The sequence below is a fragment of the Hydractinia symbiolongicarpus genome, chromosome 11, assembly GCF_029227915.1.
Source record: "Hydractinia symbiolongicarpus strain clone_291-10 chromosome 11, HSymV2.1, whole genome shotgun sequence".
NCBI lineage: Eukaryota > Metazoa > Cnidaria > Hydrozoa > Anthoathecata > Hydractiniidae > Hydractinia > Hydractinia symbiolongicarpus.
Window position 1 is genome coordinate 793,516 of NC_079885.1, and position 72,089 is coordinate 865,604.

Sequence of the window (72,089 nt, forward strand, 5' to 3'; positions counted from 1 at the left end):
CTACAAGTCTCATGGGCTTTAGTGGTGAAATAATAATTTAAAAAATCGTTCGGAAAATGAGTTTACACCCTGGGTACTTTCTTATTATACTTTTGATTATACGGGCCGAGTCCGGGATTTACGGGAAATTGCAGGTTTTCGTTTGCCGGCGATTAAACTTCTTTCATTCAGCGTCTCATCAAAAATGAAAACATTTTTGAAAACTACAAGTCTCATGCGTTTTAGTGGTGAAAATATAATTTAAAAAATCGTTCGGGAAATGAGTTTACTCCCTGGGTACTTTCTTTGTATACTTTTGACTATACGGGCTGAGTGCAGGATTCACGGGAAGTCGCGGGTTTTCGTTTCCCGGCGATTAAACTTCTTTTATTCAGCGTCTCAGCAAAAATGAAAACATTTTTAAAAACTACAAGTCTCATGCGTTTTAGTGGTGAAAAAATAATTTAAAAAATCGTTCGGGAAATGAGTTTAATCCCTGGATACTTTCTTTGTATACTTTTGATTACACGGGCCGAGTCCAGGGTTTACGGGAAATGGCGGGTTTTCGTTTGCCGGCGATTAAACTTCTTTTATTCAGCGTCTCATCAAAAATGAAAACATTTTTAAAAACTACAAGTCTCATGGGCTTTAGTGGTGAAATAATAATTTAAAAAATCGTTCGGAAAATGAGTTTACACCCTGGGTACTTTCTTATTATACTTTTGATTATACGGGCCGAGTCCGGGATTTACGGGAAATCGCAGGTTTTCGTTTGCCGGCGATTAAACTTCTTTCATTCAGCGTCTCATCAAAAATGAAAACATTTTTGAAAACTACAAGTCTCATGCGTTTTAGTGGTGAAAATATAATTTAAAAAATCGTTCGGGAAATGAGTTTACTCCCTGGGTACTTTCTTTGTATACTTTTGACTATACGGGCTGAGTGCGGGATTCACGGGAAGTCGCGGGTTTTCGTTTCCCGGCGATTAAACTTCTTTTATTCAGCGTCTCAGCAAAAATGAAAACATTTTTAAAAACTACAAGTCTCATGCGTTTTAGTGGTGAAAAAATAATTTAAAAAATCGTTCGGGAAATGAGTTTAATCCCTGGATACTTTCTTTGTATACTTTTGACTATACGGGCCGAGTCCGAGATTTACGGGAAATCGCAGGTTTTCGTTTGCCGGCGATTAAACTTCTTTTATTCAGCGTCTCATCAAAAATGAAAACATTTTTAAAAACTACAAGTCTCATGCGTTTTAGTGGTGAAATAATAATTTTAAAAATCGTTTGGGAAATGAGTTTACACCCTGGGTACTTTCTTTGTATACTTTTGACTATACGGGCCGAGTCCAGGATTTACGGGAAATCGCAGGTTTTCGTTTGCCGGCGATTAAACTTCTTTTATTCAGCGTCTCATCGAAAATGAAAACATTTTTAAAAACTACAAGTCTCATGCGTTTTAGTGGTGAAAAAGTAATTTAAAAAATCGTTAGGGAAATGAGTTTACTTCCTGGGTACTTTCTTTGTATACTTTTGACTATACGGGCCAAGCCGGGATTTACGGGAAATCGCGGGTTTTCTTTTATTCAGCGTCTCATCAAAAATGAAAACATTTTTAAAAACTACAAGTCTTATGCGTTTTAGTGGTGAAAAAATAATTTAAAAAATCGTTCTGGAAATGAGTTTACTCCCTGGGTACTTTCTTTGTATACTTTTGACTATACGGGCCGAGTCCGGGATTTACGGGAAATCGCAGGTTTTCGTTTGCCGGCGATTAAACTGCTTTTATTCAGCGTCTCATCAAAAATGATAGCATTCTTGAAAACTACAAGTCTCATGCGTTTTAGTGGTGAAATAATAATTTAAAAAATCGTTTGGGAAATGAGTTTACTCCCTGGGTACTTTCTTTGTATACTTTTGACTATACGGGCCGAGTCCAGGATTTACGGGAAATCGCAGGTTTTCGTTTGCCGGCGATTAAACTTCTTTTATTCAAAGTCTCATCAAAAATGAAAACTTTTTTAAAAACTACAAGTGTCATGCGTTTTAGTGGTGAAAAAATAATTTAAAAAATCGTTCGGGAAATGAGTTTACTCCCTGGGTACTTTCTTTGTATACTTTTGATTATACGGGCCGAGTCCAGGGTTTACGGGAAATGGCGGGTTTTCGTTTGCGGGCGATTAAACTTCTTTTATTCAGCGTCTCATCAAAAATGAAAACATTTTTAAAAACTACAAGTCTCATGGGCTTTAGTGGTGAAATAATAATTTAAAAAATCGTTCGGAAAATGAGTTTACACCCTGGGTACTTTCTTATTATACTTTTGATTATACGGGCCGAGTCCAGGATTTACGGGAAATCGCAGGTTTTCGTTTGCCGGGGATTAAACTTCTTTTATTAAGCGTCTCATCGAAAATGAAAACATTTTTAAAAACTACAAGTCTCATGCGTTTTAGTGGTGAAAAAGTAATTTAAAAAATCGTTCGGGAAATGAGTTTACTTCCTGGGTACTTTCTTTGTATACTTTTGACTATACAGGCCCAGCCGGGATTTACGGGAAATCGCGGGTTTTCTTTTATTCACCGTCTCATCGAAAATGAAAACATTTTTAAAAACTACAAGTCTCATGCGTTTTAGTGCTGAAAAAATAATTTAAAAAATCGTTCGGGAAATGAGTTTACTCCCTGGGTACTTTCTTTGTATACTTTTGACTATACGGGCCAAGCCGGGATTTACGGGAAATCACGGGTTTTCGTTTGCCGGCGATTAAACTTCTTTTATTCAGCGTCTCATCGAAAATGAAAACATTTTTAAAAACTACAAGTCTCATGCGTTTTAGTGGTGAAAAAGTAATTTAAAAAATCGTTCGGGAAATGAGTATACTTCCTGGGTACTTTCTTTGTATACTTTTGACTATACAGGCCCAGCCGGGATTTACGGGAAATCGCGGGTTTTCTTTTATTCACCGTCTCATCGAAAATGAAAACATTTTTAAAAACTACAAGTCTCATGCGTTTTAGTGCTGAAAAAATAATTTAAAAAATCGTTCGGGAAATGAGTTTACTCCCTGGGTACTTTCTTTGTATACTTTTGACTATACGGGCCAAGCCGGGATTTACGGGAAATCACGGGTTTTCGTTTGCCGGCGATTAAACTTCTTTTATTCAGCGTCTCATCAAAAATGAAAACATTTTTAAAAACTACAAGTCTCATGCGTTTTAGTGGTGAAAAAATAAATTTAAAAAATCGTTCCGGAAATGAGTTTACTCACTGGGTACTTTATTTGTACACTTTTGACTATACGGGCCGAGTCCGGGATTTACGGGAAATCGCAGATTTTCGTTTGCCGGCGATTAAACCTCTTTTATTCAGCGTCCCATCAAATATGAAAACATTTTTGAAAACTACAAGTCTCATGCGTTTAGTGGTAAAAAAATAATATAAAAAATCGTTCGGGAAATGAGTTTACTCCCTGGGTACTTTCTTGTTATACTTTTGACTATACGGGCCAAACCCGGGATTTACGGGAAATCGCGGGTTTTTGTTTGCCGGCGATTAAACTTCTTTTATTCAGCGTCTCATCAAAAATGAAAACATTTTTAAAAACTACAAGTCTTATGCGTTTTAGTGGTGAAATAATAATTAAAAAAATCGCTTGGGAAATGAGTTTACTCCCTGGGTACTTTCTTTGTATACTTTTGACTATACGGGCCGAGTCCAGGATTTACTGGAAATCGCAAGTTTTCGTTTGCCGGCGATTAAACTTCTTTTATTCACCGTCCCATCGAAAATGAAAACATTTTTAAAAACTACAAGTCTCATGCGTTTTAGTGCTGAAAAAATAATTTAAAAAATCGTTCGGGAAATGAGTTTACTCCATGGGTACTTTCTTTGTATACTTTTGACTATACGTGCCGAGTCTGGGGTTTACGGGAAATCGCGGGTTTTCGTTTTCCGGCGATTAAACCTCTTTCATTAAGCGTCTCATCAAAAATGAAAACATTTTTGAAAACTACAAGTCTCATGGGCTTTAGTGGTGAAAGAATAATTTAAAAAATCGTTCGGGAAATGAGTTTACACCCTGGGTAGTTTCTTATTATACTTTTGACTATACGGGCCGAGTCCGGGATTTACGGGAAATCGCAGATTTTCGTTTGCCGGCGTTTAAACTTCTTTTATTCAGCGTCCCATCAAATATGAAAATATTTTTGAAAACTACAAGTCTCATGCGTTTAGTGGTAAAAAAATAATATAAAAAATCGCTCGGGAAATGAGTTTACTCCCTGGGTACTTTCTTTTTATACTTTTGACTATACGGGTCAAGCCCGGGATTTACGGGAAATCGCGGGTTTTCGTTTGCCGGCGATTAAACTTCTTTTATTCAGCGTCTCATCAAAAATGAAAACATTTTTAAAAACTACAAGTCTTATGCGTTTTTGTGGTGAAAAAATTATTTAAAAAATCGTTCTGGAAATGAGTTTACTCCCTGGGTACTTTCTTTGTATACTTTTGACTATACGGGCCGAGTCCGGGATTTACGGGAAATCGCGGGTTTTCGTTTGCCGGCGATTAAACTTCTTTTATTCAGCGTCTCATCAAAAATGAAAACATTTTTAAAAACTACAAGTCTCATGCGTTTTAGTGGTGAAAAAGTAATTTAAAAAATCGTTCGGGAAATGAATTTACTCCCTGGGTACTTTCTTTGTATACTTTTGACTATACGGGCCAAGCCCAGGATTTACGAGAAATCGCGGGTTTTCGTTTGCCGGCGATTAAACTTCTTTTATTCAGCGTCTCATCAAAAATGAAAACATTTTTGAAAACTACAAGTCTCATGCGTTTTAGTGGTGAAAAAATAATTTAAAAAATCGTTCGGGAAATGAGTTTAATCCCTGGATACTTTCTTTGTATACTTTTGACTATACGGGCCAAGCCAGGATTTACGGGAAATCGCGGGTTTTCTTTTATTCAGCGTCTCATCAAAAATGAAAACATTTTTAAAAACTACAAGTCTTATGCGTTTTAGTGGTGAAAAAATAATTTAAAAAATCGTTCTGGAAATGAATTTACTCCCTGGGTACTTTCTTTGTATACTTTTGACTATACGGACCGAGTCCGGGATTTACGGGAAATCGCAGGTTTTCGTTTGCCGGCGATTAAACTGCTTTTATTCAGCGTCTCATCAAAAATGATAACATTCTAGAAAACTACAAGTCTCATGCGTTTTAGTGGTGAAATAATAATTTAAAAAATCGTTTGGGAAATGAGTTTACTCCCTGGGTACTTTCTTTGTATACTTTTGACTATACGGGCCGAGGCCAGGATTTACGGGAAATCGCAGGTTTTCGTTTGCCGGCAATTAAACTTCTTTTATTCACCGTCTCATCAAAAATGAAAGCTTTTTAAAAAACTACAAGTGTCATGCGTGTTAGTGGTGAAAAAATAATTTAAAAAATCGTTCGGGAAATGAGTTTACTCCCTGGGTACTTTCTTTGTATACTTTTGATTACACGGGCCGAGTCCAGGGTTTACGGGAAATGGCGGGTTTTCGTTTGCCGGCGATTAAACTTCTTTTATTCAGCGTCTCATCAAAAATGAAAACATTTTTAAAAACTACAAGTCTCATGGGCTTTAGTGGTGAAATAATAATTTAAAAAATCGTTCGGAAAATGAGTTTACACCCTGGGTACTTTCTTATTATACTTTTGATTATACGGGCCGAGTCCGGGATTTACGGGAAATCGCAGGTTTTCGTTTGCCGGCGATTAAACTTCTTTCATTCAGCGTCTCATCAAAAATGAAAACATTTTTGAAAACTACAAGTCTCATGCGTTTTAGTGGTGAAAATATAATTTAAAAAATCGTTCGGGAAATGAGTTTACTCCCTGGGTACTTTCTTTGTATACTTTTGACTATACGGGCTGAGTGCGGGATTCACGGGAAGTCGCGGGTTTTCGTTTCCCGGCGATTAAACTTCTTTTATTCAGCGTCTCAGCAAAAATGAAAACATTTTTAAAAACTACAAGTCTCATGCGTTTTAGTGGTGAAAAAATAATTTAAAAAATCGTTCGGGAAATGAGTTTAATCCCTGGATACTTTCTTTGTATACTTTTGACTATACGGGCCGAGTCCGGGATTTACGGGAAATCGCAGGTTTTCGTTTGCCGGCGATTAAACTTCTTTTATTCAGCGTCTCATCAAAAATGAAAACATTTTTAAAAACTACAAGTCTCATGCGTTTTAGTGGTGAAATAATAATTTTAAAAATCGTTTGGGAAATGAGTTTACACCCTGGGTACTTTCTTTGTATACTTTTGACTATACGGGCCGAGTCCAGGATTTACGGGAAATCGCAGGTTTTCGTTTGCCGGCGATTAAACTTCTTTTATTCAGCGTCTCATCGAAAATGAAAACATTTTTAAAAACTACAAGTCTCATGCGTTTTAGTGGTGAAAAAGTAATTTAAAAAATCGTTAGGGAAATGAGTTTACTTCCTGGGTACTTTCTTTGTATACTTTTGACTATACGGGCCAAGCCGGGATTTACGGGAAATCGCGGGTTTTCTTTTATTCAGCGTCTCATCAAAAATGAAAACATTTTTAAAAACTACAAGTCTTATGCGTTTTAGTGGTGAAAAAATAATTTAAAAAATCGTTCTGGAAATGAGTTTACTCCCTGGGTACTTTCTTTGTATACTTTTGACTATACGGGCCGAGTCCGGGATTTACGGGAAATCGCAGGTTTTCGTTTGCCGGCGATTAAACTGCTTTTATTCAGCGTCTCATCAAAAATGATAGCATTCTTGAAAACTACAAGTCTCATGCGTTTTAGTGGTGAAATAATAATTTAAAAAATCGTTTGGGAAATGAGTTTACTCCCTGGGTACTTTCTTTGTATACTTTTGACTATACGGGCCCAGTCCAGGATTTACGGCAAATCGCAGGTTTTCGTTTGCCGGCGATTAAACTTCTTTTATTCAAAGTCTCATCAAAAATGAAAACTTTTTTAAAAACTACAAGTGTCATGCGTTTTAGTGGTGAAAAAATAATTTAAAAAATCGTTCGGGAAATGAGTTTACTCCCTGGGTACTTTCTTTGTATACTTTTGATTATACGGGCCGAGTCCAGGGTTTACGGGAAATGGCGGGTTTTCGTTTGCCGGCGATTAAACTTCTTTTATTCAGCGTCTCATCAAAAATGAAAACATTTTTAAAAACTACAAGTCTCATGGGCTTTAGTGGTGAAATAATAATTTAAAAAATCGTTCGGAAAATGAGTTTACACCCTGGGTACTTTCTTATTATACTTTTGATTATACGGGCCGAGTCCAGGATTTACGGGAAATCGCAGGTTTTCGTTTGCCGGCAATTAAACTTCTTTTATTCAGCGTCTCATCGAAAATGAAAACATTTTTAAAAACTACAAGTCTCATGCGTTTTAGTGGTGAAAAAGTAATTTAAAAAATCGTTCGGGAAATGAGTTTACTTCCTGGGTACTTTCTTTGTATACTTTTGACTATACAGGCCAAGCCGGGATTTACGGGAAATCGCGGGCTTTCTTTTATTCACCGTCTCATCGAAAATGAAAACATTTTTAAAAACTACAAGTCTCATGCGTTTTAGTGCTGAAAAAATAATTTAAAAAATCGTTCGGGAAATGAGTTTACTCCCTGGGTACTTTCTTTGTATACTTTTGACTATACGGGCCAAGCCGGGATTTACGGGAAATCACGGGTTTTCGTTTGCCGGCGATTAAACTTCTTTTATTCAGCGTCTCATCAAAAATGAAAACATTTTTAAAAACTACAAGTCTCATGCGTTTTAGTGGTGAAAAAATAAATTTAAAAAATCGTTCCGGAAATGAGTTTACTCACTGGGTACTTTATTTGTACACTTTTGACTATACGGGCCGAGTCCGGGATTTACGGGAAATCGCAGATTTTCGTTTGCCGGCGATTAAACTTCTTTTATTCAGCGTCCCATCAAATATGAAAACATTTTTGAAAACTACAAGTCTCATGCGTTTAGTGGTAAAAAAATAATATAAAAAATCGTTCGGGAAATGAGTTTACTCCCTGGGTACTTTCTTGTTATACTTTTGACTATACGGGCCAAACCCGGGATTTACGGGAAATCGCGGGTTTTTGTTTGCCGGCGATTAAACTTCTTTTATTCAGCGTCTCATCAAAAATGAAAACATTTTTAAAAACTACAAGTCTTATGCGTTTTAGTGGTGAAATAATAATTAAAAAAATCGCTTGGGAAATGAGTTTACTCCCTGGGTACTTTCTTTGTATACTTTTGACTATACGGGCCGAGTCCAGGATTTACTGGAAATCGCAAGTTTTCGTTTGCCGGCGATTAAACTTCTTTTATTCACCGTCTCATCGAAAATGAAAACATTTTTAAAAACTACAAGTCTCATGCATTTTAGTGCTGAAAAAATAATTTAAAAAATCGTTCGGGAAATGAGTTTACTCCATGGGTACTTTCTTTGTATACTTTTGACTATACGTGCCGAGTCTGGGGTTTACGGGAAATCGCGGGTTTTCGTTTTCCGGCGATTAAACCTCTTTCATTAAGCGTCTCATCAAAAATGAAAACATTTTTGAAAACTACAAGTCTCATGGGCTTTAGTGGTGAAAGAATAATTTAAAAAATCGTTCGGGAAATGAGTTTACACCCTGGGTACTTTCTTATTATACTTTTGACTATACGGGCCGAGTCCGGGATTTACGGGAAAACGCGGATTTTCGTTTGCCGGCGTTTAAACTTCTTTTATTCAGCGTCCCATCAAATATGAAAATATTTTTGAAAACTACAAGTCTCATGCGTTTAGTGGTAAAAAAATAATATAAAAAATCGCTCGGGAAATGAGTTTACTCCCTGGGTACTTTCTTTTTATACTTTTGACTATACAGGTCAAGCCCGGGATTTACGGGAAATCGCGGGTTTTCGTTTGCCGGCGATTAAACTTCTTTTATTCAGCGTCTCATCAAAAATGAAAACATTTTTAAAAACTACAAGTCTTATGCGTTTTTGTGGTGAAAAAATAATTTAAAAAATCGTTCTGGAAATGAGTTTACTCCCTGGGTACTTTCTTTGTATACTTTTGACTATACGGGCCGAGTCCGGGATTTACGGGAAATCGCGGGTTTTCGTTTGCCGGCGATTAAACTTCTTTTATTCAGCGTCTCATCAAAAATGAAAACATTTTTAAAAACTACAAGTCTCATGCGTTTTAGTGGTGAAAAAGTAATTTAAAAAATCGTTCGGGAAATGAATTTACTCCCTGGGTACTTTCTTTGTATACTTTTGACTATACGGGCCAAGCCCAGGATTTACGAGAAATCGCAGGTTTTCGTTTGCCGGCGATTAAACTTCTTTTATTCAGCGTCTCATCAAAAATGAAAACATTTTTGAAAACTACAAGTCTCATGCGTTTTAGTGGTGAAAAAATAATTTAAAAAATCGTTCGGGAAATGAGTTTACTCCCTGGGTACTTTCTTTGTATACTTTACTTTTCATTTTTGATGAGACGCTGAATAAAAGCAGTTTAATCGCCGGCAAACGAAAACCTGCGATTTCCCTAAATCCCGGACTCGGCCCGTATAGTCAAAAGTATACAAAGAAAGTACCCAGGGAGTAAACTCATTTCCTGAACGATTTTTTAAATTATTTTTTCACCACTAAAACGCATGAGACTTGTAGTTTTCAAAAATGTTTTCATTTTTGATGAGACGCTTAATGAAAGAGGTTTAATCGCCGGCAAACGAAACCCGCGTTTTCCCGTAAATCCGGGGCTTGGCCCGTATAGTCGAATGTATACAAAGAAAGTACCCAGGGAGTAAACTCATTTCCCGAACGATTTTTTAAATTTTTTTTCACCACTAAAACGCATGAGACTTGTAGTTTTCAAAAATGTTTTCATTTTTGATGAGACGCTTAATGAAAGAGGTTTAATCGCCGGCAAACGAAACCCGCGTTTTCCCGTAAATCCGGGGCTTGGCCCGTATAGTCGAATGTATACAAAGAAAGTACCCAGGGAGTAAACTCATTTCCCGAACGATTTTTTAAATTTTTTTTTCACCACTAAAACGCATGAGACTTGTAGTTTTCAAAAATGTTTTCATTTTTGATGAGACGGTTAATGAAAGAGGTTTAATCGCCGGAAAACGAAAACCCGCGATTTCCCGTAAATCCCGGGCTTGGCCCGTATAGTCAAAAGTATAAAAAGAAAGTACCCAGGGAGTAAACTCATTTCCAAAACGATTTTTTAAATTATTTTTTTACCACTAAACGCATGAGACTTGTAGTTTTCAAAAATATTTTCATTTTTGATGGGACGCTGAATAAAAGAAGTTTAATCGCCGGCAAACGATTTCCCGTAAATCCCGGACTCGGCCCGTATAGTCGAATGTATACAAAGAAAGTACCCAGGGAGTAAACTCTTTTCCCGAACGATTTTTTAAATTTTTTTTTCACCACTAAAACGCATGAGACTTGTAGTTTTCAAAAATGTTTTCATTTTTGATGAGACGATGAATAAAAGAAGTTTAATCGCCGGCAAACGAAAACCCGCGATTTCCCGTAAATCCCGGCATGGCCCGTATAGTCAAAAGTATACAAAGAAAGAACCCAGGGAGTAAACTCATTTCCCGAACGATTTTTTAAATTACTTTTTCACCACTAAAACGCATGAGACTTGTAGTTTTTAAAAATGTTTTCATTTTTGATGAGACGCTGAATAAAAGAAGTTTAATCGCCGGCAAACGAAAACCCGCGATTTCCCGTAAATCCCGGACTCGGCCCGTATTGTCAAAAGTATACAAAGAAAGTACCCAGGGAGTAAACTCATTTCCAGAACGATTTTTTAAATTATTTTTTCACCACTAAAACGCATAAGACTTGTAGTTTTTAAAAATGTTTTCATTTTTGATGAGACGCTGAATAAAAGAAGTTTAATCGCCGGCAAACGAAAACCCGCGATTTCCCGTAAATCCTGGGCTTGACCCGTATAGTCAAAAGTATAAAAAGAAAGTACCCAGGGAGTAAACTCATTTCTCGAACGATTTTTTATATTATTTCTTTACCACTAAACGCATGAGACTTGTAGTTTTCAAAAATATTTTCATATTTGATGGGACGCTGAATAAAAGAAGTTTAAACGCCGGCAAACGAAAATCCGCGATTTCCCGTAAATCCCGGACTCGGCCCGTATAGTCGAATGTATAAAAAGAAAGTACCCAGGGAGTAAACTCTTTTCGCGAACGATTTTTTAAAGTTTTTTTTCACCACTAAAACGCATGAGACTTGTAGTTTTCAAAAATGTTTTCATTTTTGATGAGACGCTTAATGAAAGAGGTTTAATCGCCGGAAAACGAAAACCCGCGATTTTCCGTAAATCCCGGGCTTGGCCCGTATAGTCGAATGTATACAAAGAAAGTACCCTGTGAGTAAACTCATTTCCAGAACGATTTTTTAAATTATTTTTTCACCACTAAAACGCATAAGACTTGTAGTTGTTAAAAATGTTTTCATTTTTGATGAGACGCTGAATAAAAGAAGTTTAATCGCCGGCAAACGAAAACCCGCGATTTCCCGTAAATCCCGGCTTGGCCCGTATAGTCAAAAGTATACAAAGAAAGTACCCAGGGAGTAAACTCATTCCCCGAACGATTTTTTAAATTATTTTTTCACCACTAAAACGCATGAGACTTGTAGTTTTCAAAAATATTTTCATTTTTGATGAGACGCTGAATAAAAGAAGTTTAATCGCCGGCAAACGAAAACCCGCGATTTCTCGTAAATCCCGGGCTTGGCTCGTATAGTCAAAAGTATACAAAGAAAGTACCCAGGGAGTAAATTCATTTCCCGAACGATTTTTTAAATTACTTTTTCACCACTAAAACGCATGAGACTTGTAGTTTTTAAAAATGTTTTCATTTTTGATGAGACGCTGAATAAAAGAAGTTTAATCGCCGGCAAACGAAAACCCGCGATTTCCCGTAAATCCCGGACTCGGCCCGTATAGTCAAAAGTATACAAAGAAAGTACCCAGGGAGTAAACTCATTTCCAGAACGATTTTTTAAATTATTTTTTCACCACTAAAACGCATAAGACTTGTAGTTTTTAAAAATGTTTTCATTTTTGATGAGACGCTGAATAAAAGAAGTTTAATCGCCGGCAAACAAAAACCCGCGATTTCCCGTAAATCCCAGGCTTGACCAGTATAGTCAAAAGTATAAAAAGAAAGTACCCAGGGAGTAAACTCATTTCCCGAACGATTTTTTATATTATTTTCATATTTGATGGGACGCTGAATAAAAGAAGTTTAAACGCCGGCAAACGAAAATCCGCGATTTCCCGTAAATCCCGGACTCGGCCCGTATAGTCGAATGTATACAAAGAAAGTACCCAGGGAGTAAACTCTTTTCCCGAACGATTTTTTAAATTTTTTTTTCACCACTAAAACGCATGAGACTTGTAGTTTTCAAAAATGTTTTCATTTTTGATGAGACGCTTAATGAAAGAGGTTTAATCGCCGGAAAACGAAAACCCGCGATTTCCCGTAAATCCCGGGCTTGGCCCGTATAGTCGAATGTATACAAAGAAAGTACCCTGTGAGTAAACTCATTTCCAGAACGATTTTTTAAATTATTTTTTCACCACTAAAACGCATAAGACTTGTAGTTTTTAAAAATGTTTTCATTCTTGATGTCGCCGGCAAACGAAAACCCGCGATTTCCCGTAAATCCCGGCTTGGCCCGTATAGTCAAAAGTATACAAAGAAAGTACGTAGGGAGTAAACTCATTCCCCGAACGATTTTTTAAATTATTTTTTCCCCACTAAAACGCATGAGACTTGTAGTTTTCAAAAATGTTTTTATTTTTGATGAGACGCTGAATAAAAGAAGTTTAATCGCCGGCAAACGAAAACCCGCGATTTCTCGTAAATCCCGGGCTTGGCCCGTATAGTCAAAAGTATACAAAGAAAGTACCCAGGAAGTAAATTCATTTCCCGAACGATTTTTTAAATTACTTTTTCACCACTAAAACGCATGAGACTTGTAGTTTTTAAAAATGTTTTCATTTTTGATGAGACGCTGAATAAAAGAAGTTTAATCGCCGGCAAACGAAAACCCGCGATTTCCCGTAAATCCCGGACTCGGCCCGTGTAGTCAAAAGTATACAAAGAAAGTACCCAGGGAGTAAACTCATTTCCAGAACGATTTTTTAAATTATTTTTTCACCACTAAAACGCATGAGACTTGTAGTTTTCAAAAATGTTTTCATTTTTGATGAGACGCTTAATGAAAGAGGTTTAATTGCCGGCAAACCAAAACCCGCGATTTCCCGTAAATCCCGGGCTTGGCCCGTATAGTCGAATGTATACAAAGAAAGTACCCTGTGAGTAAACTCATTTCCAGAACGATTTTTTAAATTATTTCTTCACCACTAAAACGCATAAGACTTGTAGTTTTTAAAAATGTTTTCATTTTTGATGAGACGCCGAATAAAAGAAGTTTAATCGCCGGCAAACAAAAACCCGCGATTTCCCGTAAATCCCGGGCTTGACCGGTATAGTCAAAAGTATAAAAAGAAAGTACCCAGGGAGTAAACTCATTTCCCGAACGATTTTTTATATTATCTTTTTTACCACTAAACGCATGAGACTTGTAGTTTTCAAAAATATTTTCATATTTGATGGGACGCTGAATAAAAGAAGTTTAAACGCCGGCAAACGAAAATCCGCGATTTCCCGTAAATCCCGGACTCGGCCCGTATAGTCGAATGTATACAAAGAAAGTACCCAGGGAGTAAACTCTTTTCCCGAACGATTTTTTAAATTTTTTTTTCACCACTAAAACGCATGAGACTTGTAGTTTTCAAAAATGTTTTCATTTTTGATGAGACGCTTAATGAAAGAGGTTTAATCGCCGGAAAACGAAAACCCGCGATTTCCCGTAAATCCCGGGCTTGGCCCGTATAGTCGAATGTATACAAAGAAAGTACCCTGTGAGTAATCTCATTTCCAGAACGATTTTTTAAATTATTTTTTCACCACTAAAACGCATAAGACTTGTAGTTTTTAAAAGTGTTTTCATTTTTGATGAGACGCTGAATAAAAGAAGTTTAATCGCCGGCAAACGAAAACCCGCGATTTCCCGTAAATCCCGGCTTGGCCCGTATAGTCAAAAGTATACAAAGAAAGTACCCAGGGAGTAAACTCATTTCCCGAACGATTTTTTAAATTATTTTTTCACCACTAAAACGCATGAGACTTGTAGTTTTCAAAAATGTTTTCATTTTTGATGAGACGCTGAATAAAAGAAGTTTAATCGCCGGCAAACGAAAACCCGCGATTTCTCGTAAATCCCGGGCTTGGCCCGTATAGTCAAAAGTATACAAAGAAAGTACCCAGGGAGTAAACTCATTTCCCGAACGATTTTTTAAATTACTTTTTCACCACTAAAACGCATGAGACTTGTAGTTTTTAAAAATGTTTTCATTTTTGATGAGACGCTGAATAAAAGAAGTTTAATCGGCGGCAAACGAAAACCTGCGATTTCCCGTAAATCCTGGGCTCGGCCCGTATAGTCAAAAGTATACAAAGAAAGTACCCAGGGAGTAAACTCATTTCCCGAACGATTTTTTAAATTATTATTTCACCACTAAAACGCATGAGACTTGTAGTTTTCAAGAATGTTTTCATTTTTGATGAGACTCTGAATAAAAGAAGTTTAATCGCCGGCAAACGAAAACCCGCGATTTCCCGTAAATCCCGAACTCGGCCCGTATAGTCAAAAGTATACAAAGAAAGTACCCAGGGAGTAGACTCATTTCCAGAACGATTTTTTAAATTATTTTTTCACCACTAAAACGCATAAGACTTGTAGTTTTCAAAAATGTTTTCATTTTTGATGAGACGCTGAATAAAAGAAGTTTAATCGCCGGCAAACGAAAACCCGCGATTTCCCGTAAATCCCGGACTCGGCCCGTGTAGTCAAAAGTATACAAAGAAAGTACCCAGGGAGTAAACTCATTTCCCGAACGATTTTTTAAATTATTATTTCACCACTAAAACGCATTAGACTTGTAGTTTTCAAGAATGTTTTCATTTTTGATGAGACTCTGAATAAAAGAAGTTTAATCGCCGGCAAACGAAAACCCGCGATTTCCCGTAAATCCCAAACTCGGCCCGTATAGTCAAAAGTATACAAAGAAAGTACCCAGGGAGTAGACTCATTTCCAGAACGATTTTTTAAATTATTTTTTCACCACTAAAACGCATAAGACTTGTAGTTTTTAAAAATGTTTTCATTTTTGATGAGACGCTGAATAAAAGAAGTTTAAGCGCCGGCAAACAAAAACCCGCGATTTCCCGTAAATCCCGGGCTTGACCCGTATAGTCAAAAGTATAAAAAGAAAGTACCCAGGGAGTAAACTCATTTCCCGAACGATTTTTTATATTATCTTTTTTACCACTAAACGCATGAGACTTGTAGTTTTCAAAAATATTTTCATATTTGATGGGACGCTGAATAAAAGAAGTTTAAACGCCGGCAAACGAAAATCCGCGATTTCCCGTAAATCCCGGACTCGGCCCGTATAGTCGAATGTATACAAAGAAAGTACCCAGGGAGTAAACTCATTTCCCGAACGATTTTTTAAATTATTTTTTCACCACTAAAACGCATGAGACTTGTAGTTTTCCAAAATGTTTTCATTTTTGATGAGACGCTGAATAAAAGAAGTTTAATCGCCGGCAAACGAAAACCCGCGATTTCTCGTAAATCCCGGGCTTGGCCCGTATAGTCAAAAGTATACAAAGAAAGTACCCAGGGAGTAAACTCATTTCCCGAACGATTTTTTAAATTACTTTTTCACCACTAAAACGCATGAGACTTGTAGTTTTTAAAAATGTTTTCATTTTTGATGAGACGCTGAATAAAAGAAGTTTAATCGCCGGCAAACGAAAACCAGCGATTTCCCGTAAATCCTGGGCTCGGCCCGTATAGTCAAAAGTATACAAAGAAAGTACCCAGGGAGTAAACTCATTTCCCGAACGATTTTTTAAATTATTATTTCACCACTAAAACGCATGAGACTTGTAGTTTTCAAGAATGTTTTCATTTTTGATGAGACTTTGAATAAAAGAAGTTTAATCGCCGGCAAACGAAAACCCGCGATTTCCCGTAAATCCCGGACTCGGCCCGTATAGTCAAAAGTATACAAAGAAAGTACCCAGGGAGTAGACTCATTTCCAGAACGATTTTTTAAATTATTTTTTCACCACTAAAACGCATAAGACTTGTAGTTTTCAAAAATGTTTTCATTTTTGATGAGACGCTGAATAAAAGCAGTTTAATCGCCGGCAAACGAAAACTTGCGATTTCCCTAAATCCCGGACTCGGCCCGTATAGTCAAAAGTATACAAAGAAAGTACCCAGGGAGCAAACTCATTTCCCGAACGATTTTTTAAATTATTTTTTCACCACTAAAACGCATGAGACTTGTAGTTTTTAAAAATGTTTTCATTTTTGATGAGACGCTGAATAAAAGAAGTTTAATCGCCGGCAAACGAAAACCCGCGATTTCTCGTAAATCCCGGGCTTGGCCCGTATAGTCAAAAGTATACAAAGAAAGTACCCAGGGAGTAAACTCATTTCCCGAACGATTTTTTAAATTACTTTTTCACCACTAAAACGCATGAGACTTGTAGTTTTTAAAAATGTTTTCATTTTTGATAAGACGCTGAATAAAAGAAGTTTAATCGCCGGCAAACGAAAACCTGCGATTTCCCGTAAATCCTGGGCTCGGCCCGTATAGTCAAAAGTATACAAAGAAAGTACCCAGGGAGTAAACTCATTTCCTGAACGATTTTTTAAATTATTATTTCACCACTAAAACGCATGAGACTTGTAGTTTTCAAGAATGTTTTCATTTTTGATGAGACTCTGAATAAAAGAAGTTTAATCGCCGGCAAACGAAAACCCGCGATTTCCCGTAAATCCCGGACTCGGCCCGTATAGTCAAAAGTATACAAAGAAAGTACCCAGGGAGTAGACTCATTTCCAGAACGATTTTTTAAATTATTTTTTCACCACTAAAACGCATAAGACTTGTAGTTTTCAAAAATGTTTTCATTTTTGATGAGACGCTGAATAAAAGAAGTTTAATCGCCGGCAAACGAAAACCCGCGATTTCCCGTAAATCCCGGACTCGGCCCGTGTAGTCAAAAGTATACAAAGAAAGTACCCAGGGAGTAAACTCATTTCCAAGACGATTTTTTAAATTATTTTTTCACCACTAAAACGCATAAGACTTGTAGTTTTTAAAAATGTTTTCATTTTTGATGAGACGCTGAATAAAAGAAGTTTAATCGCCGGCAAACAAAAACCCGCGATTTCCAGTAAATCCCGGGCTTGACCCGTATAGTCAAAAGTATAAAAAGAAAGTACCCAGGGAGTAAACTCATTTCCCGAACGATTTTTTATATTATCTTTTTTACCACTAAACGCATGAGACTTGTAGTTTTCAAAAATATTTTCATATTTGATGGGACGCTGAATAAAAGAAGTTTAAACGCCGGCAAACGAAAATCCGCGATTTCCCGTAAATCCCGGACTCGGCCCGTATAGTCGAATGTATACAACGAAAGTACCCAGGGAGTAAACTCTTTTCCCGAACGATTTTTTAAATTTTTTTTTCACCACTAAAACGCATGAGACTTGTAGTTTTCAAAAATGTTTTCATTTTTGATGAGACGCTTAATGAAAGAAGTTTAATCGCCGGCAAACGAAAACCCGCGATTTCCCGTAAATCCCGGGCTTGGCCCGTATAGTCGAATGTATACAAAGAAAGTACCCTGTGAGTAAACTCATTTCCAGAGCGATTTTTTAAATTATTTTTTCACCACTAAAACGCATAAGACTTGTAGTTTTCAAAAGTGTTTTCATTTTTGATGAGACGCTGAATAAAAGAAGTTTAATCGCCGGCAAACGAAAACCCGCGATTTCCCGTAAATCCCGGCTAGGCCCGTATAGTCAAAAGTATACAAAGAAAGTACCCAGGGAGTAAACTCATTTCCCGAACGACTTTTTAAATTATTTTTTCACCACTAAAACGCATGAGACTTGTAGTTTTCAAAAATGTTTTCATTTTTGATGAGACGCTGAATAAAAGAAGTTTAATCGCCGGCAAACGAAAACCCGCGATTTCTCGTAAATCCCGGGCTTGGCCCGTATAGTCAAAAGTATACAAAGAAAGTACCCAGGGAGTAAACTCATTTCCCGAACGATTTTTTAAATTACTTTTTCACCACTAAAACGCATGAGACTTGTAGTTTTTAAAAATGTTTTCATTTTTGATGAGACGCTGAATAAAAGAAGTTTAATCGCCGGCAAACGAAAACCTGCGATTTCCCGTAAATCCTGGGCTCGGCCCGTATAGTCAAAAGTATACAAAGAAAGTACCTAGGGAGTAAACTCATTTCCCGAACGATTTTTTAAATTATTATTTCACCACTAAAACGCATGAGACTTGTAGTTTTCAAGAATGTTTTCATTTTTGATGAGACTCTGAATAAAAGAAGTTTAATCGCCGGCAAACGAAAACCCGCGATTTCCCGTAAATCCCGGACTCGGCCCGTATAGTCAAAAGTATACAAAGAAAGTACCCAGGGAGTAGACTCATTTCCAGAACGATTTTTTAAATTATTTTTTCACCACTAAAACGCATAAGACTTGTAGTTTTCAAAAATGTTTTCATTTTTGATGAGACGCTGAATAAAAGCAGTTTAATCGCCGGCAAACGAAAACTTGCGATTTCCCTAAATCCCGGACTCGGCCCGTATAGTCAAAAGTATACAAAGAAAGTACCCAGGGAGCAAATTCATTTCCCGAACGATTTTTTAAATTATTTTTTCACCACTAAAACGCATGAGACTTGTAGTTTTTAAAAATGTTTTCATTTTTGATGAGACGCTGAATAAAAGAAGTTTAATCGCCGGCAAACGAAAACCCGCGATTTCTCGTAAATCCCGGGCTTGGCCCGTATAGTCAAAAGTATACAAAGAAAGTACCCAGGGAGTAAACTCATTTCCCGAACGATTTTTTAAATTACTTTTTCACCACTAAAACGCATGAGACTTGTAGTTTTTAAAAATGTTTTCATTTTTGATAAGACGCTAAATAAAAGAAGTTTAATCGCCGGCAAACGAAATCCTGCGATTTCCCGTAAATCCTGGGCTCGGCCCGTATAGTCAAAAGTATACAAAGAAAGTACCCAGGGAGTAAACTCATTTCCCGAACGATTTTTTAAATTATTATTTCACCACTAAAACGCATGAGACTTGTAGTTTTCAAGAATGTTTTCATTTTTGATGAGACTCTGAATAAAAGAAGTTTAATCGCCGGCAAACGAAAACCCGCGATTTCCCGTAAATCCCGGACTCGGCCCGTATAGTCAAAAGTATACAAAGAAAGTACCCAGGGAGTAGACTCATTTCCAGAACGATTTTTTAAATTATTTTTTCACCACTAAAACGCATAAGACTTGTAGTTTTCAAAAATGTTTTCATTTTTGATGAGACGCTGAATAAAAGCAGTTTAATCGCCGGCAAACGAAAACTTGCGATTTCCCTAAATCCCGGACTCGGCCCGTATAGTCAAAAGTATACAAAGAAAGTACCCAGGGAGCAAACACATTTCCCGAACGATTTTTAAAATTATTTTTTCACCACTAAAACGCATTAGACTTGTAGTTTTCAAAAATGTTTTCATTTTTGATGAGACGCTTAATGAAAGAGGTTTAATCGCTGGCAAACGAAATCCCGCGTTTTCCCGTAAATCCGGGGCTTGGCCCGTATAGTCGAATGTGTTCAAAGAAAGTATCCAGGGAGTAAACTCATTTCCCGAACGATTTTTTAAATTTTTTTTTCACCACTAAAACGCATTAGACTTGTAGTTTTCAAAAATGTTTTCATTTTTGATGAGACGCTTAATGAAAGAGGTTTAATTGCCGGCAAACGAAATCCCGCGTTTTCCCGTAAATCCGGGGCTTGGCCCGTATAGTCGAATGTATACAAAGAAAGTACCCAGGGAGTAAACTCATTTCCCGAACGATTTTTTAAATTTTTTTTTCACCACTAAAACGCATGAGACTTGTAGTTTTCAAAAATGTTTTCATTTTTGATGAGACGCTTAATGAAAGAGGTTTAATCGCCGGAAAACGAAAACCTGCGATTTCCCGTAAATCCCGGGCTTGGCCCGTATTGTCGAATGTATGCAAAAGATGTACCCTGTGAGTAAACTCATTTCCAGAACGATTTTTTAAATTATTTTTTCACCACTAAAACGCATAAGACTTGTAGTTTTTAAAAATGTTTTCATTTTTGATGAGACGCTGAATAAAAGAAGTTTAATCGCCGGCAAACGAAAACCTGCGATTTTCCGTAAATCCCGGGCTTGGCCCGTATAGTCAAAAGTATACAAAGAAAGTACCGAGGGAGTAAACTCATTTCCCGAACGATTTTTTAAATTACTTTTTCACCACTAAAACGCATGAGACTTGTAGTTTTTAAAACTGTTTCCATTTTTGATGAGACGCTGAATAAAAGAAGTTTAATCGCCGGCAAACGAAAACCTGCGATTTCCCGTAAATCCTGGACTCGGCCCGTATAGTCAAAAGTATACAAAGAAAGTACCCAGGGAGTAAACTCATTTCCGAAACGATTTTTTAAATTATTATTTCACCACTAAAACGCATGAGACTGGTAGTTTTCAAGAATGTTTTCATTTTTGATGAGACGCTGAATAAAAGCAGTTTAATAGCCGGCAAACGAAAACCCGCGATTTCCCGTAAATCCCGGGCTTGGCACGTATAGTCGAATGTATACAAAGAAAGTACCCTGTGAGTAAACTCATTTCCAGAACGATTTTTTAAATTATTTTTTCACCACTAAAACGCATAAGACTTGTAGTTTTTAAAAATGTTTTCATTTTTGATGAGACGCTGAATAAAAGAAGTTTAATCGCCGGCAAACGAAAACCCGCGATTTCCCGTAAATCCCGGCTTGGCCCGTATAGTCAAAAGTATACAAAGAAAGTTCCCAGGGAGTAAACTCATTTCCAGAACGATTTTTTAAATTATTTTTTCACCACTAAAACGCATAAGACTTGTAGTTTTCAAAAATGTTTTCATTTTTGATGAGACGCTGAATAAAAGCAGTTTAATCGCCGGCAAACGAAAACTTGCGATTTCCCTAAATCCCGGACTCGGCCCGTATAGTCAAAAGTATACAAAGAAAGTACCCAGGGAGCAAACTCATTTCCCGAACGATTTTTTAAATTATTTTTTCACCACTAAAACGCATGAGACTTGTAGTTTTTAAAAATGTTTTCATTTTTGATGAGACGCTGAATAAAAGAAGTTTAATCGCCGGCAAACGAAAACCCGCGATTTCTCGTAAATCCCGGGCTTGGCCCGTATAGTCAAAAGTATACAAAGAAAGTACCCAGGGAGTAAACTCATTTCCCGAACGATTTTTTAAATTACTTTTTCACCACTAAAACGCATGAGACTTGTAGTTTTTAAAAATGTTTTCATTTTTGATAAGACGCTGAATAAAAGAAGTTTAATCGCCGGCAAACGAAATCCTGCGATTTCCCGTAAATCCTGGGCTCGGCCCGTATAGTCAAAAGTATACAAAGAAAGTACCCAGGGGGTAAACTCATTTCCCGAACGATTTTTTAAATTATTATTTCACCACTAAAACGCATGAGACTTGTAGTTTTCAAGAATGTTTTCATTTTTGATGAGACTCTGAATAAAAGATGTTTAATCGCCGGCAAACGAAAACCCGCGATTTCCCGTAAATCCCGGACTCGGCCCGTATAGTCAAAAGTATACAAAGAAAGTACCCAGGGAGTAGACTCATTTCCAGAACGATTTTTTAAATTATTTTTTCACCACTAAAACGCATAAGACTTGTAGTTTTCAAAAATGTTTTCATTTTTGATGAGACGCTGAATAAAAGCAGTTTAATCGCCGGCAAACGAAAACTTGCGATTTCCCTAAATCCCGGACTCGGCCCGTATAGTCAAAAGTATACAAAGAAAGTACCCAGGGAGCAAACACATTTCCCGAACGATTTTTTAAATTATTTTTTCACCACTAAAACGCATGAGACTTGTAGTTTTCAAAAATGTTTTCATTTTTGATGAGACGCTTAATGAAAGAGGTTTAATCGCCGGCAAACGAAATCCTGCGTTTTCCCGTAAATCCGGGGCTTGGCCCGTATAGTCGAATGTGTTCAAAGAAAGTATCCAGGGAGTAAACTCATTTCCCGAACGATTTTTTAAATTTTTTTTTCACCACTAAAACGCATTAGACTTGTAGTTTTCAAAAATGTTTTCATTTTTGATGAGACGCTTAATGAAAGAGGTTTAATCGCCGGCAAACGAAATCCCGCGTTTTCCCGTAAATCCGGGGCTTGGCCCGTATAGTCGAATGTATACAAAGAAAGTACACAGGGAGTAAACTCATTTCCCGAACGATTTTTTAAATTTTTTTTTCACCACTAAAACGCATGAGACTTGTAGTTTTCAAAAATGTTTTCATTTTTGATGAGACGCTTAATGAAAGAGGTTTAATCGCCGGAAAACGAAAACCTGCGATTTCCCGTAAATCCCGGGCTTGGCCCGTATTGTCGAATGTATGCAAAAAATGTACCCTGTGAGTAAACTCATTTCCAGAACGATTTTTTAAATTATTTTTTCACCACTAAAACGCATAAGACTTGTAGTTTTTAAAAATGTTTTCATTTTTGATGAGACGCTGAATAAAAGAAGTTTAATCGCCGGCAAACGAAAACCCGCGATTTTCCGTAAATCCCGGGCTTGGCCCGTATAGTCAAAAGTATACAAAGAAAGTACCCAGGGAGTAAACTCATTTCCCGAACGATTTTTTAAATTACTTTTTCACCACTAAAACGCATGAGACTTGTAGTTTTTAAAACTGTTTCCATTTTTGATGAGACGCTGAATAAAAGAAGTTTAATCGCCGGCAAACGAAAACCTGCGATTTCCCGTAAATCCTGGACTCGGCCCGTATAGTCAAAAGTATACAAAGAAAGTACCCAGGGAGTAAACTCATTTCCGAAACGATTTTTTAAATTATTATTTCACCACTAAAACGCATGAGACTGGTAGTTTTCAAGAATGTTTTCATTTTTGATGAGACGCTGAATAAAAGCAGTTTAATCGCCGGCAAACGAAAACCCGCGATTTCCCGTAAATCCCGGGCTTGGCACGTATAGTCGAATGTATACAAAGAAAGTACCCTGTGAGTAAACTCATTTCCAGAACGATTTTTTAAATTATTTTTTCACCACTAAAACGCATAAGACTTGTAGTTTTTAAAAATGTTTTCATTTTTGATGAGACGCTGAATAAAAGAAGTTTAATCGCCGGCAAACGAAAACCCGCGATTTCCCGTAAATCCCGGCTTGGCCCGTATAGTCAAAAGTATACAAAGAAAGTACCCAGGGAGTAAACTCATTTCCCGAACGATTTTTTAAATTTTTTTTTCACCACTAAAACGCATGAGACTTGTAGTTTTTAAAAATGTTTTCATTTTTGATGAGACGCTGAATAAAAGAAGTTTAATCGCCGGGAAACGAAAACCCGCGATTTCTCGTAAATCCCGGGCTTGGCCCGTATAGTCAAAAGTATACAAAGAAAGTACCCAGGGAGTAAACTCATTTCCCGAACGATTTTTTAAATTACTTTTTCACCACTAAAACGCATGAGACTTGTAGTTTTTAAAAATGTTTTCATTTTTGATAAGACGCTGAATAAAAGAAGTTTAATCGCCGGCAAACGAAATCCTGCGATTTCCCGTAAATCCTGGGCTCGGCCCGTATAGTCAAAAGTATACAAAGAAAGTACCCAGGGAGTAAACTCATTTCCCGAACGATTTTTTAAATTATTATTTCACCACTAAAACGCATGAGACTTGTAGTTTTCAAGAATGTTTTCATTTTTGATGAGACTCTGAATAAAAGAAGTTTAATCGCCGGCAAACGAAAACCCGCGATTTCCCGTAAATCCCGGACTCGGCCCGTATAGTCAAAAGTATACAAAGAAAGTACCCAGGGAGCAAACACATTTCCCGAACGATTTTTTAAATTATTTTTTCACCACTAAAACGCATGAGACTTGTAGTTTTCAAAAATGTTTTCATTTTTGATGAGACGCTTAATGAAAGAGGTTTAATCGCCGGCAAACGAAATCCCGCGTTTTCCCGTAAATCCGGGGCTTGGCCCGTATAGTCGAATGTGTTCAAAGAAAGTATCCAGGGAGTAAACTCATTTCCCGAACGATTTTTTAATTTTTTTTTTCACCACTAAAACGCATTAGACTTGTAGTTTTCAAAAATGTTTTCATTTTTGATGAGACGCTTAATGAAAGAGGTTTAATCGCCGGCAAACGAAATCCCGCGTTTTCCCGTAAATCCGGGGCTTGGCCCGTATAGTCGAATGTATACAAAGAAAGTACCCAGGGAGTAAACTCATTTCCCGAACGATTTTTTAAATTTTTTTTTCACCACTAAAACGCATGAGACTTGTAGTTTTCAAAAATGTTTTTATTTTTGATGAGACGCTTAATGAAAGAGGTTTAATCGCCGGAAAACGAAAACCTGCGATTTCCCGTAAATCCCGGGCTTGGCCCGTATTGTCGAATGTATGCAAAAAATGTACCCTGTGAGTAAACTCATTTCCAGAACGATTTTTTAAATTATTTTTTCACCACTAAAACGCATAAGACTTGTAGTTTTTAAAAATGTTTTCATTTTTGATGAGACGCTGAATAAAAGAAGTTTAATCGCCGGCAAACGAAAACCCGCGATTTTCCGTAAATCCCGGGCTTGGCCCGTATAGTCAAAAGTATACAAAGAAAGTACCCAGGGAGTAAACTCATTTCCCGAACGATTTTTTAAATTACTTTTTCACCACTAAAACGCATGAGACTTGTAGTTTTTAAAACTGTTTCCATTTTTGATGAGACGCTGAATAAAAGAAGTTTAATCGCCGGCAAACGAAAACCTGCGATTTCCCGTAAATCCTGGACTCGGCCCGTATAGTCAAAAGTATACAAAGAAAGTACCCAGGGAGTAAACTCATTTCCGAAACGATTTTTTAAATTATTATTTCACCACTAAAACGCATGAGACTGGTAGTTTTCAAGAATGTTTTCATTTTTGATGAGACGCTGAATAAAAGCAGTTTAATCGCCGGCAAACGAAAACCCGCGATTTCCCGTAAATCCCGGGCTTGGCACGTATAGTCGAATGTATACAAAGAAAGTACCCTGTGAGTAAACTCATTTCCAGAACGATTTTTTAAATTATTTTTTCACCACTAAAACGCATAAGACTTGTAGTTTTTAAAAATGTTTTCATTTTTGATGAGACGCTGAATAAAAGAAGTTTAATCGCCGGCAAACGAAAACCCGCGATTTCCCGTAAATCCCGGCTTGGCCCCTATAGTCAAAAGTATACAAAGAAAGTACCCAGGGAGTAAACTCATTTCCCGAACGATTTTTTAAATTTTTTTTTCACCACTAAAACGCATTAGACTTGTAGTTTTCAAAAATGTTTTCATTTTTGATGAGACGCTTAATGAAAGAGGTTTAATCGCCGGCAAACGAAATCCCGCGTTTTCCCGTAAATCCGGGGCTTGGCCCGTATAGTCGAATGTATACAAAGAAAGTACCCAGGGAGTAAACTCATTTCCCGAACGATTTTTTAAATTTTTTTTTCACCACTAAAACGCATGAGACTTGTAGTTTTCAAAAATGTTTTCATTTTTGATGAGACGCTTAATGAAAGAGGTTTAATCGCCGGAAAACGAAAACCTGCGATTTCCCGTAAATCCCGGGCTTGGCCCGTATTGTCGAATGTATGCAAAAGATGTACCCTGTGAGTAAACTCATTTCCAGAACGATTTTTTAAATTATTTTTTCACCACTAAAACGCATAAGACTTGTAGTTTTTAAAACTGTTTCCATTTTTGATGAGACGCTGAATAAAAGAAGTTTAATCGCCGGCAAACGAAAACCTGCGATTTCCCGTAAATCCTGGACTCGGCCCGTATAGTCAAAAGTATACAAAGAAAGTACCCAGGGAGTAAACTCATTTCCGAAACGATTTTTTAAATTATTATTTCACCACTAAAACGCATGAGACTGGTAGTTTTCAAGAATGTTTTCATTTTTGATGAGACGCTGAATAAAAGCAGTTTAATCGCCGGCAAACGAAAACCCGCGATTTCCCGTAAATCCCGGGCTTGGCACGTATAGTCGAATGTATACAAAGAAAGTACCCTGTGAGTAAACTCATTTCCAGAACGATTTTTTAAATTATTTTTTCACCACTAAAACGCATAAGACTTGTAGTTTTTAAAAATGTTTTCATTTTTGATGAGACGCTGAATAAAAGAAGTTTAATCGCCGGCAAACGAAAACCCGCGATTTCCCGTAAATCCCGGCTTGGCCCGTATAGTCAAAAGTATACAAAGAAAGTACCCAGGGAGTAAACTCATTTCCAGAACGATTTTTTAAATTATTTTTTCACCACTAAAACGCATAAGACTTGTAGTTTTCAAAAATGTTTTCATTTTTGATGAGACGCTGAATAAAAGCAGTTTAATCGCCGGCAAACGAAAACTTGCGATTTCCCTAAATCCCGGACTCGGCCCGTATAGTCAAAAGTATACAAAGAAAGTACCCAGGGAGCAAACTCATTTCCCGAACGATTTTTTAAATTATTTTTTCACCACTAAAACGCATGAGACTTGTAGTTTTTAAAAATGTTTTCATTTTTGATGAGACGCTGAATAAAAGAAGTTTAATCGCCGGCAAACGAAAACCCGCGATTTCTCGTAAATCCCGGGCTTGGCCCGTATAGTCAAAAGTATACAAAGAAAGTACCCAGGGAGTAAACTCATTTCCCGAACGATTTTTTAAATTACTTTTTCACCACTAAAACGCATGAGACTTGTAGTTTTCAAGAATGTTTTCATTTTTGATGAGACTCTGAATAAAAGAAGTTTAATCGCCGGCAAACGAAAACCCGCGATTTCCCGTAAATCCCGGACTCGGCCCGTATAGTCAAAAGTATACAAAGAAAGTACCCAGGGAGTAGACTCATTTCCAGAACGATTTTTTAAATTATTTTTTCACCACTAAAACGCATAAGACTTGTAGTTTTCAAAAATGTTTTCATTTTTGATGAGACGCTGAATAAAAGCAGTTTAATCGCCGGCAAACGAAAACTTGCGATTTCCCTAAATCCCGGACTCGGCCCGTATAGTCAAAAGTATACAAAGAAAGTACCCAGGGAGCAAACACATTTCCCGAACGATTTTTTAAATTATTTTTTCACCACTAAAACGCATGAGACTTGTAGTTTTCAAAAATGTTTTCATTTTTGATGAGACGCTTAATGAAAGAGGTTTAATCGCCGGCAAACGAAATCCCGCGTTTTCCGGTAAATCCGGGGCTTGGCCCGTATAGTCGAATGTGTTCAAAGAAAGTATCCAGGGAGTAAACTCATTTCCCGAACGATTTTTTAAATTTTTTTTTCACCACTAAAACGCATTAGACTTGTAGTTTTCAAAAATGTTTTCATTTTTGATGAGACGCTTAATGAAAGAGGTTTAATCGCCGGCAAACGAAATCCCGCGTTTTCCCGTAAATCCGGGGCTTGGCCCGTATAGTCGAATGTATACAAAGAAAGTACCCAGGGAGTAAACTCATTTCCCGAACGATTTTTTAAATTTTTTTTTCACCACTAAAACGCATGAGACTTGTAGTTTTCAAAAATGTTTTCATTTTTGATGAGACGCTTAATGAAAGAGGTTTAATCGCCGGAAAACGAAAACCTGCGATTTCCCGTAAATCCCGGGCTTGGCCCGTATTGTCGAATGTATGCAAAAAATGTACCCTGTGAGTAAACTCATTTCCAGAACGATTTTTTAAATTATTTTTTCACCACTAAAACGCATAAGACTTGTAGTTTTTAAAAATGTTTTCATTTTTGATGAGACGCTGAATAAAAGAAGTTTAATCGCCGGCAAACGAAAACCCGCGATTTTCCGTAAATCCCGGGCTTGGCCCGTATAGTCAAAAGTATACAAAGAAAGTACCCAGGGAGTAAACTCATTTCCCGAACGATTTTTTAAATTACTTTTTCACCACTAAAACGCATGAGACTTGTAGTTTTTAAAACTGTTTCCATTTTTGATGAGACGCTGAATAAAAGAAGTTTAATCGCCGGCAAACGAAAACCTGCGATTTCCCGTAAATCCTGGACTCGGCCCGTATAGTCAAAAGTATACAAAGAAAGTACCCAGGGAGTAAACTCATTTCCGAAACGATTTTTTAAATTATTATTTCACCACTAAAACGCATGAGACTGGTAGTTTTCAAGAATGTTTTCATTTTTGATGAGACGCTGAATAAAAGAAGTTTAATCGCCGGCAAACGAAAACCCGCGATTTCCCGTAAATCCCGGGCTTGGCACGTATAGTCGAATGTATACAAAGAAAGTACCCTGTGAGTAAACTCATTTCCAGAACGATTTTTTAAATTATTTTTTCACCACTAAAACGCATAAGACTTGTAGTTTTTAAAAATGTTTTCATTTTTGATGAGACGCTGAATAAAAGAAGTTTAATCGCCGGCAAACGAAAACCCGCGATTTCCCGTAAATCCCGGCTTGGCCCGTATAGTCAAAAGTATACAAAGAAAGTACCCAGGGAGTAAACTCATTTCCCGAACGATTTTTTAAATTACTTTTTCACCACTAAAACGCATGAGACTTGTAGTTTTTAAAAATGTTTTCATTTTTGATGAGACGCTGAATAAAAGAAGTTTAATCGCCGGCAAACGAAAACCTGCGATTTCCCGTAAATCCTGGGCTCGGCCCGTATAGTCAAAAGTATACAAAGAAAGTACCCAGGGAGTAAACTCATTTCCCGAACGATTTTTTAAATTATTATTTCACCACTAAAACGCATAAGACTTGTAGTTTTCAAGAATGTTTTCATTTTTGATGAGACTCTGAATAAAAGAAGTTTAATCGCCGGCAAACGAAAACCCGCGATTTCCCGTAAATCCCGGACTCGGCCCGTATAGTCAAAAGTATACAAAGAAAGTACCCAGGGAGTAGACTCATTTCCAGAACGATTTTTTAAATTATTTTTTCACCACTAAAACGCATAAGACTTGTAGTTTTCAAAAATGTTTTCATTTTTGATGAGACGCTGAATAAAAGCAGTTTAATCGCCGGCAAACGAAAACTTGCGATTTCCCTAAATCCCGGACTCGGCCCGTATAGTCAAAAGTATACAAAGAAAGTACCCAGGGAGCAAACTCATTTCCCGAACGATTTTTTAAATTATTTTTTCACCACTAAAACGCATTAGACTTGTAGTTTTCAAAAATGTTTTCATTTTTGATGAGACGCTGAATAAAAGAAGTTTAATCGCCGGCAAACGAAAACCCGCGATTTCTCGTAAATCCCGGGCTTGGCCCGTATAGTCAAAAGTATACAAAGAAAGTACCCAGGGAGTAAACTCATTTCCCGAACGATTTTTTAAATTACTTTTTCACCACTAAAACGCATGAGACTTGCAGTTTTTAAAAATGTTTTCATTATTGATAAGACGCTGAATAAAAGAAGTTTAATCGCCGGCAAACGAAAACCTGCGATTTCCCGTAAATCCTGGGCTCGGCCCGTATAGTGAAAAGTATACAAAGAAAGTACCCAGGAAGTAAACTCATTTCCCGAACGATTTTTTAAATTATTATTTCACCACTAAAACGCATGAGACTTGTAGTTTTCAAGAATGTTTTCATTTTTGATGAGACTCTGAATAAAAGAAGTTTAATCGCCGGCAAACGAAAACCCGCGATTTCCCGTAAACCCCGGACTCGGCCCGTATAGTCAAAAGTATACAAAGAAAGTACCCAGGGAGTAGACTCATTTCCAGAACGATTTTTTAAATTATTTTTTCACCACTAAAACGCATAAATTTTTAAATTACTTTTTCACCACTAAAACGCATGAGACTTGTAGTTTTTAAAAATGTTTTCATTTTTGATGAGACGCTGAATAAAAGAAGTTTAATCGCCGGCAAACGAAAACCTGCGATTTCCCGTAAATCCTGGGCTCGGCCCGTATAGTCAAAAGTATACAAAGAAAGTACCCAGGGAGTAAACTCATTTCCCGAACGATTTTTTAAATTATTATTTCACCACTAAAACGCATGAGACTTGTAGTTTTCAAGAATGTTTTCATTTTTGATGAGACTCTGAATAAAAGAAGTTTAATCGCCGGCAAACGAAAACCCGCGATTTCCCGTAAATCCCGGACTCGGCCCGTATAGTCAAAAGTATACAAAGAAAGTACCCAGGGAGTAGACTCATTTCCAGAACGATTTTTTAAATTATTTTTTCACCACTAAAACGCATAAGACTTGTAGTTTTCAAAAATATTTTCATTTTTGATGAGACGCTGAATAAAAGCAGTTTAATCGCCGGCAAACGAAAACTTGCGATTTCCCTAAATCCCGGACTCGGCCCGTATAGTCAAAAGTATACAAAGAAAGTACCCAGGGAGCAAACTAATTTCCCGAACGATTTTTTAAATTATTTTTTCACCACTAAAACGCATGAGACTTGTAGTTTTCAAAAATGTTTTCATTTTTGATGAGACGCTGAATAAAAGAAGTTTAATCGCCGGCAAACGAAAACCCGCGATTTCTCGTAAATCCCGGGCTTGGCCCGTATAGTCAAAAGTATACAAAGAAAGTACCCAGGGAGTAAACTCATTTCCCGAACGATTTTTTAAATTACTTTTTCACCACTAAAACGCATGAGACTTGTAGTTTTTAAAAATGTTTTCATTTTTGATAAGACGCTGAATAAAAGAATTTTAATCGCCGGCAAACGAAAACCTGCGATTTCCCGTAAATCCTGGGCTCGGCCCGTATAGTCAAAAGTATACAAAGAAAGTACCCAGGGAGTAAACTCATTTCCCGAACGATTTTTTAAATTATTATTTCACCACTAAAACGCATGAGACTTGTAGTTTTCAAGAATGTTTTCATTTTTGATGAGACTCTGAATAAAAGAAATTTAATCGCCGGCAAACGAAAACCCGCGATTTCCCGTAAACCCCGGACTCGGCCCGTATAGTCAAAAGTATACAAAGAAAGTACCCAGGGAGTAAACTCATTTCCCGAACGATTTTTTAAATTACTTTTTCACCACTAAAACGCATGAGACTTGCAGTTTTTAAAAATGTTTTCATTATTGATAAGACGCTGAATAAAAGAAGTTTAATCGCCGGCAAACGAAAACCCGCGATTTCCCGTAAACCCCGGACTCGGCCCGTATAGTCAAAAGTATACAAAGAAAGTACCCAGGGAGTAGACTCATTTCCAGAACGATTTTTTAAATTATTTTTTCACCACTAAAACGCATAAATTTTTAAATTACTTTTTCACCACTAAAACGCATGAGACTTGTAGTTTTTAAAAATGTTTTCATTTTTGATGAGACGCTGAATAAAAGAAGTTTAATCGCCGGCAAACGAAAACCTGCGATTTCCCGTAAATCCTGGGCTCGGCCCGTATAGTCAAAAGTATACAAAGAAAGTACCCAGGGAGTAAACTCATTTCCCGAACGATTTTTTAAATTATTATTTCACCACTAAAACGCATGAGACTTGTAGTTTTCAAGAATGTTTTCATTTTTGATGAGACTCTGAATAAAAGAAGTTTAATCGCCGGCAAACGAAAACCCGCGATTTCCCGTAAATCCCGGACTCGGCCCGTATAGTCAAAAGTATACAAAGAAAGTACCCAGGGAGTAGACTCATTTCCAGAACGATTTTTTAAATTATTTTTTCACCACTAAAACGCATAAGACTTGTAGTTTTCAAAAATATTTTCATTTTTGATGAGACGCTGAATAAAAGCAGTTTAATCGCCGGCAAACGAAAACTTGCGATTTCCCTAAATCCCGGACTCGGCCCGTATAGTCAAAAGTATACAAAGAAAGTACCCAGGGAGCAAACTAATTTCCCGAACGATTTTTTAAATTATTTTTTCACCACTAAAACGCATGAGACTTGTAGTTTTCAAAAATGTTTTCATTTTTGATGAGACGCTGAATAAAAGAAGTTTAATCGCCGGCAAACGAAAACCCGCGATTTCTCGTAAATCCCGGGCTTGGCCCGTATAGTCAAAAGTATACAAAGAAAGTACCCAGGGAGTAAACTCATTTCCCGAACGATTTTTTAAATTACTTTTTCACCACTAAAACGCATGAGACTTGTAGTTTTTAAAAATGTTTTCATTTTTGATAAGACGCTGAATAAAAGAATTTTAATCGCCGGCAAACGAAAACCTGCGATTTCCCGTAAATCCTGGGCTCGGCCCGTATAGTCAAAAGTATACAAAGAAAGTACCCAGGGAGTAAACTCATTTCCCGAACGATTTTTTAAATTATTATTTCACCACTAAAACGCATGAGACTTGTAGTTTTCAAGAATGTTTTCATTTTTGATGAGACTCTGAATAAAAGAAATTTAATCGCCGGCAAACGAAAACCCGCGATTTCCCGTAAACCCCGGACTCGGCCCGTATAGTCAAAAGTATACAAAGAAAGTACCCAGGGAGTAGACTCATTTCCAGAACGATTTTTTAAATTATTTTTTCACCACTAAAACGCATAAGACTTGTAGTTTTCAAAAATGTTTTCATTTTTGATGAGACGCTGAATAAAAGCAGTTTAATCGCCGGCAAACAAAAACTTGCGATTTCCCTAAATCCCGGACTCGGCCCGTATAGTCAAAAGTATACAAAGGAAGTACCCAGGGAGCAAACACATTTCCTGAACGATTTTTTAAATTATTTTTTCACCACTAAAACGCATGAGACTTGTAGTTTTCAAAAATGTTTTCATTTTTGATGAGACGCTTAATGAAAGAGGTTTAATCGCCGGCAAACGAAATCCCGCGTTTTCCCGTAAATCCGGGGCTTGGCCCGTATAGTCGAATGTATACAAAGAAAGTATCCAGGGAGTAAACTCATTTCCCGAACGATTTTTTAAATTTTTTTTTCACCACTAAAACGCATTAGACTTGTAGTTTTCAAAAATGTTTTCATTTTTGATGAGACGCTTAATGAAAGAGGTTTAATCGCCGGCAAACGAAATCCCGCGTTTTCCCGTAAATCCGGGGCTTGGCCCGTATAGTCGAATGTATACAAAGAAAGTACCCAGGGAGTAAACTCATTTCCCGAACGATTTTTTAAATTTTTTTTTCACCACTAAAACGCATGAGACTTGTAGTTTTCAAAAATGTTTTCATTTTTGATGAGACGCTTAATGAAAGAGGTTTAATCGCCGGAAAACGAAAACCCGCGATTTCCCGTAAATCCCGGGCTTGGCCCGTATAGTCGAATGTATGCAAAAAATGTACCCTGTGAGTAAACTCATTTCCAGAACGATTTTTTAAATTATTTTTTCACCACTAAAACGCATAAGACTTGTAGTTTTTAAAAATGTTTTCATTTTTGATGAGACGCTGAATAAAAGAAGTTTAATCGCCGGCAAACGAAAACCCGCGATTTTCCGTAAATCCCGGGCTTGGCCCGTATAGTCAAAAGTATACAAAGAAAGTACCCAGGGAGTAAACTCATTTCCCGAACGATTTTTTAAATTACTTTTTCACCACTAAAACGCATGAGACTTGTAGTTTTTAAAACTGTTTCCATTTTTGATGAGACGCTGAATAAAAGAAGTTTAATCGCCGGCAAACGAAAACCTGCGATTTCCCGTAAATCCTGGACTCGGCCCGTATAGTCAAAAGTATACAAAGAAAGTACCCAGGGAGTAAACTCATTTCCCAAACGATTTTTTAAATTATTATTTCACCACTAAAACGCATGAGACTTGTAGTTTTCAAGAATGTTTTCATTTTTGATGAGACGCTGAATAAAAGCAGTTTAATCGCCGGCAAACAAAAACCCGCGATTTCCCGTATATCCCGGGCTTGGCACGTATAGTCGAATGTATACAAGGAAAGTACCCTGTGAGTAAACTCATTTCCAGAACGATTTTTTAAATTATTTTTTCACCACTAAAACGCATAAGACTTGTAGTTTTTAAAAATGTTTTCATTTTTGATGAGACGCTGAATAAAAGAAGTTTAATCGCCGGCAAACGAAAACCCGCGATTTCCCGTAAATCCCGGCTTGGCCCGTATAGTCAAAAGTATACAAAGAAAGTACCCAGGGAGTAAACTCATTTCCCGAACGATTTTTTAAATTATTCTTTCACCACTAAAACGCATGAGACTTGTAGTTTTCAAAAATGTTTTCATTTTTGATGAGACGCTGAAAAAAAGCAGTTTAATCGCCGTCAAACGAAAACCTGCGATTTCCCTAAATCCCGGACTCGGCCCGTATAGTCAAAAGTATACAAAGAAAGTACCCAGGGAGTAAACTCATTTTCAGAACGATTTTTTAAATTATTTTTTCACCACTAAAACGCATAAGACTTGTAGTTTTTAAAAATGTTTTCATTTTTGATGAAACGCTGAATAAAAGAAGTTTAATCGCCGGCAAACGAAAACCCGCGATTTCCCGCAAATCCCGGCTTGGCCCGTATAGTCAAAAGTATACGAAGAAAGTACCCAGGGAGTAAACTCATTTCCCGAACGATTTTTTAAATTATTTTTTCATTACTAAAACGCATGAGACTTGTAGTTTACAAAAATATTTTCATTTTTGATGAGACGCTGAATAAAAGAAGTTTAATCGCCAGCAAACGAAAACCCGCGATTTCCCGTAAATCCCGGCTTGGCCCGTATAGTCAAAAGTATACAAAGAAAGTACCCAGGGAGTAAACTCATTTCCCGAACGATTTTTTAAATTATTCTTTCACCACTAAAACGCATGAGACTTGTAGTTTTCAAAAATGTTTTCATTTTTGATGAGACGCTGAAAAAAAGCAGTTTAATCGCCGTCAAACGAAAACCTGCGATTTCCCTAAATCCCGGACTCGGCCCGTATAGTCAAAAGTATACAAAGAAAGTACCCAGGGAGTAAACTCATTTCCCGAACGATTTTTTAAATTACTTTTTCACCACTAAAACGCATGAGACTTGTAGTTTTTAAAAATGTTTTCATTTTTGATGAGACGCTGAATAAAAGAAGTTTAATCGCCGGCAAACGAAAACCTGCGATTTCCCGTAAATCCTGGACTCGGCCCGTATAGTCAAAAGTATACAAAGAAAGTACCCAGGGAGTAAACTCATTTTCAGAACGATTTTTTAAATTATTTTTTCACCACTAAAACGCATAAGACTTGTAGTTTTTAAAAATGTTTTCATTTTTGATGAAACGCTGAATAAAAGAAGTTTAATCGCCGGCAAACGAAAACCCGCGATTTCCCGCAAATCCCGGCTTGGCCCGTATAGTCAAAAGTATACGAAGAAAGTACCCAGGGAGTAAACTCATTTCCCGAACGATTTTTTAAATTATTTTTTCATTACTAAAACGCATGAGACTTGTAGTTTACAAAAATATTTTCATTTTTGATGAGACGCTAAATAAAAGCAGTTTAATCGCCGGCAAACGAATACCCGCGATTTCCCGTAAATCCCGAGCTTGGCCCGTATAGTCAAAAGTATACAAAGAAAGTACCCAGGGAGTAAACTCATTTCCCGAACGATTTTTTATATTATTTTTTTACCACTAAACGCATGAGACTTGTAGTTTTCAAAAATATTTTCATATTTGATGGGACGCTGAATAAAAGAAGTTTAATCGCCGGCAAACGAAAATCCGCGATTTCCCGTAAATCCCGGACTCGGCCCGTATAGTCAAAAGTATACAAAGAAAGTACCCAGGGAGTAAACTCATTTCCCGAAGGATTTTTTAAATTATTTTTTCACCACTAAAACGCATGAGACTTGTAGTTTTCAAAAATGTTTTCATTTTTGATGAGACGCTGAATAAAAGAAGTTTAATCGCCGGCAAACGAAAACCCGCGATTTCCCGTAAATCCGGGCTTGGCCCGTACAGTCAAAAGTATACAAAGAAAGTACCCAGGGAGTAAACTCATTTCCCGAACGATTTTTTAAATTACTTTTTCACCACTAAAACGCATGAGACTTGTAGTTTTTAAAAATGTTTTCATTTTTGATGAGACGCTGAATAAAAGAAGTTTAATCGCCGGCAAACGAAAACCTGCGATTTCCCTAAATCCCGGACTCGGCCCGTACCGTCAAAAGTGTAAAAAGAAAGTAGCCAGGGAGTAAACTCATTTCAAGAACGATTTTTTAAATTATTTTTTCACCACTAAAACGCATAAGACTTGTAGTTTTTAAAAATGTTTTCATTTTTGATGAGACGCTGAATAAAAGAAGTTTAATAGCCGGCAAACGAAAACCCGCGATTTCCCGTAAATCCCGGGCTTGGCCCGTATAGTCAAAAGTATACAAAGAAAGTACCCAGGGAGTAAACTCACTTCCCGAACGATTTTTTAAATTATTTTTTCACCACTAAAACGCATGAGACTTGTAGTTTTTAAAAATGTTTTCATTTTTGATGAGACGCTGAATAAAAGAAGTTTAATCGCCGGCAAACGAAAACCTGCGATTTCCCTAAATCCCGGACTCGGCCCGTACCGTCAAAAGTGTAAAAAGAAAGTAGCCAGGGAGTAAACTCATTTCAAGAACGATTTTTTAAATTATTTTTTCACCACTAAAACGCATAAGACTTGTAGTTTTTAAAAATGTTTTCATTTTTGATGAGACGCTGAATAAAAGAAGTTTAATAGCCGGCAAACGAAAACCCGCGATTTCCCGTAAATCCCGGGCTTGGCCCGTATAGTCAAAAGTATACAAAGAAAGTACCCAGGGAGTAAACTCACTTCCCGAACGATTTTTTAAATTATTTTTTCACCACTAAAACGCATGAGACTTGTAGTTTTCAAAAATGTTTTCATTTTTGATGAGACGCTGAATAAAAGAAGTTTAATCGCCGGCAAACGAAAACCCGCGATTTCCCGTAAATCCGGGTTTGGCCGTACAGTCAAAAGTATACAAAGAAAGTACCCAGAGAGTAAACTCATTTCCCGAACGAATTTTTAAATTACTTTTTCACCACTAAAACGCATGAGACTTGTAGTTTTTAAAAATGTTTTCATTTTTGATGAGACGCTGAATAAAAGAAGTTTAATCGCCGGCAAACGAAAACCTGCGATTTCCCGTAAATCCTGGACTCGGCCCGTATAGTCGAATGTATACAAAGAAAGTACCCTGTAAGTAAACTCATTTCCAGAACGATTTTTTAAATTATTTTTTCACCACTAAAACGCATAAGATTTGTAGTTTTTAAAATAGTTTTCATTTATGATGAGACGCTGAATATAAGAAGTTTAATCGCCGGCAAACGAAAACCCGCGATTTCCCGTAAATCCCGGCTTGGCCCGTATAGTCAAAAGTATACAAAGAAAGTACCCAGGGAGTAAACTCATTTCCCGAACGATTTTTTAAATTATTTTTCACCATTAAAACGCACGAGACTTGTAGTTTTCAAAAATATTTTCATTTTTGATGAGACGCTGAATAAAAGAAGTTTAATCGCCGGCAAACGAAAACCTGCGATTTCCCGTAAATCCTGGACTCGGCCCGTATAGTCAAAAGTATACAAAGAAAGTACCCAGGGAGTAAACTCATTTTCAGAACGATTTTTTAAATTATTTTTTCACCACTAAAACGCATAAGACTTGTAGTTTTTAAAAATGTTTTCATTTTTGATGAAACGCTGAATAAAAGAAGTTTAATCGCCGGCAAACGAAAACCCGCGATTTCCCGCAAATCCCGGCTTGGCCCGTATAGTCAAAAGTATACGAAGAAAGTACCCAGGGAGTAAACTCATTTCCCGAACGATTTTTTAAATTATTTTTTCATTACTAAAACGCATGAGACTTGTAGTTTACAAAAATATTTTCATTTTTGATGAGACGCTAAATAAAAGCAGTTTAATCGCCGGCAAACGAAAACCCGCGATTTCCCGTAAATCCCGAGCTTGGCCCGTATAGTCAAAAGTATACAAAGAAAGTACCCAGGGAGTAAACTCATTTCCCGAACGATTTTTTATATTATTTTTTTACCACTAAACGCATGAGACTTGTAGTTTTCAAAAATATTTTCATATTTGATGGGACGCTGAATAAAAGAAGTTTAATCGCCGGCAAACGAAAATCCGCGATTTCCCGTAAATCCCGGACTCGGCCCGTATAGTCAAAAGTATACAAAGAAAGTACCCAGGGAGTAAACTCATTTCCCGAAGGATTTTTTAAATTATTTTTTCACCACTAAAACGCATGAGACTTGTAGTTTTCAAAAATGTTTTCATTTTTGATGAGACGCTGAATAAAAGAAGTTTAATCGCCGGCAAACGAAAACCCGCGATTTCCCGTAAATCCGGGCTTGGTCCGTACAGTCAAAAGTATACAAAGAAAGTACCCAGGGAGTAAACTCATTTCCCGAACGATTTTTTAAATTACTTTTTCACCACTAAAACGCATGAGACTTGTAGTTTTTAAAAATGTTTTCATTTTTGATGAGACGCTGAATAAAAGAAGTTTAATCGCCGGCAAACGAAAACCTGCGATTTCCCTAAATCCCGGACTCGGCCCGTATAGTCAAAAGTGTAAAAAGAAAGTAGCCAGGGAGTAAACTCATTTCAAGAACGATTTTTTAAATTATTTTTTCACCACTAAAACGCATAAGACTTGTAGTTTTTAAAAATGTTTTCATTTTTGATGAGACGCTGAATAAAAGAAGTTTAATCGCCGGCAAACGAAAACCCGCGATTTCCCGTAAATCCCGGGCTTGGCCCGTATAGTCAAAAGTATACAAAGAAAGTACCCAGGGAGTAAACTCACTTCCCGAACGATTTTTTAAATTATTTTTTCACCACTAAAACGCATGAGACTTGTAGTTTTCAAAAATGTTTTCATTTTTGATGAGACGCTGAATAAAAGAAGTTTAATCGCCGGCAAACGAAAACCCGCGATTTCCCGTAAATCCGGGTTTGGCCCGTACAGTCAAAAGTATACAAAGAAAGTACCCAGAGAGTAAACTCATTTCCCGAACGAATTTTTAAATTACTTTTTCACCACTAAAACGCATGAGACTTGTAGTTTTTAAAAATGTTTTCATTTTTGATGAGACGCTGAATAAAAGAAGTTTAATCGCCGGCAAACGAAAACCTGCGATTTCCCGTAAATCCTGGACTCGGCCCGTATAGTCGAATGTATACAAAGAAAGTACCCTGTGAGTAAACTCATTTCCAGAACGATTTTTTAAATTATTTTTTCACCACTAAAACGCATAAGACTTGTAGTTTTTAAAATAGTTTTCATTTATGATGAGACGCTGAATATAAGAAGTTTAATCGCCGGCAAACGAAAACCCGCGATTTCCCGTAAATCCCGGCTTGGCCCGTATAGTCAAAAGTATACAAAGAAAGTACCCAGGGAGTAAACTCATTTCCCGAACGATTTTTTAAATTATTTTTCACCATTAAAATGCACGAGACTTGTAGTTTTCAAAAATATTTTCATTTTTGATGAGACGCTGAATAAAAGAAGTTTAATCGCCGGCAAACGAAAACCTGCGATTTCCCGTAAATCCTGGACTCGGCCCGTATAGTCAAAAGTATACAAAGAAAGTACCCAGGGAGTAAACTCATTTTCAGAACGATTTTTTAAATTATTTTTTCACCACTAAAACGCATAAGACTTGTAGTTTTTAAAAATGTTTTCATTTTTGATGAAACGCTGAATAAAAGAAGTTTAATCGCCGGCAAACGAAAACCCGCGATTTCCCGCAAATCCCGGCTTGGCCCGTATAGTCAAAAGTACACGAAGAAAGTACCCAGGGAGTAAACTCATTTCCCGAACGATTTTTTAAATTATTTTTTCATTACTAAAACGCATGAGACTTGTAGTTTACAAAAATATTTTCATTTTTGATGAGACGCTAAATAAAAGCAGTTTAATCGCCGGCAAACGAAAACCCGCGATTTCCCGTAAATCCCGAGCTTGGCCCGTATAGTCAAAAGTATACAAAGAAAGTACCCAGGGAGTAAACTCATTTCCCGAACGATTTTTTATATTATTTTTTTACCACTAAACGCATGAGACTTGTAGTTTTCAAAAATATTTTCATATTTGATGGGACGCTGAATAAAAGAAGTTTAATCGCCGGCAAACGAAAATCCGCGATTTCCCGTAAATCCCGGACTCGGCCCGTATAGTCAAAAGTATACAAAGAAAGTACCCAGGGAGTAAACTCATTTCCCGAAGGATTTTTTAAATTATTTTTTCACCACTAAAACGCATGAGACTTGTAGTTTTCAAAAATGTTTTCATTTTTGATGAGACGCTGAATAAAAGAAGTTTAATCGCCGGCAAACGAAAACCCGCGATTTCCCGTAAATCCGGGCTTGGCCCGTACAGTCAAAAGTATACAAAGAAAGTACCCAGGGAGTAAACTCATTTCCCGAACGATTTTTTAAATTACTTTTTCACCACTAAAACGCATGAGACTTGTAGTTTTTAAAAATGTTTTCATTTTTGATGAGACGCTGAATAAAAGAAGTTTAATCGCCGGCAAACAAAAACCTGCGATTTCCCTTAATCCCGGACTCGGCCCGTATAGTCAAAAGTGTAAAAAGAAAGTACCCAGGGAGTAAACTCATTTCAAGAACGATTTTTTAAATTATTTTTTCACCACTAAAACGCATAAGACTTGTAGTTTTTAAAAATGTTTTCATTTTTGATGAGACGCTGAATAAAAGAAGTTTAATCGCCGGCAAACGAAAACCCGCGATTTCCCGTAAATCCCGGGCTTGGCCCGTATAGTCAAAAGTATACAAAGAAAGTACCCAGGGAGTAAACTCACTTCCCGAACGATTTTTTAAATTATTTTTTCACCACTAAAACGCATGAGACTTGTAGTTTATAAAAATGTTTTCATTTTTGATGAGACGCTGAATAAAAGAAGTTTAATCGCCGGCAAACGAAAACCCGCGATTTCCCGTAAATCCGGGCTTGGCCCGTACAGTCAAAAGTATACAAAGAAAGTACCCAGGGAGTAAACTCATTTCCCGAACGAATTTTTAAATTACTTTTTCACCACTAAAACGCATGAGACTTGTAGTTTTTAAAAATGTTTTCATTTTTGATGAGACGCTGAATAAAAGAAGTTTAATCGCCGGCAAACGAAAACCTGCGATTTCCCGTAAATCCTGGACTCGGCCCGTATAGTCGAATGTATACAAAGAAAGTACCCTGTGAGTAAACTCATTTCCAGAACGATTTTTTAAATTATTTTTTCACCACTAAAACGCATAAGACTTGTAGTTTTTAAAATAGTTTTCATTTATGATGAGACGCTGAATATAAGAAGTTTAATCGCCGGCAAACGAAAACCCGCGATTTCCCGTAAATCCCGGCTTGGCCCGTATAGTCAAAAGTATACAAAGAAAGTACCCAGGGAGTAAACTCATTTCCCGAACGATTTTTTAAATTATTTTTCACCATTAAAACGCACGAGACTTGTAGTTTTCAAAAATATTTTCATTTTTGATGAGACGCTGAATAAAAGCAGTTTAATCGCCGGCAAAGGAAAACCTGCGATTTCCCTAAATCCCGGACTCGGCCCGTATAGTCAAAAGTATACAAAGAAAGTACCCAGGGAGTAAACTCATTTCCAGAACGATTTTTTAAATTATTTTTTCACCACTAAAACGCATAAGACTTGTAGTTTTTAAAAATGTTTTCATTTTTGATGAGACGCTGAATAAAAGAAGTTTAATCGCCGGCAAACGAAAACCCGCGATTTCCAGTAAATCCCGGCTCGGCCCGTATAGTCAAAAGTATACAAAGAAAGTACCTAGGGAGTAAACTCATTTCCCGAACGATTTTTTAAATTATTTTTTCACCACTAAAACGCACGAGACTTGTAGTTTTCAAAAATGTTTTCTTTTTTGATGAGACGCTGAATAAAAGAAGTTTAATCGCCGGCAAACGAAAACCCGCGATTTCCCGTAAATCCCGGGCTTGGCCCGTATAGTCAAAAGTATACAAAGAAAGTACCCAGGGAGTAAACTCATTTCCCGAACGATTTTTTATATTATTTTTTTACCACTAAACGCATGAGTCTTGTAGTTTTCAAAAATATTTTCATATTTGATGGGACGCTGAATAAAAGAAGTTTAATCGCCGGCAAACGAAAATCCGCGATTTCCCGTAAATCCCGGACTCGGCCCGTATAGTCAAAAGTATACAAAGAAAGTACCCAGGGAGTAAACTCATTTCCCGAACGATTTTTTAAATTATTTTTTCACCACTAAAACACATGAGACTTGTAGTTTTCAAGAATGTTTTCATTTTTGATGAGACGCTGAATAAAAGCAGTTTAATCGCCGGCAAACGAAAACCTGCGATTTCCCTAAATCCCGGACTCGGCCCGTATAGTCAAAAGTATACAAAGAAAGTACCCAGGGAGTAAACTCATTTCCCGAACGATTTTTTAAATTATTTTTTCACCACTAAAACGCACGAGACTTGTAGTTTTCAAAAATGTTTTCTTTTTTGATGAGACGCTGAATAAAAGAAGTTTAATCGCCGGCAAACGAAAACCCGCGATTTCCCGTAAATCCCGGGCTTGGCCCGTATAGTCAAAAGTATACAAAGAAAGTACCCAGGGAGTAAACTCATTTCCCGAACGATTTTTTATATTATTTTTTTACCACTAAACGCATGAGTCTTGTAGTTTTCAAAAATATTTTCATATTTGATGGGACGCTGAATAAAAGAAGTTTAATCGCCGGCAAACGAAAATCCGCGATTTCCCGTAAATCCCGGACTGGGCCCGTATAGTCAAAAGTATACAAAGAAAGTACCCAGGGAGTAAACTCATTTCCCGAACGATTTTTTAATTTATTTTTTCACCACTAAAACACATGAGACTTGTAGTTTTCAAGAATGTTTTCATTTTTGATGAGACGCTGAATAAAAGCAGTTTAATCGCCGGCAAACGAAAACCTGCAATTTCCCTAAATCCCGGACTCGGCCCGTATAGTCAAAAGTATACAAAGAAAGTACCCAGGGAGTAAACTCATTTCCAGAACGATTTTTTAAATTATTTTTTCACCACTAAAACGCATAAGACTTGTAGTTTTCAAAAATGTTTTTATTTTTGATGAGACGCTGAATAAAAGAAGTTTAATCGCCGGCAAACGAAAACCCGCGATTTCGCGTAAATCCCGGGCTTGGCCCGTATAGTCAAAAGTATACAAAGAAAGTACCCAGGGAGTAAACTCATTTCCCGAACGATTTTTTATATTATTTTTTTACCACTAAACGCATGAGTCTTGTAGTTTTCAAAAATATTTTCATTTTTGATGAGACACTGAATAAAAGCAGTTTAATCGCCGGCAAACGAAAACCTGCGATTTCCCTAAATCCCGGACTCGGCCCGTATAGTCAAAAGTATACAAAGAAAGTACCCAGGGAGTAAACTCATTTCCCGAACGATTTTTTAAATTATTTTTTCACCACTAAAACGCATGAGACTTGTAGTTTTCAAGAATGTTTTCATTTTTGATGAGACGCTGAATAAAAGCAGTTTAATCGCCGGCAAACGAAAACCTGCGATTTCCCTAAATCCCGGACTCGGCCCGTATAGTCAAAAGTATACAAAGAAAGTACCCAGGGAGTAAACTCATTTCAAGAACGATTTTTTAAATTATTTTTTCACCACTAAAACGCATAAGACTTGTAGTTTTCAAAAATGTTTTCATTTTTGATGAGACGCTGAATAAAAGAAGTTTAATCGCCGGCAAACGAAAACCCGCGATTTCCCGTAAATCCCGGGCTTGGCCGTATAGTCAAAAGTATACAAAGAAAGTACCCAGGGAGTAAACTCATTTCCCGAACGATTTTTTATATTATTTTTTTACCACTAAACGCATGAGTCTTGTAGTTTTCAAAAATATTTTCATATTTGATGGGACGCTGAATAAAAGAAGTTTAATCGCCGGCAAACGAAAATCAGCAATTTCCCGTAAATCCCGGACTCGGCCCGTATAGTCAAAAGTATACAAAGAAAGTACCCAGGGAGTAAACTCATTTCCCGAACGATTTTTTAAATTATTTTTTCACCACTAAAACGCATGAGACTTGTAGTTTTCAAGAATGTTTTCATTTTTGATGAGACGCTGAATAAAAGCGGTTTAATCGCCGGCAAACGAAAACCCGCGATTTCCCGTAAATCCCGGGCTTGGCACGTATAGTCGAATGTATACAAAGAAAGTACCCTGTGAGTAAACTCATTTCCAGAACGATTTTTTAAATTATTTTTTCACGTCTAAAACGCATAAGACTTGTAGTTTTTAAAAATGTTTTCATTTTTGATGAGACGCTAAATAAAAGAAGTTTAATCGCCGGCAAACGAAAACCCGCGATTTCCCGTAAATCCCGGCTTGGCCCGTATAGTCAAAAGTATACAAAGAAAGTACCCAAGGAGTAAACTCATTTCCCGAACGATTTTTTAAATTATTTTTTCACCACTAAAACGCACGAGACTTGTAGTTTTCAAAAATATTTTCATTTTTGATGAGACGCTGAATAAAAGCAGTTTAATCGCCAACAAACGAAAACCTGCGATTTCCCTAAATCCCGGACTCGGCCCGTATAGTCAAAAGTATACAAAGAAAGTACCCAGGGAGTAACCTCATTTCCAGAACGATTTTTTAAATTATTTTTTCACCACTAAAACGCATAAGATTTGTAGTTTTCAAAAATGTTTTCATTTTTGATTAGACGCTGAATAAAAGAAGTTTAATCGCCGGCAAACGAAAACCCGCGATTTCCCGTAAATCCCGGGCTTGGCCCGTATAGTCAAAAGTATACAAAGAAAGTACCCAGGGAGTAAACTCATTTCCCGAACAATTTTTTATATTATTTTTTTACCACTAAACGCATGAGTCTTGTAGTTTTCAAAAATATTTTCACATTTGATGGGACGCTGAATAAAAGAAGTTTAATCGCCGGCAAACGAAAATCCGCGATTTCCCGTAAATCCCGGACTCGGCCCGTATAGTCAAAAGTATGCAAAGAAAGTACCCAGGGAGTAAATTCATTTCCCGAACGATTTTTTTAATTATTTTTTCACCACTAAAACGCATGAGACTTGAAGTTTTCAAAAATGTTTTCATTTTTGATAAGACGCTTAATGAAAGAGGTTTAATCGCCGGCAAACGAAATCCCGCGTTTTCCCGTAAATCCGGGGCTTGGCCCGTATAGTCGAATGTATACAAAGAAAGTACCCAGGGAGTAAACTCATTTGCCGAACGATTTTTTAAATTTTTTTTTCACCACTAAAACGCATGAGACTTGTAGTTTTCAAAAATGTTTTCATTTTTGATGAGACGCTTAATGAAAGAGGTTTAATCGCCGGCAAACGAAAACCCGCGATTTCCCGTAAATCCGGGCTTGGCCCGTACAGTCAAAAGTATACAAAGAAAGTACCCAGGGAGTAAACTCATTTCCCGAACGAATTTTTAAATTACTTTTTCACCACTAAAACGCATGAGACTTGTAGTTTTTAAAAATGTTTTCATTTTTGATAAGACGCTGAATAAAAGAAGTTTAATCGCCGGCAAACGAAAACCTGCGATTTCCCGTAAATCCTGGACTCGGCCGATATATTCAAAAGTATACAAAGAAAGTACGCAGGGAGTAAACTCATTTCCCAAACGATTTTTTAAATTATTATTTCACCACTAAAACGCATGAGACTTGTAGTTTTCAAGAATGTTTTCATTTTTGATGAGACGCTGAATAAAAGCAGTTTAATTGCCGGCAAACGAAAACCCGCGATTTCCCGTAAATCCCAGCTGGGCCCGTATAGTCAAAAGTATACAAAGAAAGTACACAGGGAGTAAACTCATTTCCCGAACGAATTTTTAAATTACTTTTTCACCACTAAAACGCATGAGACTTGTAGTTTTTAAAAATGTTTTCATTTTTGATGAGACGCTGAATAAAAGAAGTTTAGTCGCCGGCAAACGAAAACCTGCGATTTCCCGTAAATCCCGGGCCTGGCACGTATAGTCGAATGTATACAAAGAAAGTACCCTGTGAGTAAACTCATTTCCAGAACGATTTTTTAAATTATTTTTTCACCACTAAAACGCATAAGACTTGTAGTTTTTAAAATAGTTTTCATTTATGATGAGACGCTGAATATAAGAAGTTTAATCGCCGGCAAACGAAAACCCGCGATTTCCCGTAAATCCCGGCTTGGCCCGTATAGTCAAAAGTATACAAAGAAAGTACCCAGGGAGTCAACTCATTTCCCGAACGATTTTTTAAATTATTTTTTCACCACTAAAACGCACGAGACTTGTAGTTTTCAAAAATATTTTCATTTTTGATGAGACGCTGAATAAAAGCAGTTTAATCGCCGGAAAAGGAAAACCTGCGATTTCCCTAAATCCCGGACTCGGCCCGTATAGTCAAAAGTATACAAAGAAAGTACCCAGGGAGTAAACTCATTTCCAGAACGATTTTTTAAATTATTTTTTCACCACTAAAACGCATAAGACTTGTAGTTTTTAAAAATGTTTTCATTTTTGATGAGACGCTGAATAAAAGAAGTTTAATCTCCGGCAAACGTAAACCCGCGATTTCCCGTAAATCCCGGCTTGGCCCGTATAGTCAAAAGTATACAAAGAAAGTACCCACTGAGTAAACTTATTTCACGAACGATTTTTTAAATTACTTTTTCACCACTAAAACGCACGAGACTTGTAGTTTTCAAAAATATTTTCATTTTTGATGAGACGCTGAATAAAAGCAGTTTAATCGCCGGCAAACGAAAACCTGCGATTTCCCTAAATCCCGGAATCGGCCCGTATAGTCAAAAGTATACAAAGAAAGTACCCAGGGAGTAAACTCATTTCCAGAACGATTTTTTAAATTATTTTTTCACCACTAAAACGCATAAGACTTGTAGTTTTCAAAAATGTTTTCATTTTTGATGAGACGCTGAATAAAAGAAGTTTAATCGCCGGCAAACGAAAACCCGCGATTTCCCGTAAATTCCGGGCTTGGCCCGTATAGTCAAAAGTATACAAAGAAAGTACCCAGGGAGTAAACTCATTTGCCGAACGATTTTTTATATTATTTTTTTACCACTAAACGCATGAGTCTTGTAGTTTTCAAAAATATTTTCATATTTGATGGGACGCTGAATAAAAGAAGTTTAATCGCCGGCAAACGAAAATCCGCGATTTCCCGTAAATCCCGGACTCGGCCCGTATAGTCAAAAGTATACAAAGAAAGTACCCAGGGAGTAAACTCATTTCCCGAACGAATTTTTTAAATTACTTTTTCACCACTAAAACGCATGAGACTTGTAGTTTTTAAAAATGTTTTCATTTTTGATGAGACGCTGAATAAAAGAAGTTTAATCGCCGGCAAACGAAAACCTGCGATTTTCCGTAAATCCCGGGCTTGGCACGTATAGTCGAATGTATACAAAGAAAGTACCCTGTGAGTAAACTCATTTCCAGAAAGATTTTTTAAATTATTTTTTCACCACTAAAACGCATAAGACTTGTAGTTTTTAAAAAAGTTTTCATTTATGATGAGACGCTGAATATAAGAAGTTTAATCGCCGGCAAACGAAAACCCGCGATTTCCCGTAAATCCCGGCTTGGCCCGTATAGTCAAAAGTATACAAAGAAAGTACCCAGGGAGTAAACTCATTTCCCGAACGATTTTTTAAGTTATTTTTTCACCACTAAAACGCACGAGACTTGTAGTTTTCAAAAATATTTTCATTTTTGATGAGACGCTGAATAAAAGCAGTTTAATCGCCGGCAAAGGAAAACCTGCGATTTCCCTAAATCCCGGACTCGGCCCGTATAGTCAAAAGTATACAAAGAAAGTACCCAGAGAGTAAACTCATTTCCAGAACGATTTTTTAAATTACTTTTTCACCACTAAAACGCATAAGACTTGTAGTTTTTAAAAATGTTTTCATTTTTGATGAGACGCTGAATAAAAGAAGTTTAATCTCCGGCAAACGAAAACCCGCGATTTCCCGTAAATCCCGGCTTGGCCCGTATAGTCAAAAGTATACAAAGAAAGTACCCAGGAAGTAAACTCATTTCCCGAACGATTTTTTAAATTATTTTTTCACCACTAAAACGCACGAGACTTGTAGTTTTCAAAATTATTTTCATTTTTGATGAGACGCTGAATAAAAGAAGTTTAATCTCCGGCAAACGAAAACCCGCGATTTCCCGTAAATCCCGGCTTGGCCCGTATAGTCAAAAGTATACAAAGAAAGTACCCAGGAAGTAAACTCATTTCCCGAACGATTTTTTAAATTATTTTTTCACCACTAAAACGCACGAGACTTGTAGTTTTCAAAAATATTTTCATTTTTGATGAGACGCTGAATAAAAGCAGTTTAATCGCCGGCAAACGAAAACTTGCGATTTCCCCAAATCCCGGACTCGGCCCGTATAGTCAAAAGTATACAAAGAAAGTACCCAGGGAGTAAACTCATTTCCAGAACGATTTTTTAAATTATTTTTTCACCACTAAAACGCAAAAGACTTGTAGTTTTCAAAAGTGTTTTCATTTTTGATGAGACGCTGAATAAAAGAAGTTTAATCGCCGGCAAACGAAAACCCGCAATTTCCCGTAAATCCCGGGCTTGGCCCGTATAGTCAAAAGTATACAAAGAAAGTACCCAGGGAGTAAACTCATTTGCCGAACGATTTTTTATATTATTTTTTTACCACTAAACGCATGAGTCTTGTAGATTTCAAAAATATTTTCATATTTGATGGGACGCTGAATAAAAGAAGTTTAATCGCCGGCAAACGAAAATCCGCGATTTTCAGTAAATCCCGGACTCGGCCCGTATAGTCAAAAGTATACAAAGAAAGTACCCAGGGAGTAAACTCATTTCCCGAACGTTTTTTTAAATTATTTTTTCACCACTAAAACGCATGAGACTTGTAGTTTTCAAGAATGTTTTCATATTTGATGGGACGCTGAATAAAAGAAGTTTAATCGCCGGCAAACGAAAATCCGCGATTTCCCGTAAATCCCGGACTCGGCCCGTATAGTCAAAAGTATACAAAGAAAGTACCCAGGGAGTAAACTCATTTCCCGAACGAATTTTTAAATTACTTTTTCACCACTAAAACGCATGAGACTTGTAGTTTTTAAAAATGTTTTCATTTTTGATGAGACGCTGAATAAAAGAAGTTTAATCGCCGGCAAACGAAAACCTGCGATTTCCCGTAAATCCCGGGCTTGGCACGTATAGTCAAAAGTATACAAAGAAAGTACCCTGTGAGTAAACTCATTTCCAGAAAGATTTTTTAAATTATTTTTTCACCACTAAAACGCATAAGACTTGTAGTTTTTAAAAAAGTTTTCATTTATGATGAGACGCTGAATATAAGAAGTTTAATCGCCGGCAAACGAAAACCCGCGATTTCCCGTAAATCCCGGCTTGGCCCGTATAGTCAAAAGTATACAAAGAAAGTACCCAGGGAGTAAACTCATTTCCCGAACGATTTTTTAAGTTATTTTTTCACCACTAAAACGCACGAGACTTGTAGTTTTCAAAAATATTTTCATTTTTGATGAGACGCTGAATAAAAGCAGTTTAATCGCCGGCAAAGGAAAACCTGCGATTTCCCTAAATCCCGGACTCGGCCCGTATAGTCAAAAGTATACAAAGAAAGTACCCAGAGAGTAAACTCATTTCCAGAACGATTTTTTAAATTACTTTTTCACCACTAAAACGCATAAGACTTGTAGTTTTTAAAAATGTTTTCATTTTTGATGAGACGCTGAATAAAAGAAGTTTAATCTCCGGCAAACGAAAACCCGCGATTTCCCGTAAATCCCGGCTTGGCCCGTATAGTCAAAAGTATACAAAGAAAGTACCCAGGAAGTAAACTCATTTCCCGAACGATTTTTTAAATTATTTTTTCACCACTAAAACGCACGAGACTTGTAGTTTTCAAAATTATTTTCATTTTTGATGAGACGCTGAATAAAAGAAGTTTAATCTCCGGCAAACGAAAACCCGCGATTTCCCGTAAATCCCGGCTTGGCCCGTATAGTCAAAAGTATACAAAGAAAGTACCCAGGAAGTAAACTCATTTCCCGAACGATTTTTTAAATTATTTTTTCACCACTAAAACGCACGAGACTTGTAGTTTTCAAAAATATTTTCATTTTTGATGAGACGCTGAATAAAAGCAGTTTAATCGCCGGCAAACGAAAACTTGCGATTTCCCTAAATCCCGGACTCGGCCCGTATAGTCAAAAGTATACAAAGAAAGTACCCAGGGAGTAAACTCATTTCCAGAACGATTTTTTAAATTATTTTTTCACCACTAAAACGCAAAAGACTTGTAGTTTTCAAAAGTGTTTTCATTTTTGATGAGACGCTGAATAAAAGAAGTTTAATCGCCGGCAAACGAAAACCCGCAATTTCCCGTAAATCCCGGGCTTGGCCCGTATAGTCAAAAGTATACAAAGAAAGTACCCAGGGAGTAAACTCATTTGCCGAACGATTTTTTATATTATTTTTTTACCACTAAACGCATGAGTCTTGTAGTTTTCAAAAATATTTTCATATTTGATGGGACGCTGAATAAAAGAAGTTTAATCGCCGGCAAACGAAAATCCGCGATTTCCAGTAAATCCCGGACTCGGCCCGTATAGTCAAAAGTATACAAAGAAAGTACCCAGGGAGTAAACTCATTTCCCGAACGTTTTTTTAAATTATTTTTTCACCACTAAAACGCATGAGACTTGTAGTTTTCAAGAATGTTTTCATTTTTGATGAGACGCTGAATAAAAGAAGTTTAATCGCCGGCAAACGAAAACCCGCCATTTCCCGTACACCCTGGACTCGGCCCGTGTAGTCAAAAGTATACAAAGAAAGTACCCAGGGAGTAAACTCATTTCCCGAACGATTTTTTAAATTATTTTTTCACCACTAAAACGCACGAGACTTGTAGTTTTCAAAAATATTTTCATTTTTGATGAGACGCTGAATAAAAGCAGTTTAATCGCCGGCAAAGGAAAACCTGCGATATCCCTAAATCCCGGACTCGGCCCGCATAGTCAAAAGTATACAAAGAAAGTACCCAGGGAGTAAACTCATTTCCGGAACGATTTTTTAAATTATTTTTTCACCACTAAAACGCAAAAGACTTGTAGTTTTTAAAAATGTTTTCATTTTTGATGAGACGCTGAATAAAAGAAGTTTAATCGCCGGCAAACGAAAACCCGCGATTTCCCGTAAATCCCGGGCTTGGCCCGTATAGTCAAAAGTATACAAAGAAAGTACCCAGGGAGTAAACTCATTTCCCGAACGATTTTTTATATTATTTTTTTACCACTAAACGCATGAGTCTTGTAGTTTTCAAAAATATTTTCATATTTGTTGGGACGCTGAATAAAAGAAGTTTAATCGCCGGCAAACGAAAATCCGCGTTTTCCTGTAAATCCCGGACTCGGCCCGTATAGTCAAAAGTATACAAGGAAAGTACCCAGGGAGTAAACTCATTTCCCGAACGATTTTTTAAATTATTTTTTCACCACTAAAACGCATGAGACTTGTAGTTTTCAAAAATGTTTTCATTTTTGATGAGACGCTGAATAAAAGCAGTTTAATCGCCGGCAAACGAAAACCCGCGATTTGCCGTAAATCCCGGGCTTGGCCGGTATAATCAAAAGTATACAAAGAAAGTACCCAGGGAGTAAACTCATTTCCCGAACGATTTTTTATATTATTTTTTTACCACTAAACGCATGAGACTTGTAGTTTTCAAAAATATTTTCATATTTGATGGGACGCTGAATAAAAGAAGTTTAATCGCCGGCAAACGAAAATCCGCGATTTCCCGTAAATCCCGGACTCGGCCCGTATAGTCAAAAGTATACAAAGAAAGTACCCAGGGAGTAAACTCATTTCCCGAACGTTTTTTTAAATTATTTTTTCACCACTAAAACGCATGAGACTTGTAGTTTTCAAGAATGTTTTCATTTTTGATGAGACGCTGAATAAAAGAAGTTTAATCGCCGGCAAACGAAAACCCGCCATTTCCCGTACACCCTGGACTCGGCCCGTGTAGTCAAAAGTATACAAAGAAAGTACCCAGGGAGTAAACTCATTTCCCGAACGATTTTTTAAATTATTTTTTCACCACTAAAACGCACGAGACTTGTAGTTTTCAAAAATATTTTCATTTTTGATGAGACGCTGAATAAAAGCAGTTTAATTGCCGGCAAAGGAAAACCTGCGATATCCCTAAATCCCGGACTCGGCCCGCATAGTCAAAAGTATACAAAGAAAGTACCCAGGGAGTAAACTCATTTCCGGAACGATTTTTTAAATTATTTTTTCACCACTAAAACGCAAAAGACTTGTAGTTTTTAAAAATGTTTTCATTTTTGATGAGACGCTGAATAAAAGAAGTTTAATCGCCGGCAAACGAAAACCCGCGATTTCCCGTAAATCCCGGGCTTGGCCCGTATAGTCAAAAGTATACAAAGAAAGTACCCAGGGAGTAAACTCATTTCCCGAACGATTTTTTATATTATTTTTTTACCACTAAACGCATGAGTCTTGTAGTTTTCAAAAATATTTTCATATTTGTTGGGACGCTGAATAAAAGAAGTTTAATCGCCGGCAAACGAAAATCCGCGTTTTCCTGTAAATCCCGGACTCGGCCGGTATAGTCAAAAGTATACAAGGAAAGTACCCAGGGAGTAAACTCATTTCCCGAACGAATTTTTTAAATTACTTTTTCACCACTAAAACGCATGAGACTTGTAGTTTTTAAAAATGTTTTCATTTTTGATGAGACGCTGAATAAAAGAAGTTTAATCGCCGGCAAACGAAAACCTGCGATTTTCCGTAAATCCCGGGCTTGGCACGTATAGTCGAATGTATACAAAGAAAGTACCCTGTGAGTAAACTCATTTCCAGAAAGATTTTTTAAATTATTTTTTCACCACTAAAACGCATAAGACTTGTAGTTTTTAAAAAAGTTTTCATTTATGATGAGACGCTGAATATAAGAAGTTTAATCGCCGGCAAACGAAAACCCGCGATTTCCCGTAAATCCCGGCTTGGCCCGTATAGTCAAAAGTATACAAAGAAAGTACCCAGGGAGTAAACTCATTTCCCGAACGATTTTTTAAGTTATTTTTTCACCACTAAAACGCACGAGACTTGTAGTTTTCAAAAATATTTTCATTTTTGATGAGACGCTGAATAAAAGCAGTTTAATCGCCGGCAAAGGAAAACCTGCGATTTCCCTAAATCCCGGACTCGGCCCGTATAGTCAAAAGTATACAAAGAAAGTACCCAGAGAGTAAACTCATTTCCAGAACGATTTTTTAAATTACTTTTTCACCACTAAAACGCATAAGACTTGTAGTTTTTAAAAATGTTTTCATTTTTGATGAGACGCTGAATAAAAGAAGTTTAATCTCCGGCAAACGAAAACCCGCGATTTCCCGTAAATCCCGGCTTGGCCCGTATAGTCAAAAGTATACAAAGAAAGTACCCAGGAAGTAAACTCATTTCCCGAACGATTTTTTAAATTATTTTTTCACCACTAAAACGCACGAGACTTGTAGTTTTCAAAATTATTTTCATTTTTGATGAGACGCTGAATAAAAGAAGTTTAATCGCCGGCAAACGAAAACCCGCGATTTCCCGTAAATCCCGGCTTGGCCCGTATAGTCAAAAGTATACAAAGAAAGTACCCAGGAAGTAAACTCATTTCCCGAACGATTTTTTAAATTATTTTTTCACCACTAAAACGCACGAGACTTGTAGTTTTCAAAAATATTTTCATTTTTGATGAGACGCTGAATAAAAGCAGTTTAATCGCCGGCAAACGAAAACTTGCGATTTCCCCAAATCCCGGACTCGGCCCGTATAGTCAAAAGTATACAAAGAAAGTACCCAGGGAGTAAACTCATTTCCAGAACGATTTTTTAAATTATTTTTTCACCACTAAAACGCAAAAGACTTGTAGTTTTCAAAAGTGTTTTCATTTTTGATGAGACGCTGAATAAAAGAAGTTTAATCGCCGGCAAACGAAAACCCGCAATTTCCCGTAAATCCCGCGCTTGGCCCGTATAGTCAAAAGTATACAAAGAAAGTACCCAGGGAGTAAACTCATTTGCCGAACGATTTTTTATATTATTTTTTTACCACTAAACGCATGAGTCTTGTAGTTTTCAAAAATATTTTCATATTTGATGGGACGCTGAATAAAAGAAGTTTAATCGCCGGCAAACGAAAATCCGCGATTTCCAGTAAATCCCGGACTCGGCCCGTATAGTCAAAAGTATACAAAGAAAGTACCCAGGGAGTAAACTCATTTCCCGAACGTTTTTTTAAATTATTTTTTCACCACTAAAACGCATGAGACTTGTAGTTTTCAAGAATGTTTTCATATTTAATGGGACGCTGAATAAAAGAAGTTTAATCGCCGGCAAACGAAAATCCGCGATTTCCCGTAAATCCCGGACTCGGCCCGTATAGTCAAAAGTATACAAAGAAAGTACCCAGGGAGTAAACTCATTTCCCGAACGAATTTTTAAATTACTTTTTCACCACTAAAACGCATGAGACTTGTAGTTTTTAAAAATGTTTTCATTTTTGATGAGACGCTGAATAAAAGAAGTTTAATCGCCGGCAAACGAAAACCTGCGATTTCCCGTAAATCCCGGGCTTGGCACGTATAGTCAAAAGTATACAAAGAAAGTACCCTGTGAGTAAACTCATTTCCAGAAAGATTTTTTAAATTATTTTTTCACCACTAAAACGCATAAGACTTGTAGTTTTTAAAAAAGTTTTCATTTATGATGAGACGCTGAATATAAGAAGTTTAATCGCCGGCAAACGAAAACCCGCGATTTCCCGTAAATCCCGGCTTGGCCCGTATAGTCAAAAGTATACAAAGAAAGTACCCAGGGAGTAAACTCATTTCCCGAACGATTTTTTAAGTTATTTTTTCACCACTAAAACGCACGAGACTTGTAGTTTTCAAAAATATTTTCATTTTTGATGAGACGCTGAATAAAAGCAGTTTAATCGCCGGCAAAGGAAAACCTGCGATTTCCCTAAATCCCGGACTCGGCCCGTATAGTCAAAAGTATACAAAGAAAGTACCCAGAGAGTAAACTCATTTCCAGAACGATTTTTTAAATTACTTTTTCACCACTAAAACGCATAAGACTTGTAGTTTTTAAAAATGTTTTCATTTTTGATGAGACGCTGAATAAAAGAAGTTTAATCTCCGGCAAACGAAAACCCGCAATTTCCCGTAAATCCCGGCTTGGCCCGTATAGTCAAAAGTATACAAAGAAAGTACCCAGGAAGTAAACTCATTTCCCGAACGATTTTTTAAATTATTTTTTCACCACTAAAACGCACGAGACTTGTAGTTTTCAAAATTATTTTCATTTTTGATGAGACGCTGAATAAAAGAAGTTTAATCTCCGGCAAACGAAAACCCGCGATTTCCCGTAAATCCCGGCTTGGCCCGTATAGTCAAAAGTATACAAAGAAAGTACCCAGGAAGTAAACTCATTTCCCGAACGATTTTTTAAATTATTTTTTCACCACTAAAACGCACGAGACTTGTAGTTTTCAAAAATATTTTCATTTTTGATGAGACGCTGAATAAAAGCAGTTTAATCGCCGGCAAACGAAAACTTGCGATTTCCCTAAATCCCGGACTCGGCCCGTATAGTCAAAAGTATACAAAGAAAGTACCCAGGGAGTAAACTCATTTCCAGAACGATTTTTTAAATTATTTTTTCACCACTAAAACGCAAAAGACTTGTAGTTTTCAAAAGTGTTTTCATTTTTGATGAGACGCTGAATAAAAGAAGTTTAATCGCCGGCAAACGAAAACCCGCAATTTCCCGTAAATCCCGGGCTTGGCCCGTATAGTCAAAAGTATACAAAGAAAGTACCCAGGGAGTAAACTCATTTGCCGAACGATTTTTTATATTATTTTTTTACCACTAAACGCATGAGTCTTGTAGTTTTCAAAAATATTTTCATATTTGATGGGACGCTGAATAAAAGAAGTTTAATCGCCGGCAAACGAAAATCCGCGATTTCCAGTAAATCCCGGACTCGGCCCGTATAGTCAAAAGTATACAAAGAAAGTACCCAGGGAGTAAACTCATTTCCCGAACGTTTTTTTAAATTATTTTTTCACCACTAAAACGCATGAGACTTGTAGTTTTCAAGAATGTTTTCATTTTTGATGAGACGCTGAATAAAAGAAGTTTAATCGCCGGCAAACGAAAACCCGCCATTTCCCGTACACCCTGGACTCGGCCCGTGTAGTCAAAAGTATACAAAGAAAGTACCCAGGGAGTAAACTCATTTCCCGAACGATTTTTTAAATTATTTTTTCACCACTAAAACGCACGAGACTTGTAGTTTTCAAAAATATTTTCATTTTTGATGAGACGCTGAATAAAAGCAGTTTAATCGCCGGCAAAGGAAAACCTGCGATATCCCTAAATCCCGGACTCGGCCCGCATAGTCAAAAGTATACAAAGAAAGTACCCAGGGAGTAAACTCATTTCCGGAACGATTTTTTAAATTATTTTTTCACCACTAAAACGCAAAAGACTTGTAGTTTTTAAAAATGTTTTCATTTTTGATGAGACGCTGAATAAAAGAAGTTTAATCGCCGGCAAACGAAAACCCGCGATTTCCCGTAAATCCCGGGCTTGGCCCGTATAGTCAAAAGTATACAAAGAAAGTACCCAGGGAGTAAACTCATTTCCCGAACGATTTTTTATATTATTTTTTTACCACTAAACGCATGAGTCTTGTAGTTTTCAAAAATATTTTCATATTTGTTGGGACGCTGAATAAAAGAAGTTTAATCGCCGGCAAACGAAAATCCGCGTTTTCCTGTAAATCCCGGACTCGGCCCGTATAGTCAAAAGTATACAAGGAAAGTACCCAGGGAGTAAACTCATTTCCCGAACGATTTTTTAAATTATTTTTTCACCACTAAAACGCATGAGACTTGTAGTTTTCAAAAATGTTTTCATTTTTGATGAGACGCTGAATAAAAGCAGTTTAATCGCCGGCAAACGAAAACCCGCGATTTGCCGTAAATCCCGGGCTTGGCCGGTATAATCAAAAGTATACAAAGAAAGTACCCAGGGAGTAAACTCATTTCCCGAACGATTTTTTATATTATTTTTTTACCACTAAACGCATGAGACTTGTAGTTTTCAAAAATATTTTCATATTTGATGGGACGCTGAATAAAAGAAGTTTAATCGCCGGCAAACGAAAATCCGCGATTTCCCGTAAATCCCGGACTCGGCCCGTATAGTCAAAAGTATACAAAGAAAGTACCCAGGGAGTAAACTCATTTCCCGAACGATTTTTTAAATTATTTTTTCACCACTAAAACGCATGAGACTTGAAGTTTTCAAAAATGTTTTCATTTTTGATGAGACGCTTAATGAAAGAGGTTTAGTCGCCGGCAAACGAAATCTCGCGTTTTCCCGTAAATCCAGGGCTTGGCCCGTATAGTCGAATGTATACAAAGAAAGTACCCAGGAAGTAAACTCATTTCCCGAACGATTTTTTAAATTTTTTTTTCACCACTAAAACGCATGAGACTTGTAGTTTTTAAAAATGTTTTCATTTTTGATGAGACGCTAAATAAAAGAAGTTTAATCGCCGGCAAACGAAAACCCGCGATTTCCCGTAAGTCCCGGCTTGGCCCGTATAGTCAAAAGTATACAAAGAAAGTACCCAGGGAGTAAACTCATTTCCCGAACGATTTTTTAAATTATTTTTTCACTACTAAAACGCATGAGACTTGTAGTTTTCACAAATGTTTTCATTTTTGATGAGACGCTTAATGAAAGACGTTTAAAAGCCGGCAAACAAAATACCGCGTTTTCCCGTAAATCCGGGGCTTGGCACGTATAGTCGAATGTATACAAAGAAAGTACCCTGTGAGTAAACTCATTTCCAGAACGATTTTTTAAATTTTTTTTTCACTACTAAAACGCATGAGACTTGTAGTTTTCAAAAATGTTTTCATTTTTGATGAGACGCTTAATGAAAGACGTTTAATCGCCGGCAAACAAAATACCGCGTTTTCCCGTAAATCCGCGGCTTGGCCCGTATAGTCGAATGTATACAAAGAAAGTACCTAGGGAGCAAACTCATTTCCCGAACGATTTTTTAAATTTTTTTTTCACCACTAAAACGCATGAGACTTGTAGTTTTCAAAAATGTTTTCATTTTTGATGAGACGCTGAATAAAAGCAGTTTAATCGCCGGCAAACGAAAACCCGCGATTCGCCGTAAATCCCGGGCTTGGCCGGTATAATCAAAAGTATACAAAGAAAGTACCCAGGGAGTAAACTCATTTCCCTAACGATTATTTATATTATTTTTTTACCACTAAACGCATGAGACTTGTAGTTTTCAAAAATATTTTCATATTTGATGGGACGCTGAATAAAAGAAGTTTAATCGCCGGCAAACGAAAATCCGCGATTTCCCGTAAATCCGCGGCTTGGCCCGTATAGTCGAATGTATACAAAGAAAGTACCTAGGGAGTAAACTCATTTCCCGAACGATTTTTTAAATTTTTTTTTCACCACTAAAACGCATGAGACTTGTAGTTTTCAAAAATGTTTTCATTTTTGATGAGACGCTGAATAAAAGCAGTTTAATCGCCGGCAAACGAAAACCCGCGATTCGCCGTAAATCCCGGGCTTGGCCGGTATAATCAAAAGTATACAAAGAAAGTACCCAGGGAGTAAACTCATTTCCCGAACGATTTTTTATATTATTTTTTTACCACTAAACGCATGAGACTTGTAGTTTTCAAAAATATTTTCATATTTGATGGGACGCTGAATAAAAGAAGTTTAATCGCCGGCAAACGAAAATCCGCGATTTCCCGTACATCCCGGACTCGGCCCGTATAGTCAAAAGTATACAAAGAAAGTACCCAGGGAGTAAACTCATTTCCCGAACGATTTTTTAAATTATTTTTTTACCACTAAACGCATGAGACTTGTAGTTTTCAAAAATATTTTCATATTTGATGGGACGCTGAATAAAAGAAGTTTAATCGCCGGCAAACGAAAATCCGCGATTTCCCGTACATCCCGGACTCGGCCCGTATAGTCAAAAGTATACAAAGAAAGTACCCAGGGAGTAAACTCATTTCCCGAACGATTTTTTAAATTATTTTTTCACCACTAAAACGCATGAGACTTGAAGTTTTCAAAAATGTTTTCATTTTTGATGAGACGCTTAATGAAAGAGGTTTAGTCGCCGGCAAACGAAATCTCGCGTTTTCCCGTAAATCCGGGGCTTGGCCCGTATAGTCGAATGTATACAAAGAAAGTACCCAGGGAGTAAACTCATTTCCCGAACGATTTTTTAAATTTTTTTTTCACCACTAAAACGCATGAGACTTGTAGTTTTTAAAAATGTTTTCATTTTTGATGAGACGCTAAATAAAAGAAGTTTAATCGCCGGCAAACGAAAACCCGCGATTTCCCGTAAGTCCCGGCTTGGCCCGTATAGTCAAAAGTATACAAAGAAAGTACCCAGGGAGTAAACTCATTTCCCGAACGATTTTTTAAATTATTTTTTCACTACTAAAACGCATGAGACTTGTAGTTTTCAAAAATGTTTTCATTTTTGATGAGACGCTGAATAAAAGAAGTTTAATCGCCGGCAAACGAAAACCCGCGATTTCCCGTAAATCCCTGGCTTGGCTCGTATAGTCAAAAGTATACAAAGAAAGTACCCAGGGAGTAAACTCATTTCCCGAACGATTTTTTAAATTATTTTTTCACCACTAAAACGCATGAGACTTGTAGTTTTCAAAAATGTTTTGATTTTTGATGAGACGCTTAATGAAAGACGTTTAATCGCCGGCAAACAAAATACCGCGTTTTCCCGTAAATCCCGGCTTGGCCCGTATAGTCAAAAGTATACATAGAAAGTACCCAGGGAGTAAACTCATTTCCCGAACGATTTTTTAAATTATTTTTTCACCACTAAAACGCATGAGACTTGTAGTTTTTAAAAATGTTTTCATTTTCGATGAGACGCTGAATAAAAGAAGTTTAATCGCCGGCAAACGAAAACCCGCGATTTCCCGTAAATCCCGGGCTTGGCACGTATAGTCGAATGTATACAAAGAAAGTACCCTGTGAGTAAACTCATTTCCAGAACGATTTTTTAAATTTTTTTTTCACTACTAAAACGCATTAGACTTGTAGTTTTCAAAAATGTTTTCATTTTTTATGAGACGCTTAATGAAAGACGTTTAATCGCCGGCAAACAAAATACCGCGTTTTCCCGTAAATCCGCGGCTTGGCCCGTATAGTCGAATGTATACAAAGAAAGTACCTAGGGAGTAAACTCATTTCCCAAACGATTTTTTAAATTTTTTTTTCACCACTAAAACGCATGAGACTTGTAGTTTTCAAAAATGTTTTCATTTTTGATGAGACGCTTAATGAAAGAGGTTTAATCGCCGGCAAACAAAATACCGCGTTTTCCCGTAAATCCCGGCTTGGCCCGTATAGTCAAAAGTATACATAGAAAGTACCCAGGGAGTAAACTCATTCCCCGAACGATTTTTTAAATTATTTTTTCACCACTAAAACGCATAAGACTTGTAGTTTTTAAAAATGTTTTCGTTTTCGATGAGACGCTGAATAAAAGAAGTTTAATCGCCGGCAAACGAAAACCCGCGATTTCCCGTAAATCCCGGGCTTGGCACGTATAGTCGAATGTATACAAAGAAAGTACCCTGTGAGTAAACTCATTTCCAGAACGATTTTTTAAATTTTTTTTTCACTACTAAAACGCATGAGACTTGTAGTTTTCAAAAATGTTTTCATTTTTGATGAGACGCTGAATAAAAGCAGTTTAATCGCCGGCAAACGAAAACCCGCGATTTCCCGTAAATCCCGGGCTTGGCCGGTATAATCAAAAGTATACAAAGAAAGTACCCAGGGAGTAAACTCATTTCCCGAACGATTTTTTATATTATTTTTTTACCACTAAACGCATGAGACTTGTAGTTTTCAAAAATATTTTCATATTTGATGGGACGCTGAATAAAAGAAGTTTAATCGCCGGCAAACGAAAATCCGCGATTTCCCGTACATCCCGGACTCGGCCCGTATAGTCAAAAGTATACAAAGAAAGTACCCAGGGAGTAAACTCATTTCCCGAACGATTTTTTAAATTATTTTTTCACCACTAAAACCCATGAGACTTGAAGTTTTCAAAAATGTTTTCATTTTTGATGAGACGCTTAATGAAAGAGGTTTAGTTGCCGGCAAACGAAATCTCGCGTTTTCCCGTAAATCCGGGGCTTGGCCCGTATAGTCGAATGTATACAAAGAAAGTACCCAGGGAGTAAACTCATTTCCCGAACGATTTTTTAAATTTTTTTTTCACCACTAAAACGCATGAGACTTGTAGTTTTTAAAAATGTTTTCATTTTTGATGAGACGCTAAATAAAAGAAGTTTAATCGCCGGCAAACGAAAACCCGCGATTTCCCGTAAGTCCCGGCTTGGCCCGTATAGTCAAAAGTATACAAAGAAAGTACCCAGGGAGTAAACTCATTTCCCGAACGATTTTTTAAATTATTTTTTCACTACTAAAACGCATGAGACTTGTAGTTTTCAAAAATGTTTTCATTTTTGATGAGACGCTGAATAAAAGAAGTTTAATCGCCGGCAAACGAAAACCCGCGATTTCCCGTAAATCCCGGGCTTGGCCCGTATAGTCAAAAGTATACAAAGAAAGTACCCAGGGAGTAAACTCATTTCCCGAACGATTTTTTAAATTATTTTTTCACCACTAAAACGCATGAGACTTGTAGTTTTCAAAAATGTTTTCATTTTTGATGAGACGCTTAATGAAAGACGTTTAATCGCCGGCAAACAAAATACCGCGTTTTCCCGTAAATCCGGGGCTTGGCCCGTATAGTCGAATGTATACAAAGAAAGTACCTAGGGAGTAAACTCATTTTCCGAACGATTTTTTAAATTTTTTTTTCACCACTAAAACGCATGAGACTTGTAGTTTTCAAAAATGTTTTTATTTTTGATGAGACGCTTAATGAAAGAGGTTTAATCGCCGGCAAACAAAATACCGCGTTTTCCCGTAAATCCCGGCTTGGCCCGTATAGTCAAAAGTATACATAGAAAGTACCCAGGGAGTAAACTCATTTCCCGAACGATTTTTTAAATTATTTTTTCACCACTAAAACGCATGAGACTTGTAGTTTTTAAAAATGTTTTCATTTTCGATGAGACGCTGAATAAAAGAAGTTTAATCGCCGGCAAACGAAAACCCGCGATTTCCCGTAAATCCCGGGCTTGGCACGTATAGTCGAATGTATACAAAGAAAGTACCCTGTGAGTAAACTCATTTCCAGAACGATTTTTTAAATTTTTTTTTCACTACTAAAACGCATGAGACTTGTAGTTTTCAAAAATGTTTTCATTTTTGATGAGACGCTTAATGAAAGACGTTTAATCGCCGGCAAACAAAATACCGCGTTTTCCCGTAAATCCGCGGCTTGGCCCGTATAGTCGAATGTATACAAAGAAAGTACCTAGGGAGTAAACTCATTTCCCGAACGATTTTTTAAATTTTTTTTTCACCACTAAAACGCATGAGACTTGTAGTTTTCAAAAATGTTTTCATTTTCGATGAGACGCTTAATGAAAGAGGTTTAATCGCCGGCAAACAAAATACCGCGTTTTCCCGTAAATCCCGGCTTGGCCCGTATAGTCAAAAGTATACATAGAAAGTACCCAGGGAGTAAACTCATTTCCCGAACGATTTTTTAAATTATTTTTTCACCACTAAAACGCATAAGACTTGTAGTTTTTAAAAATGTTTTCATTTTCGATGAGACGCTGAATAAAAGAAGTTTAATCGCCGGCAAACGAAAACCCGCGATTTCCGGTAAATCCCGGGCTTGGCACGTATAGTCGAATGTATGCAAAGAAAGTACCCTGTGAGTAAACTCATTTCCAGAACGATTTTTTAAATTTTTTTTTCACTACTAAAACGCATGAGACTTGTAGTTTTCAAAAATGTTTTCATTTTTGATGAGACGCTGAATAAAAGAAGTTTAATCGCCGGCAAACGAAAACCCGCGATTTCCCGTAAATCCCGGGCTTGGCCCGTATAGTCAAAAGTATACAAAGAAAGTACCCAGGGAGTAAACTCATTTCCCGAACGATTTTTTAAATTATTTTTTCACCACTAAAACGCATGAGACTTGTAGTTTTCAAAAATGTTTTCATTTTTGATGAGACGCTTAATGAAAGACGTTTAATCGCCGGCAAACAAAATACCGCGTTTTCCCGTAAATCCGGGGCTTGGCCCGTATAGTCGAATGTATACAAAGAAAGTACCTAGGGAGTAAACTCATTTCCCGAACGATTTTTTAAATTATTTTTTCACCACTAAAACGCATGAGACTTGTAGTTTTCAAAAATGTTTTCATTTTTGATGAGACGCTTAATGAAAGACGTTTAATCGCCGGCAAACAAAATACCGCGTTTTCCCGTAAATCCGGGGCTTGGCCCGTATAGTCGAATGTATACAAAGAAAGTACCTAGGGAGTAAACTCATTTTTCGAACGATTTTTTAAATTTTTTTTTCACCACTAAAACGCATGAGACTTGTAGTTTTCAAAAATGTTTTCATTTTTGATGAGACGCTTAATGAAAGAGGTTTAATCGCCGGCAAATAAAATACCGCGTTTTCCCGTAAATCCCGGCTTGGCCCGTATAGTCAAAAGTATACATAGAAAGTACCCAGGGAGTAAACTCATTTCCCGAACGATTTTTTAAATTATTTTTTCACCACTAAAACGCATGAGACTTGTAGTTTTTAAAAATGTTTTCATTTTCGATGAGACGCTGAATAAAAGAAGTTTAATCGCCGGCAAACGAAAACCCGCGATTTCCCGTAAATCCCGGGCTTGGCACGTATAGTCGAATGTATACAAAGAAAGTACCCTGTGAGTAAACTCATTTCCAGAACGATTTTTTAAATTTTTTGTTCACTACTAAAACGCATGAGACTTGTAGTTTTCAAAAATGTTTTCATTTTTGATGAGACGCTTAATGAAAGACGTTTAATCGCCGGCAAACAAAATACCGCGTTTTCCCGTAAATCCGCGGCTTGGCCCGTATAGTCGAATGTATACAAAGAAAGTACCTAGGGAGTAAACTCATTTCCCGAACGATTTTTTAAATTTTTTTTTCACCACTAAAACGCATGAGACTTGTAGTTTTCAAAAATGTTTTCATTTTTGATGAGACGCTTAATGAAAGAGGTTTAATCGCCGGCAAACAAAATACTGCGTTTTCCCGTAAATCCCGGCTTGGCCCGTATAGTCAAAAGTATACATAGAAAGTACCCAGGGAGTAAACTCATTTCCCGAACGATTTTTTAAATTATTTTTTCACCACTAAAACGCATAAGACTTGTAGTTTTTAAAAATGTTTTCATTTTCGATGAGACGCTGAATAAAAGAAGTTTAATCGCCGGCAAACGAAATCCCGCGATTTCCCGTAAATCCCGGGCTTGGCCCGTATAGTCAAAAGTATACAAAGAAAGTACCCAGAGAGTAAACTCATTTCCCGAACGATTTTTTAAGTTATTTTTTCACCACTAAAACGCATAAGACTTGTAGTTTTTAAAAATGTTTTCACTTTTTATGAGACGCTGAATAAAAGACGTTTAATCGCCGGCAAACGAAAACCCGCGATTTCCCGTAAATCCCGGCTTGGCCCGTATTGTCAAAAGTATACATAGAAAGTACCCAGGGAGTAAACTCATTTCCCGAACGATTTTTTAAATTATTTTTTCACCACTAAAACGCATGAGACTTGTAGTTTTTAAAAATGTTTTCATTTTCGATGAGACGCTGAATAAAAGAAGTTTAATCGCCGGCAAACGAAAACCCGCGATTTCCCGTAAATCCCGGGCTTGGCCCGTATAGTCAAAAGTATACAAAGAAAGTACCCAGGGAGTAAACTCATTTCCCGAACGATTTTTTAAATTATTTTTTCACTACTAAAACGCATGAGACTTGTAGTTTTCAAAAATGTTTTCATTTTTGATGAGACGCTGAATAAAAGAAGTTTAATCGCCGGCAAACGAAAACCCGCGATTTCCCGTAAATCCCGGGCTTGGCCCGTATAGTCAAAAGTATACAAAGAAAGTACCCAGGGAGTAAACTCATTTCCCAAACGATTTTTTAAATTATTATTTCACCACTGAAACGCATAAGACTTGTAGTTTTCAAGAATGTTTTCATTTTTGATGAGACGCTGAATAAAAGCAGTTTAATTGCCGGCAAACGAAAACCCGCGATTTCCCGTAAATCCCGGGCTTGGCACGTATAGTCGAATGTATACATAGAAAGTATCCTGTGAGTAAACTCATTTCCAGAACGATTTTTTAAATTTTTTTTTCACCACTACGCGTTTTCCCGTAAATCCCGGGCTTGGCCCGTATAGTCAAAAGTATACAAAGAAAGTACCCAGGGAGTAAACTCATTTCCCGAACGATTTTTTAAATTATTTTTTCACTACTAAAACGCATGAGACTTGTAGTTTTCAAAAATGTTTTCATTTTTGATGAGACGCTGAATAAAAGAAGTTTAATCGCCGGCAAACGAAAACCCGCGATTTCCCGTAAATCCCGGGCTTGGCCCGTATAGTCAAAAGTATACAAAGAAAGTACCCAGGGAGTAAACTCATTTCCCAAACGATTTTTTAAATTATTATTTTACCACTGAAACGCATAAGACTTGTAGTTTTCAAGAATGTTTTCATTTTTGATGAGACGCTGAATAAAAGCAGTTTAATTGCCGGCAAACGAAAACCCGCGATTTCCCGTAAATCCCGGGCTTGGCACGTATAGTCGAATGTATACATAGAAAGTACGCTGTGAGTAAACTCATTTCCAGAACGATTTTTTAAATTTTTTTTTCACCACTACGCGTTTTCCCGTAAATACGGGGCTTGGCCCGTATAGTCGAATGTATACAAAGAAAGTACCCAGGGAGTAAACTCATTTCCCGAACGATTTTTTAAATATTTTTTTCACCACTAAAACGCATGAGACTTGTAGTTTTTAAAAATGTTTTCATTTTTGATGAGACGCTGAATAAAAGAAGTTTAATCGCCGGCAAACGAAAACCCGCGATTTGCCGTAAATCCCGGGCTTGGCCGGTATAGTCAAAAGTATACAAAAAAGTACCCAGGGAGTAAACTCATTTCCCCAACGATTTTTTATATTATTTTTTTACCACTAAACGCATGAGACTTGTAGTTTTCAAAAATATTTTCATATTTGATGGGACGCTGAATAAAAGAAGTTTAATCGCCGGCAAACGAAAATCCGCGATTTCCCGTAAATCCCGGACTCGGCCCGTATAGTCAAAAGTATACAAAGAAAGTACCCAGGGAGTAAACTCATTTCCCGAACGATTTTTTAAATTATTTTTTCACCACTAAAACACAAGAGACTTGAAGTTTTCAAAAATGTTTTCATTTTTGATGAGACGCTTAATGAAAGAGGTTTAGTCGCCGGCAAACGAAATCCCGCGTTTTCCCGTAAATCCGGGGCTTGGCCCGTATAGTCAAATGTATTCAAAGAAAGTACCCAGGGAGTAAACTCATTTCCCGAACGATTTTTTAAATTTTTTTTTCACCACTAAAACGCATGAGACTTGTAGTTTTTAAAAATGTTTTCATTTTTGATGAGACGTTAAATAAAAGAAGTTTAATCGCCGGCAAACGAAAACCCGCGATTTCCCGTAAATCCCGGCTTGGCCCGTATAGTCAAAAGTATACATAGAAAGTACCCAGGGAGTAAACTCATTTCCCAAACGATTTTTTAAATTATTTTTTCACCACTAAAACGCATGAGACTTGTAGTTTTTAAAAATGTTTTCATTTTCGATGAGACGCTGAATAAAAGAAGTTTAATCGCCGGCAAACGAAAACCCGCGATTTCCCGTAAATCCCGGGTTTGGCCCGTATAGTCAAAAGTATACAAAGAAAGTACCCAGGGAGTAAACTCATTTCCCGAACGATTTTTTAAATTATTTTTTCACTACTAAAACGCATGAGATTTGTAGTTTTTAAAAATGTTTTCATTTTTGATGAGACGCTGAATAAAAGAAGTTTAATCGCCGGCAAACGAAAACCCGCGATTTCCCGTAAATCCCTGGCCGTATAGTCAAAGGTATACAAAGAAAGTACCCAGAGAGTAAACTCATTTCCCGAACGATTTTTTAAATTATTTTTTCACCACTAAAACGCATGAGACTTGTAGTTTTCAAAAATGTTTTCATTTTTGATGAGACGCTAAATGAAAGAGGTTTAATCGCCGGCAAACAAAATACCGCGTTTTCCCGTAAATCCGGGGTTGGCCCGTATAGTCGAATGTATACAAAGAAAGTACCTAGGGAGTAAACTCATTTCCCGAACGATTTTTTAAATTTTTTTTTCACCACTAAAACGCATGAGACTTGTAGTTTTCAAAAATGTTTTCATTTTTGATGAGACGCTAAATGAAAGAGGTTTAATCGCCGGCAAACAAAATACCGCGTTTTCCCGTAAATCCGGGGTTGGCCCGTATAGTCGAATGTATACAAAGAAAGTACCTAGGGAGTAAACTCATTTCCCGAACGATTTTTTAATTTTTTTTTTCACCACTAAAACGCATGAGACTTGTAGTTTTCAAAAATGTTTTCATTTTTGATGAGACGCTTAATGAAAGAGGTTTAATCGCCGGAAAACGAAAACCGGCGATTTCCCGTAAATCCCGGCTTGGCCCGTATAGTCAAAAGTATACATAGAAAGTACCCAGGGAGTAAACTCATTTCCCGAACGATTTTTTAAATTATTTTTTCACCACTAAAACGCATAAGACTTGTAGTTTTTAAAAATGTTTTCATTTTCGATGAGACGCTGAATAAAAGAAGTTTAATCGCCGGCAAACGAAATCCCGCGATTTCCCGTAAATCCCGGGCTTGGCCCGTATAGTCAAAAGTATACAAAGAAAGTACCCAGAGAGTAAACTCATTTCCCGAACGATTTTTTAAGTTATTTTTTCACCACTAAAACGCATAAGACTTGTAGTTTTTAAAAATGTTTTCACTTTTTATGAGACGCTGAATAAAAGACGTTTAATCGCCGGCAAACGAAAACCCGCGATTTCCCGTAAATCCCGGCTTGGCCCGTATTGTCAAAAGTATACATAGAAAGTACCCAGGGAGTAAACTCATTTCCCGAACGATTTTTTAAATTATTTTTTCACCACTAAAACGCATGAGACTTGTAGTTTTTAAAAATGTTTTCATTTTCGATGAGACGCTGAATAAAAGAAGTTTAATCGCCGGCAAACGAAAACCCGCGATTTCCCGTAAATCCCGGGCTTGGCCCGTATAGTCAAAAGTATACAAAGAAAGTACCCAGGGAGTAAACTCATTTCCCGAACGATTTTTTAAATTATTTTTTCACTACTAAAACGCATGAGACTTGTAGTTTTCAAAAATGTTTTCATTTTTGATGAGACGCTGAATAAAAGAAGTTTAATCGCCGGCAAACAAAAACCCGCGATTTCCCGTAAATCCCGGGCTTGGCCCGTATAGTCAAAAGTATACAAAGAAAGTACCCAGGGAGTAAACTCATTTCCCAAACGATTTTTTAAATTATTATTTCACCACTGAAACGCATAAGACTTGTAGTTTTCAAGAATGTTTTCATTTTTGATGAGACGCTGAATAAAAGCAGTTTAATTGCCGGCAAACGAAAACCCGCGATTTCCCGTAAATCCCGGGCTTGGCACGTATAGTCGAATGTATACATAGAAAGTATCCTGTGAGTAAACTCATTTCCAGAACGATTTTTTAAATTTTTTTTTCACCACTACGCGTTTTCCCGTAAATCCCGGGCTTGGCCCGTATAGTCAAAAGTATACAAAGAAAGTACCCAGGGAGTAAACTCATTTCCCGAACGATTTTTTAAATTATTTTTTCACTACTAAAACGCATGAGACTTGTAGTTTTCAAAAATGTTTTCATTTTTGATGAGACGCTGAATAAAAGAAGTTTAATCGCCGGCAAACGAAAACCCGCGATTTCCCGTAAATCCCGGGCTTGGCCCGTATAGTCAAAAGTATACAAAGAAAGTACCCAGGGAGTAAACTCATTTCCCAAACGATTTTTTAAATTATTATTTTACCACTGAAACGCATAAGACTTGTAGTTTTCAAGAATGTTTTCATTTTTGATGAGACGCTGAATAAAAGCAGTTTAATTGCCGGCAAACGAAAACCCGCGATTTCCCGTAAATCCCGGGCTTGGCACGTATAGTCGAATGTATACATAGAAAGTACGCTGTGAGTAAACTCATTTCCAGAACGATTTTTTAAATTTTTTTTTCACCACTACGCGTTTTCCCGTAAATACGGGGCTTGGCCCGTATAGTCGAATGTATACAAAGAAAGTACCCAGGGAGTAAACTCATTTCCCGAACGATTTTTTAAATATTTTTTTCACCACTAAAACGCATGAGACTTGTAGTTTTTAAAAATGTTTTCATTTTTGATGAGACGCTGAATAAAAGAAGTTTAATCGCCGGCAAACGAAAACCCGCGATTTGCCGTAAATCCCGGGCTTGGCCGGTATAGTCAAAAGTATACAAAAAAGTACCCAGGGAGTAAACTCATTTCCCCAACGATTTTTTATATTATTTTTTTACCACTAAACGCATGAGACTTGTAGTTTTCAAAAATATTTTCATATTTGATGGGACGCTGAATAAAAGAAGTTTAATCGCCGGCAAACGAAAATCCGCGATTTCCCGTAAATCCCGGACTCGGCCCGTATAGTCAAAAGTATACAAAGAAAGTACCCAGGGAGTAAACTCATTTCCCGAACGATTTTTTAAATTATTTTTTCACCACTAAAACACAAGAGACTTGAAGTTTTCAAAAATGTTTTCATTTTTGATGAGACGCTTAATGAAAGAGGTTTAGTCGCCGGCAAACGAAATCCCGCGTTTTCCCGTAAATCCGGGGCTTGGCCCGTATAGTCAAATGTATTCAAAGAAAGTACCCAGGGAGTAAACTCATTTCCCGAACGATTTTTTAAATTTTTTTTTCACCACTAAAACGCATGAGACTTGTAGTTTTTAAAAATGTTTTCATTTTTGATGAGACGTTAAATAAAAGAAGTTTAATCGCCGGCAAACGAAAACCCGCGATTTCCCGTAAATCCCGGCTTGGCCCGTATAGTCAAAAGTATACATAGAAAGTACCCAGGGAGTAAACTCATTTCCCAAACGATTTTTTAAATTATTTTTTCACCACTAAAACGCATGAGACTTGTAGTTTTTAAAAATGTTTTCATTTTCGATGAGACGCTGAATAAAAGAAGTTTAATCGCCGGCAAACGAAAACCCGCGATTTCCCGTAAATCCCGGGTTTGGCCCGTATAGTCAAAAGTATACAAAGAAAGTACCCAGGGAGTAAACTCATTTCCCGAACGATTTTTTAAATTATTTTTTCACTACTAAAACGCATGAGATTTGTAGTTTTTAAAAATGTTTTCATTTTTGATGAGACGCTGAATAAAAGAAGTTTAATCGCCGGCAAACGAAAACCCGCGATTTCCCGTAAATCCCTGGCCGTATAGTCAAAGGTATACAAAGAAAGTACCCAGAGAGTAAACTCATTTCCCGAACGATTTTTTAAATTATTTTTTCACCACTAAAACGCATGAGACTTGTAGTTTTCAAAAATGTTTTCATTTTTGATGAGACGCTAAATGAAAGAGGTTTAATCGCCGGCAAACAAAATACCGCGTTTTCCCGTAAATCCGGGGTTGGCCCGTATAGTCGAATGTATACAAAGAAAGTACCTAGGGAGTAAACTCATTTCCCGAACGATTTTTTAAATTTTTTTTTCACCACTAAAACGCATGAGACTTGTAGTTTTCAAAAATGTTTTCATTTTTGATGAGACGCTTAATGAAAGAGGTTTAATCGCCGGAAAACGAAAACCGGCGATTTCCCGTAAATCCCGGGCTTGGCACGTATAGTCGAATGTATACAAAGAAAGTACCCTGTGAGTAAACTCATTTCCAGAACGATTTTTTAAATTTTTTTTCACCACTAAAACGCATAAGACTTGTAGTTTTTAAAAATGTTTTCATTATTGATGAGACGCTGAATAAAAGAAGTTTAATCGCCGGCAAACGAAAACCCGCGATTTCCCGTAAATCCTGGCTTGGCCCGTATAGTCAAAAGTATACATAGAAAGTACCCAGGGAGTAAACTCATTTCCCGAACGATTTTTTAAATTATTTTTTCACCACTAAAACGCATGAGACTTGTAGTTTTTAAAAATGTTTTCATTTTCGATGAGACGCTGAATAAAAGAAGTTTAATCGCCGGCAAACGAAAACCCGCGATTTCCCGTAAATCCCGGGCTTGGCCCGTATAGTCAAAAGTATACAAAGAAAGTACCCAGGGAGTAAACTCATTTCCCGAACGATTTTTTAAATTATTTTTTCACTACTAAAACGCATGAGACTTGTAGTTTTCAAAAATGTTTTCATTTTTGATGAGACGCTGAATAAAAGAAGTTTAATCGCCGGCAAACGAAAACCCGCGATTTCCCGTAAATCCCGGGCTTGGCCCGTATAGTCAAAAGAATACAAAGAAAGTACCCAGGGAGTAAACTCATTTCCCAAACGATTTTTTAAATTATTATTTCACC